The sequence below is a fragment of the Aplidium turbinatum genome, chromosome 1 (genome assembly GCF_918807975.1).
Source record: "Aplidium turbinatum chromosome 1, kaAplTurb1.1, whole genome shotgun sequence".
Classification (NCBI taxonomy): domain Eukaryota; kingdom Metazoa; phylum Chordata; class Ascidiacea; order Aplousobranchia; family Polyclinidae; genus Aplidium; species Aplidium turbinatum.
The window spans coordinates 37,473,159-37,543,040 of record NC_137472.1 but is presented as its reverse complement, the minus strand read 5'-3'; the positions used below and the strand labels follow the sequence as shown (position 1 = coordinate 37,543,040).

At 36.8% G+C, this 69,882-nt stretch overlaps 2 protein-coding genes across 3 annotated transcripts; both read left to right on the top strand.

Annotated features, from left to right (window-relative positions):
- Positions 1 to 5,726: 5,726 nt before the first annotated feature.
- Positions 5,727 to 24,814, top strand: LOC145777509 (tubulin polyglutamylase ttll6-like). Of its 2 annotated transcripts, none has more exons than XM_082588899.1 (14): positions 5,727 to 6,156; positions 7,143 to 7,308; positions 8,139 to 8,179; positions 8,567 to 8,685; positions 9,540 to 9,670; positions 10,137 to 10,293; positions 10,532 to 10,675; positions 11,564 to 11,722; positions 15,119 to 15,271; positions 17,083 to 17,264; positions 17,574 to 17,762; positions 18,892 to 19,060; positions 20,663 to 20,872; positions 22,639 to 24,814. In XM_082588899.1, exons 1-14 carry the CDS (start codon positions 5,736 to 5,738, stop codon positions 23,335 to 23,337), a joined length of 2,940 nt encoding a protein of 979 aa, XP_082445025.1. In that variant the 5' UTR covers positions 5,727 to 5,735; the 3' UTR covers positions 23,338 to 24,814. The 2 variants fall into 2 exon arrangements, with proteins under 2 accessions (XP_082445025.1, XP_082445035.1); XM_082588909.1 differs by lacking the exon at positions 22,639 to 24,814 and adding an exon at positions 21,470 to 22,593.
- Positions 24,815 to 35,324: 10,510 nt separating this feature from the next.
- On the top strand, positions 35,325 to 68,683 carry LOC145777483 (fibrillin-1-like). Its single transcript, XM_082588865.1, has 59 exons — positions 35,325 to 35,590; positions 36,633 to 36,724; positions 38,054 to 38,164; positions 38,492 to 38,587; positions 39,177 to 39,272; positions 40,716 to 40,901; positions 41,365 to 41,490; positions 41,967 to 42,089; positions 42,315 to 42,488; positions 42,565 to 42,735; positions 42,919 to 43,062; positions 43,373 to 43,501; positions 44,343 to 44,468; positions 44,647 to 44,747; positions 45,074 to 45,218; positions 45,417 to 45,578; positions 45,733 to 45,894; positions 46,289 to 46,402; positions 46,670 to 46,789; positions 47,148 to 47,294; positions 47,484 to 47,660; positions 48,589 to 48,780; positions 49,054 to 49,204; positions 49,406 to 49,509; positions 50,058 to 50,180; positions 50,412 to 50,540; positions 50,815 to 50,937; positions 51,116 to 51,230; positions 51,353 to 51,489; positions 51,711 to 51,833; positions 52,128 to 52,250; positions 52,739 to 52,867; positions 53,320 to 53,407; positions 53,595 to 53,752; positions 53,947 to 54,110; positions 54,286 to 54,475; positions 54,814 to 54,945; positions 55,407 to 55,540; positions 56,229 to 56,418; positions 56,901 to 57,026; positions 57,559 to 57,681; positions 58,104 to 58,220; positions 58,445 to 58,567; positions 58,723 to 58,845; positions 59,067 to 59,189; positions 59,399 to 59,611; positions 59,869 to 59,988; positions 60,183 to 60,302; positions 60,687 to 60,815; positions 61,486 to 61,620; positions 61,898 to 62,020; positions 62,139 to 62,291; positions 62,532 to 62,711; positions 62,970 to 63,092; positions 63,430 to 63,530; positions 63,862 to 64,003; positions 66,458 to 66,665; positions 66,975 to 67,121; positions 67,303 to 68,683. Exons 1-59 carry the CDS (start codon positions 35,403 to 35,405, stop codon positions 67,922 to 67,924), a joined length of 8,646 nt encoding a protein of 2,881 aa, XP_082444991.1. The 5' UTR covers positions 35,325 to 35,402; the 3' UTR covers positions 67,925 to 68,683.
- Positions 68,684 to 69,882: the final 1,199 nt, after the last annotated feature.

Genomic DNA, 69,882 nt, shown 5'->3' with positions numbered 1-69,882 from the left:
CCGCATAAGCATATTTTGCGGAGACCGTAGTTGGCCGTAAACCGTAGACCAAGGCCGTAGACCAATTTTGCAGAGACCGTAGAAGACACCAACACTGAAATAAAACTGGGTCACTGAATAATTTTACTTCAATTTCAATCCTTTTGAAGTCAGAAAATCTGACTGTAAATTCTTCAAGCAAATCTTTAATTCTACAAGTAAACCAGTAATTCACATAACTTAGCATACCGTACTTTTCATAGTTTACAGAACAATCTTGAGCTTTTTCAGATATGATTTTTTTAGCATTATGCAGTGCATGCATATGCAGTGCTATGCATGCATTAGCATTTCTCCTTAAACTGTTTTATTTCGGGTAACAATAATTGAAATCTTTTTTGGGTGGCTGCTCTGCTGAGCCATCGGACTTTAGATATAATCGGACTTATATATAGGCTAATCCGTTTGCTCCCATACCATAGCCTACTATTACTAGGCTCCTAAAAACTGACTGGTACATTTTAATTAGGCTAAGATTCGAAGTCAAAATAGCCTTCTACTTAAAGTGAAAATGATTGGCGGCCGCAGGTTGGACATCCCTGGCCTACATCATCATAACATAGCATGATACCCTCCCGTGCCATGTATACCGGACGCTTGCATCATTACTCGATAATGAGCTGATGGATGAGCATTATTGCTATCTTATTTTAAAACTTTAAAAAAATTGGCCTTTCAGCAACAAAAGTGCACTTTTTTTCATAATCCTGCCCCCCGGTCAAAAACAATTCTGGCGCCCCTGGCGGTTCGTATTGCATTTTCATAACTTAATTTTGTCCATTTAGTGATGTTTGATGTCCAAATCATTCTTGGTCTACCTTTGTTTCTTTTATCGTTTATCTTTCCTTCTATTAATGATCTTTGTAACGAGTTTTGCCTTATTGTGTGTCCAAAATACATTAATTTTCTTCTTTTGACTATTTGTAAGAGAATTTTGCTTGAATTAAATTTGGATAATGCTTCATCGTTATTGATCTTTTGTTTCCATAAAACTTTTAACATTTGCCTGTATGACCAGAGCTCGAAGGCATCGGCATCGATCCGTTTTTCCATTTTTTGTGACACTGTCCAAGTTTCAGAGTTGTATAAAAGGGTTTACCAGACATAGCATTTTAATATTCTTTGACGAATTGATAAATTTAAACTTTGATTAATTAGGCCTAAAACACTTTTCATTTTTCCAAATATAGTTCTTGCAATTTCTATCCGTCTTAGAATTTCATGTTTACACCTCCCATCTTCAGTTATTAAATGTCCAAGATAAGAAAAAGATTTAACTTTTTGTTTTTTTCCTTGTCAATTATAATTTGGAGTAGGCTACGGTACTGAAGTGTCTGGTGATTTTGAGATTATCATTGATTTAGTCTTTTTAGCGTTAATTTTCATATTGAATTCTTTTCTAATTGAGTTAACATTGTCCAATATTTCTTGAAGATTTTCTTGTGATTCAACCAAAGGAACAGTATCATCAGCATGGCGTAAATTTGTTATGTTCAGTCTATATTTAGGTATATTTATTAACTATGGTTCAATCTGCCAACATTTACCCCTTTCATATCATCAATGCGTCGAAAAATCCTTTGTTAGTCGAAAAATCATTTCTTAGACATTTAGCCTAACATGCTTATTTTAGAATTTATAAATTAAGTTCTAAAATTTTTTTGAAATACTGTTGTGAGTGTTAGCCTAGACAAATGATTTAAACGTCTAGACTTTAGGGAAAAAAACTGTTGATTTGTTTTCTTTTTTCTAAATTACATTTATTTTCTTTGCATAGCCTACTTCAGATAAGACAATCAAAGCTTATCTCACAAGATAGAATTTTGTTTAATATTTTCAATAGCGATAACTGATAACATCTTGTCTGTAAAAAGTTAAACAATTTCAAATATTTTAAGAGTTTAAACGTTTTCCAATTTCTTTTTTTTTTTGTATAGGTTTAGTCCCTTTTGATTAAAATAATAATTGGAAGCTTGGTATGCAGTAGCCTAGCAACTAATATCAGCAGCAGATATGGTAAATGTGCTTTTTGATCGTTGAGGTTCTTGGGAACCTACGAAGTCAACATTAGAACTGTTGTTTTCCATTTACAATTGATTTTGGTGTCAAATTTGAAAAACTAAAACTATTTTCTTGTTCGTCTCTGCACATTTTTTGTAATAACCGAGTTTTACTAACCTTGATTTGTTTTCTGTCACTGCACGCTATGAGTTAGGCTGGTATAAGTAGCCTACTAGCTTACAGCACTATTTATTTGTTTTATTTATTTGCAATCAGACACAAAGTCCATAGAATTCAAATTTTTAACAGTCATCACACAAAATATCAGACTAACACAACATCAAGCAGGCTACATCAAACAACGTACAAAATACTGTTGTAGTGAATATAAAATGTAGAATTAAAATAGTAATCAGAAGACATAATATTGCGCAAAAGTGGATTAATTGATCTTTTGCAACGTTCTACAAATGCATAGCAATTTTTTCTTAATAGAACATCAAATGTTAACATGTCGTTCTGTACCTGATGGTACTCTCTAGCACTGTCGCATCTTGACAACTTGTGGATAATTCTGTATCATACGAGTCGTTGTAAGCAACTCGTATGCGATTTAAAGTAGAAGTTTTATAGTTACACCATAGTTGCGAACCATACATTGGCATACAATATGATTGGTACATTACATTTTTAACTTCGGTAGAGCAATTTCCAAAATTGGACGTAAGCTGATTGGCAGCGACATAAAGAGATCGCACTTGCCTTTTAATATGTGCGTCATCACTGATGGTATCATCAATCAGTATACCTAAATATTTCACTTGTCTAACAAATTTAATTTGTGTATTGTACAGCCGCATGCATGGAGAAGTCAAAACTTTAAATTTATAGCCTATCTAAAAGTATCTGTCCATAAGTAAGCAATGATCAAATCTTGCGTAAAGTCAGAAAAATTATGTTTTTGTTAACTTCTTTTTAGGTTATAACAAAGATAATAGTGGATAGGCTTACGTACATAGAAAGAAATTTAGTTGCATGAGTTGTTGTTAAATGAAAAGCCTGCATGAAAAAATTGTTAAATTCTACAAAATACATTGAAGCTTTAAAGTAGGCTACAACATATACTTTAAAGCTGATATGGCAATGCTTTATTATGTTGTACTACTGTATTTAAAAAAAATACAATATAGTCCTGCTGCTCAGCAGGACTAGGGTAGACCTACTTTTTCTTGATAAACTTAAAAAGCAAATGATGGTAATCATCATGTTTTATATTTCACTTATTGCAACAATATATACTACACTATGAATCACATTATGCATCACAACAGCCAGTTGGAATCAGCGAAAGGTCATAGTCATTGAGTCAGCTGCCTCAGCTGGTTGCATTTATTTTGTCATTAAGTGTCTGAGATTTAAACCAACATCTTTTTAGGATTGTGCAGGCGTTTTCACTATTTAGTCACACAGCCAACTTCCCTTTTTAATCAGGCATTGTTAATTAGAGAACATGAACAGCATATTAATGAAATTCATTTTTAACTTGCAAAAACAGCAATTCATTTCTTTTTGCATAATTTCGTGGCAATATGTATTAGTTTCAAGAGTAATTTAAAAGCAATATTTCTGTGCTGTGTTGCACATGCTTTTGATTTTTGGCACTGCAAACTGCAAGTATTATTTCATACTAATTTAAAGGCCTCATTTTTAATAGACTACTTTACTCTGCTGTGAAGTGTAGCATAACTATATGTCAGTTGGTTAAACAGCTTGTTGTTGCAAACATTGTTTAAAGCGTGTCAGCTAGGAGTAGTAAAACTCAAATTTAAAATGTAGCTAACCTAAAATTTGAGCTAAATATAGTTTAAACTGCAGTTTGACCTGATGAAGTCATTGCAGAAATGCATAGAAAATGTGCTTACTTACTGCAAAAAGATTTAACTTACAGCAAAGTGATACCTAATGAATGAGATATAGTTTATTTTATTTTCCTGATTGTGAAACAATTGTGCTTGAGTTTGTTTTTTGTCATAATGATATGTTTAAAGTGAACGGCAAGGAAGTGTTACAAGATTTACTAAAATTGCATGTTACCTAATTGTTATTATTACTATTTATGTATATTAGACAAGAATGTCCATATTTAAATCACACAAAAAAAGAAAAATACAGTACAAAAAAAAAGTTATAGGTTACAGTAGTATACATGCAGCTATGGTCTAAAAGTAATTGAAATGAAATTACAAGCTCATTTTGTTCAAATAACCAACCAGTAAGATTTAAAGTTAGCAAATAATGACTGTTGACATCTTTGTGCCATGGCAGCCATCAGCGCCAAGTAACAGCATGCATAGCCTAGTCTTATTGTATTGTAATTTATATAACTAGCAAAGTGTACTAATAACTATTTCAACTAATAACTAGCAAAGTGTAATTGATACAGGCTGCAGCCTAATATGTACAGTTCATTTGTTTTAGTATTGGCTTCATATGTTCGCAGTAATGTTTCCCTTTATAAAAAAATTATATAGATCAGTTTGTTTTTATTTGGACCATCACAATGATAAACAATATATGCCAAGCATAGTAGAGGTCTAGAAAAAGACAGAGGTGACAAAATGCAAATGTTATAATGTTCTTGATACCGAAACAGGATAATCAGTTTAAAATATGGCAAGGACAGACAATCATAAAAGCAGACTTCGTAGAAGCTTTGTATGATGCAGGTCATTTAAAAAAAAAACTTTTAACTGAATAATATTGCATCAACTGGCAATTGTGGTGTGATAAAAATGTTTAAATTTGTAGAAAGGCTAAAGTACTATATATACTGTCTGTGCATGGGATGGTGCCTATAATTTTGTTGATGTAAACTATGAAAAGTCATAACTTAGACATATACTGAACGTCATGTTTTTGTTGAACTCTAATTCAATCTGATTAAGATTTAGTATTCAATTGCCTGTCTGACTTCACTTTATCGTAGTGTAGACTGCTGTAGTAGGATTTCGATAACTTTATGATTTAAAGTAAAGTACAATACTCTGTGCTGTAGTGCTACCCATGATAGCAAACAAAGTTATATTATATGTGGTACAATATATACAAATAGAAGGTTAAAATTCATGTAAAATTTCTGCTTATTTCATACAAGAAAGACACTTTTTGTTGATTTTCTGATTAGTGTTCTAAGTGGAGTGGCACACTCCTGAGTAAGCAGCTTTCCCCCTTTGTGAAACAGAGTTTTATTATTTCAAAACACTCTGAAGTGAATAAATTTTTCATAAATAATGGGAAACCATGAAAAACTGAACACCATACTGAAATGTTTGAATATTTATTAGAACTGTTTACTATGAAAGGTGCAATGTTAGTGAAGCAATAAACCTTGTTTGTTTTTGCGTTTGCTTTTTCATCCATTTGATAAATGTTGCTGCTATTTCTGCAGTGGTAGAAAAAAGGATGGAAATCAGAAAAGCAAATCATATCTGGAATGCAAATCAAATATGTGCATATTATGTTGTTTTATCTTACCATTCGATATACTAAAATATGATATTTTTGTTTTGGTATCACTTGCTTTGATACATTAAAAATGTTAAATAGGCTATTCTAGCCTATTTGCATTGTTTAGTAAATTGTGTTTTTTAGTTATCTTTTTGTATAATACCCTTTGTTTCAGTTTCAGCCAGTATATGTATAGTGTTTATAATATCATGGAAAAAAATGAAAGTCGTTTAAGTGATGGACTCAGTGAATTACAACTAGACAATATCAAATGCGAGAATAAAAGCAATGAACCAAGTTTAATTTTACTTGAGGATTTACCAACTGACCTTCTGTCTGAGCGCAGTTTAGCAGAGAGCAGTAAAAATGCAAATATAGGAGATTCAGAGCTGGTGAAAATAACAGACAATTCCACTACAAATGCTATTCAGTCTTCATTACTGTTATATCATCCAACCATTAAAAGTTCATCTAAAGAACCACAGTCTCTTATTGATTCGGAAATACCCTTCATATCACCTCGCAAGGCTGGATCATATTCATGTGTTGCAGAGGATGAGGATTTAAGTATCAGCTCTGCCACTCTGGAAACTGATCCAATTCTTTCTGGTAATCTGCTTTGTTTTATTTTCAATATCAACTTTGTTCAAAAAACTATTTTTTTTCTTTTATGCATTGTATGTTGTCAATAAAAAACTGTAGAAGCCGGAGTTGCATCTATTGATGTGTGCCTACAGTAATAGTTTCTTGTTTTTTTATACGGTACATAATTTGAAGATGATGAGAAAAAAGTGGTTTATTGCTCGAAACTGCATTACTTTTCTTCTGATTCTCTTCAGAAGATCGTTGTCAGAATAAAACCAACCTGTCATCAGAATGAAGTTAACCCAGGCCTTTATTCTAACAAGTTCTTGAAGAAAGTCGCATGAAAATTATTGCAGTTTTGAGCAATGTATATTAAGTTTTCAGATTGTATACCCGTATAACATATGTGCTTTGATTTTGTTTTATAAAAATTTACTAAAATATTTAAGCACATGTATTTTATGTTTAATGGTAATTTATTTTTCTTTAATTATGATGGTTGTTAGCATTTATTACAAAGAGAAAATGAAAGTTAGAACTGTACTTTAGTATGGATTCTTATGCTATTTGACTGATAATAATAATTTTTATTAAAATATATAATTAAAAAGAATGTAAAGATTAAAGGAAAGAAATTATGTCTTTTGAATTATAAGCTGTGTACATCATTTTTTCTCATTTTTGTCTCCCAAGCATTCCAACTGTTACTCTTGTTCTACCATTTCAAATTAAAACAACTTTATGGTTGATAAAAGTTTATAATTTAACATCAACTTGGATAGCCTAGCCTACCACCTGTACCTTATTGAGAATCATAACCGGCATGAAATATGCAATTATAAATAATTGATTAGGGCAATATTTATCATAGGACTGATGAATGTAAAAGCACAACAATATTTTCCTGTCTAATTTCATAATATATTCAACTAACAACTAGCATTGTTTTCAAAGTTTATTGCTTTGTGTTATTCTGAAGTGTGTTGATGACAGTCAATACTCTTCTATAGGTAAATTTTCGAATATTTCTTCACAAATTCAAGATGAGGTTGGTCAGGCTGATGCAAATGAAGAAGTTCTCGGTGAAGATCCTCCATTGCTATCTAAGAAAACAGATGATTCTACCTCTGTTACCTGTTCCAGTCCTTCAAGAAAAAAGAAGAAGAAAAAGAAAAAGTGAGTGTTGGCAATGGTTCAATCACCCGGTGAGGTTGCAAAGCCTACACATAGCGATATGCCATATGATATTGGCAATATATATGCATCTAAAACATTATAAGTTATAAATCAGGCTGAGCTGTCCTGATTTGGTAGGGATGAGTTTGAAAGAAGAAAGACCTCATTAGGTTCAAATTCCCTGGATATTTTAAGCTTTTACATATGCCAGCTTGTCTTTGTTCATTGGATTCATTCACAAAATTTACATTTAGTCCTATTTTGGATTTTCAGCAAAATCTACCGGTTCGTAGTTGATTAAGGTATAAAGCCTGCTTATAAATTTAGGTTAGCCCATACTATAATATTCTTTATCAACTGACTTATTGACTGACTACTATCATTGAAGTTTTAGTAATTGTAGGCTAACAACTAAGTTACTAAAATTAATACTGAAAAGTTTGGGTGTTCATCAGGACAATTATTGTTTCTAGCACTAGTTGCAACGTTCATCTGATGAAATTGAATTATATATAATTCAATCAATTGCCTTCAATCGCACTGCAGTATATAACCTTGTGAAATTTTACTTTGTATGTTATTCGCTCTGAGGATGCGCATTATCATGGTGCGCAAAACGTCAGTGAAGCAATAAACCATCCTGTTTATTGTTGCTTTTACTTTCAATTTCATCAGATGAACGTGTCAACTAGTGCTAAAAACGAAGCTAAGTTACTATTTACAGTCATGTTACAACTTTTTATGATGAGATGCGCTCCTTTTCTGAGAGTTCAGGAATATCAATGTTAATAAGTTGTTCCAGTTTGCACTGCAATCTCATGTTATTTCAGATGGATTGGAATCTGTACTTCTAACTGCAAATATGACAGTGGTAAGCAAGTTTATGACTTAAAAAACAAAAGTTATGCATTTGTCATCTGAGAATTAAAAGAACTGAACGGTTTGTAAGAAGCTTGCACTCGCTGTGGAAAACCTCATTTTGTTGTCTGTTGCCTTTCAACACTTTAAGCAATTTTCAAAAGTTTTACTTTTCCAAAACAAAGAACTTGTCTATCAATCCCCTTGCCATGATCAATTTTTCTGATTTCACCATAAATTGAAGCTAATTTGTTTGGGTTGTTTTGGTCAACTACCTCCGCTCGACTAATGTAATGAACATTTTGTAATTCGCATTCACTCGGTAGCAGTTGTTGATCGGTCTCCATGGACCGATAGAAATTACATTTGTTTTCTATTAATTTAGTGCACTTTTTTTTAGTTCGACGAATGAGCAGAAAATACGGAATGCGAGAGGTAGGTGAAGATGAGGAATGGACCATCTTTTGGACGGATTATTCCGTTTCTCTGGAACGGGTGATGGAGATGAGAAGATTTCAGGTACCGTAGTTCTTGCTTTGTCAGTAAATTATTGCTGTGCTGAGTCTTGTTATCACCGGTTATAGGCAAATTGTTCGTAAGCAATTGTTCGTAAAACAATTGTTCGTAAACTGTTTTTCGTAAAATGAAATCCATAAAACAATTCTTCGTAAAGCATTTCTTCGTATACATCAAATTTTAACTGCATGCACGAAAAAATGGTTTAGGAAGAATTGTTATACGAAGAATTAATTTTACGAACAATTGTTTTACGAACAATTGCTTTACGAACAATTGCTTACCAACAATTTGTCGGACACCGTTATCACCCATACCGTGGAAACCAGTTGGCAATTGTTTCATTACAATGCTGTCCACTGACGATTTTGATTTATCATTCATGCAGAATATGACACTGTCTTCTTGAAGTAGTCCTAAATGCCATCTTTATATTGTTCGTTTAAATCTTTTTGTTGAAGAAGAGTAACTTCATTTTGAAAGTAGCCTATACCGTATCTATTAACAAACCATCCATGCACATCAAAATGCGAAATTTCATTTCTAATTTGTAGCCTATTTGTTTGCTCTTGGCTTAGTTCAATTTTCTAGTTTGAATTCCGTGTTCACATAAAAAAAAACAATGATTAAATCAAATATGCAGAGTTTGTTTATCAAAATATTAAGGAAAAACTTCAAATAACAATCAGCCGAACTTGGTAGCATTTAAACCACCTGTTAGGTTATGTGCGTTGTTCGTTTCAAAAGCAGCTTTGATAGTCGTGACATGATGCGAGCGTCCGATGTTTACATAGCAAACATAGCCGTGGTTGATACAGTGAGTCTGTCAACTGAGGATGTTTGCTTGATGTGTTTAGAAAATCAATCACTTCCCGGGTATGAATGAGATATGTCGTAAGGACTTTCTAGCCAGAAACCTCAATCGACTCCATAAACTTTTCCCAAAAGAATACAGTTGCTTTCCTAAAACCTGGTGCCTTCCTGCAGAGTGAGTAGATTTTAGAGCTGAAACGAGCCAAGTTATAGCAGTTTTACTTTCCAATGTTAAGTTTTCTTTGGAAAATATTTTACCCCCCTCCTTTTGCGAATGTCGATGATTGAACTACATTTTGTTTCAAACAGAAGTTGTTTTCAATAAAGCTCTCCTTTGTGTTCGTGAATGGCCGTAAAAATTGGGCATGTCTGATCAGGTTTGGACCAGTTATAACCGGCTTTGCCACATACGATTTTGTTGTTGCACGTTTCTTTGAATAATCCTCAATATTGTAATTGATGTAAAGGCCTGGGAAACCAACGGGACTGATTTCAATTGTTTGTTTCCACTTGATGAAGATTGTTGAGAGGTAAAATTAAACCACGGTGCCGGAAAATACAAGTTCTTTCTTTTATTGTAAGTGCTTTTTCTCATTTGTATGTGCAGACTTAAACTTACTAATTTCAAACAAACATCACAGCTACAGCGATTTTCAAGCCTATTGTCGGTCAAAGAAGAATAAGACTTTCATCTGCAAGCCAGAAAGTGGTTGTCAGGGAAAAGGAATATTCTTAACAAAGAATCCCAAAGACATAAAACCGGGAGAACATATGATATGCCAACAGTATTTAAACAAGGTAAACATATATACTGTATATCATGTAATAGTATATAAAAACACAAAGTTTGTACCTGCTCTGTGATGTTCTCTCACACAACTTGGAAACATTTTGTGCAGAAACCTGTGTAGCCCAATCATGTATTAACTGGTTGTAGTCGGTTTTCGGAAGAAAGATCTCTGAAATAATTTTTTGGTTTCAACCGTTCAATCAATTTTTTGAATTGTGCAAAAATATAAAAAACGAATATTTTCAGTGTTTGACAATTGATGGATTCAAGTTCGACTTCCGACTGTATGTTCTTGTCACTTCTTGCGACCCCTTGCGCATATTTATGTACAAAGAAGGTCTGGGAAGGTTTGCCACCAAGAAATACCAAGAACCGAACAATCATAACTTGGTAAGTTTGGTTTCGAATTTTCACTTTCATTTGCTAAACTCTCCTAGCTTCTCTATCCTACAATCTTGGAAAACGAGCGTAGTTTTTTTTTCAGTTTTTTTTTCGCAAATCAGTTTTTTTACATCCATTCAACGTTGCAAACGCTGCTTCTCAATTAAATTGTGCTTTCGCGTGTGGCCAACTGGTGTTGTCAGCAAAGGATCGTCATTACTCAAGTAGAAAAATTTACCATTTTACATCGTTTTCACGTCTGACAATCATGCTACCTGGGTTAGACATTTCAATGTTACTACTCCGTTAAACCTTTTCAATTATAATTCATTCTTTAGGTCGACCACTGTGTAGCAAATATTTGTGTTCATCTGTTTAAGTCATGTTTTGAAAGTTTGACATAAAATTATTAAAGTTTTTGTTTTAGATCAGTCGTCATTTTTGTTTGCTAAAAGCATTGAGTAGCTTTTCCAGACATGATTTATACAACAAGATAAAGTTTACTTAGATGGAAAAAATTCAGTTATATGTACTTGTTGCTGTCATTCAAAAAATATTATTTTCCTCAATTGTTTTGATTAACCGAAATGTGTATGACCTTTTGTCAAATTGCTATTCTTGCTGTGAGTAAGTTACATCTCATTGTTATTTTTTAATATACCCGGAACCTGGAACAATACCAAAGAATGCGTTGATAAAATTTTCTAAACTTACTTGAACTTGAAACTATATTTTTAAAAAGCTCAATATTCATGTATCTCATGACAGTGGCATTTCTTTACATTTGTAGGCATCGTTCTGTTTTATTGATATTGTGATCATTGTTCATGCCCATATGATGAACTGTCATATGAACTCTCAATGATGACTTTGTTCATTTTTCAACATTTCTTTTAGGAAGAGGTCTGCATGCACCTCACCAACTATGCCATCAATAAAAACAGCGATGACTTCATCAGAGATGACGAATCAGGAAGTAAAAGAAAGTTAGCTACAGTGTGCCAGTGGCTGGAAGAACATGGTCATGATGTGGAGAAGATGTGGGCCAGTATCGAGGTAAGAAAGCAAGTGCTTGGTAGAAGTTTAAAATCGTTTTTATCAACGAGAAGATATGAACTATTGTTGTACATACTGTAAGTATTGCAAATTTAATAGGCAGTGGCGCCGGCAGGGGGGGGCAGGCGGGGCAGCTGCCCCCCCAATGTTTTGGGCATCATCTTTTTAATTTTTTTTTTTTTATTAATACATATTAATATTTTTTTTTTTAATATTTGGATCCCAACCTCAAGTAAGTCAACTCAAGTTGCAAGGGGGGGGGGGGGGGTAAAAGCTCTCTCTTTAAAAAAAAGTATGGAAAACTTTGATGACTGAATTGTACAGTAGATTAAAAGATTTTCTACAGAAGCAAAGATATAGACTTTTTAAAGTTTTAACTAACGTCACATTGATGTAGAAAAATAACAACCTGTTAAAATTTTGATCCCTCACACTCCCATGACTTCTTCCGCGCGCATTTTGGCATTGGTTGCTTGCAGTGATTCTTTCACTTAAACAAAACGTTTTGTTTTAGCAGTTTTGAGTTGTCCGATTCTTAAGTTGTAAAGGAGACTCAATTTCTCCAATATTTATCATTTATGTTTCTTCTTTAATCTCAGCAGAGCATAAAACTTGTAAAAGTTTTTCATCCATACGACGTCATGAATGAAATTATATCTCAAATCAGCGTAATGACGTGACATCTTCTAAACATTTTACCGAATAATAAATTAACAAATTCGATCGTCAAAAGTGGTTTGGTGGTGGTAAATATTACGTAATGAAAAAAATGTGATAAGGTTGAAAGACATTACGTCATGTATTTTCAATACAAATATGAAGTTTAAAACTTATTCTTTTGTTCATAGTCGTAATCCACCTTCGAAGCGGTACTACAAAGAACAATTTTCGATAAGGGGGGCATCAAGAATAAGTCGACATGACTTTTAACCCTTAGAAGGTTGGGCTCCTGGAGTCTTGCTCAGTTTGGGGGGGGCTGTCAATTCTTCTTATGCTTTAGGAGTGATATCTCGGTTATTTTGGCATGGTTTCAAAATTTGGGATTCACTTTGTAAAATTATTCACGCTGAGCATATCCGAAAATTAAAACTATGTGAATTTTAGAACTGCTCATATACGTTGAAATGTTGAAGTCACTTATGAGTGTAATTTGTAGCGTGAGTTTACACATTATTTTTTGGTAGAGTAATGAAGAACGTGCATAGTAATGTTGTGATTAATTTTTTTTACATTATTTTACATACAGCCAATGCCCTTCACGCTGTGAAACAGTTAGGATTAACGAGACATGGGCCAAATTAATTAGGCTACTTTCATCCAGCTGGTGGGAAAATGTTTCACAATAGAATATGAAATATTTCAAAGGATGTGCTGAGAAATGCCTGATGTTTTTCAATTTATACCCTTTATTCGCTCAAAATTTCAGCTCAATAGAGGTGAATAAAAGTTAGGAAAAGTCAAGAAATCTCGTAGTCGCAGCCTCAGTAGTTTTAGAGATACAACTGTTGATACAAAAAAGTTGAATTGACAGCCCCCCCCCCCCCCCCCCAACCTTCAAAGGGTTTGCATTGAGTCAACAGATCTATGCCTGGTTTACGTCAGCTCCGGGGATCAGTGAAATATAAGGTTGTCATCTTCAGTGCAACAAGACCATTGATTGATTGGTTTAGTGAGAATTCGTAGTCCCATTGCTTTCATTTTGAGTGATCATACTGATTTTCAATTTATTCCTACAAGACGTTACGTAATGAAAAAATATATAACTAAGGTTGGAAGACATTACGTCATGTTTTTTCAATTCAAAATGAAGTTTAAAATTTATTCTTTTGTTCATAGTCGTAATCCTCCTTCAAAGCGGAATTACAAAGAACAATTTTCAATAAGGGGGGCATCAAGAATATGTCGACATGACTTTTAAGGTTTACGTCAGCTCCGGAGATTAGTAAAATATAAGGTTCTCATTATCGTGATTGTAAGCCGAGGGAAATTTTTTCTCTAAAAAACAGATTCCCGGAAAGTTAAAATTTTTTTCCAGCCCTGGTAGAAAACAAAAGAAATTAAATAATATACCACTGTCTTGCACCAGTGGCGTAGCCAAGGGAAGGGGGTTCGGGGGTTTCAACCTTTCAAATTGAATTTACGGATGTTAATACATTGTTTACAAGAAAAGTTGTAGCCTATGATGTAGTTTCTCGTCAAACTGTGCAAGGATGCAAGCCATCTGCAACTGCTGAGATCGCCTGTTCGATCTAGATTAACATCTAAACAGCTATTCGTTATACAAAACTTGAATATATCAGAAATAGCCTAAAGTAACTTCATTGTCTCAAAGCTTTTTGTTTGACACTCATCAAGATGTATGACCTCTATGACGTTACATTTTCTAAACTTTGGGTTGACTTCAGAGCATAAAAGTTAGTGACTTAATGGAATAAGATCGTTTTTTGAATCAACCAAGGAGAAAATTGACCAAATAAAACTGTATTAATCTCGCAAAAAAAAGCAATCAACCTATGTCTCTAAAGCAAAGTTTGCCTAATTTTAAACGAAACTGCATTAAAAGAGCGAGTTTTGCCAGTACCAAACATTCAAATATCTCAGTCTGGAATTAGCAACAAGAAAACATAGAAACTTAGCTTTATTTTCGAAAAATGCCGAAGAAAACATGATCTTATCCTTTTGCTATGCCACCGGACAGCACCATTTTACAGGAATATTCATACCCACAATTTTGTTGAAAATGCTCTCAGAATGCACCAAACTGAAAGTGATTTTTCAAAATTTTCTGGGGGAGGCCCCCCAGACCCCCCGCCGCTAAGTGTCGCCTTCGGCGAACACGCCATCGGGCTTCGCCCGCCGGCTGTCAACACCCCCCCTTTCAAAATTTTTTACTATGCTACTGTCTTGCACTGTCAATATTTTGCCCCCCCAATGTTGAAGGTCTGGCGGCGCCACTGTTAATAGGGTGTTATTGCAGACAGCTTTGAATGTTTGGAGATGCTTTAAACTACTGATGCAGGCACGATCACCCGAACAGCCAGTTTGCAAAATTTCCGATTGTTATAAAGTGTTGCTGCTTGTAGATTTAGTCCATTATGTAGGTGTCACCGAATGGCACAGGCCAAGCGTTTAAGCATAGTTGCTTAATCCTTTCGTTTCTTTGTTTGCAAAGCCGAGTGCTTAACCAATTAAGTTATTGCGGCTGGCAATTCCCATGATAAATTAAAAGCCATTGAATTATTTCAATTTTAATATAGTTTATCAGCAGAATTTTGTGGAAAATTTTTTGCAGCATTGCAGAATTTTGTGTGAAAAAATGCTATTGTCTTCTGAGGAGTTTTCCTTGAATAATTTAATAAAACTTAACGTTTATGGTATCTCCATCCTTTCATTCAGGACGTTGTCATCAAGACCTTGATCTCTGCTCATCCGATTCTGAAACATAATTACCGGACCTGCTTCCCAAACCACTTACGCGGCAGTGCTTGCTTTGAAATACTTGGCTTTGATGTGATGCTGGACAAGAAACTCAAGGCCTGGGTTCTCGAGGTTATTTATATTTTCATCTATAATATGCTTTCCTTGGAGCGGATAATAGCGAATTGTTTGAGTTTGTTTTGGGGGACTAGCTTTCTTTGTATGACGTAGACTAAATTCGGAATTACAAAAGAAAAATTAAACTGCTTCAAATAGATTTCGTTATTTGTTGACCAAATTGGTTTAAGTTTATTGTTTTTGTGTTTATTTATTTTGTGATCGTTAAAACTATATCATAACCTTAGTAGCATGTTCTTTTGAGTCTTTCTCCTTTCATCTGAGATAATTTTCAATAGACTGTAGCAGTAGTAGTAGTAGTCCATCTTGCCTATACAAATTCTCTTAATAGTGCTTTGGATTTAAGGCAGTGGTTCTCAACCTTTTTGTTTTGGCGGACCCCTTTGGTACCTTCGAAGCGGTCGCGGACCCTTAAAAAAAAATTTCTGAAATTTTGGTATATCGCTTCTCCTATAATGGAATCAAATATTTCATAAGTTTCGAAAGGACACACTTAGAAGAATTTTCTGAACTCGCAACGCACTTATGACGATTGATGACATTGACGAAGTTATGTTATGAGCTATGGTGGCACACAGCATCAAAAATCAGTAATCTATATGTTGATTAGATGTTTTTTAATAAATTTTATCAAAAATCAATAGAATTTTGCGACCGTTACAAACAATTTCTCCCTTTTTTATATATAATATATAGTATAAGTAAAACAAACGTAGTTCTTTGACAATTTGTTAAGCTTATAAATTACGATGTTAATTTTAACAGTTTGATTCTAAAAATTGACTAAGGCTGTTGACCAGGCTTTATATTAATTTGTTATAATCTTTGTCATTGCAAAACTGTCAGTGGTGATAGACTGCTGACTAACGTTTGCATTTCTAAGTTAAGCATTGATCAATAGACTGCTGTCTCAAAAGGATTGAGTTGAACAAAGCCTTATTAAAAAATTAATTCATTTAGCCTATATATGATATTTTTTTTGTTAAGAAACCAAACCTTTAAACTTTCAAAGGACATCGAACAAGTTCGTTGGGAAGTACAGTTTGAAAATCACAGTAATACACAAATAAAGCACAACCAACCAATTTTTGAACTTCGTGATTTATCAATCATACTGTAAACTGGGAACTTTTACGGACCCCGGTTGAGAACCACTGATTTAAGGTAAAGTTAACCTGCTTAGACCTTAGCGAAGTTTTAGCGTTGGAAAGTAGACAAGACAAATATTTTCACTTTGCGCTTTTAATCAAAGTGCGTGCCATGCCTCCTACATCCGTGTGTGATAATATCTTACGTCATTTTTAGCTGATTTTGAGAGTCACTCCACTTCGCACAGGACAAGGTTGTGGATTGCTCTTGTATTGCTATTTGTGGAATCAACTTGTTATTACAGCAGTGTTTGATTATGCGATTACTCTTAGCAAGCTCTTAGGGATAATCTCTATGTAAACGTTTGAACGCTTGTTTGCTGGTTTGATCATGAAAATGAACTTGCATTTATTGCTGAGCAAGCCGTTAAGTTTTTCGTTATTTGCGCGTTATTTAACATCGCATGTTTGCAATAGTTTTAAACGTTTCAGAAATAAAGCACCTACCAAGGTTTGTGAACACTGAACAGTGAACAGGTTACGCATGTGTTGGTTTAATAACTTTCACTGATGTTGAATATTCGCAGTGTGGTAGAATGGTTCAAAAGGGTATCATGGATCATCTACGGTCTGCCAAAAGAAAGTTGGTCAAGGTTTTATGATTTAAAAAGATAAAATCACACCCTGTGCGATATAAGTCTCATTTTCTTCCTACAGGTTAACCACTCCCCGTCGTTTCACACGGATGCGAAGCTGGACAAGGAAGTCAAAGAGGGATTGCTGTACGATGCCTTCAATCTCTTAGACCTCAGAGCGGTGGATCGTAAGAAATGTTTAGAAGAAGATAGAAGAAGAGTCAAAGAGAGGCTGATGACGAAACCGAAGTCTAGAGAATCTAGGTAGGTAACACGAAGACGATTTAAAATTGAAATCGGGCTGAGAAAGTCTCTTATGGAGCTTAATCCCGATAGTTTTCCGCTTTTACAGAGGGTTTGAAACTCTGATGGTACGGTTTGACAATCAATGGCAGTGCCATGTTTCCTGCACTATTTATTTACATTCATAATCTTATATTTGTTTTTGTAGATATTGTTCCACATCACAAAGTTTGCAATTGTCGTTTTCATTGTTCCGTAAAATTCTGCACACTAGTTTCATCGTTACGAGCAGGGATTTAAATTTTCTGGCACGTTTATCTGTTGTCTCAGACTTGAGGAAATGAAGACAACGCAGCAACAGTATTTGGAATCGTTGGAAAAATATGAAAACGAACATCTGGGCGGCTACAGACGAATCTACCCCGGTCCAGGCCACGAAAAGTATAATCAGTATTTCGAGAACAGCTGCTCCTTGTTCCAAACCACAACAGCTGCAAAGGCGAGAGAAGAAGCAGCCAAGTAAGCATTGAAAAATTTGACTTGATGAGAGAGAGAGATTAGCCATCCATAACAATACAGTGGTGATGTGTTTTAGTGATACAAGCCGTGCCGCGTACGCGGCTGCTTGTGACTTTTTCGCCGCGTGGAAGGTTGAAATGACAAAGCCGTGCCTCGCCGCTTGCCGCGTAAACTTTCAAGAAATTAAACTTTCGTGAACGTAAACTTTCAACTTTTCAAGAAAATCAGTTATGAAAGTTTAAATTTAAATTGGAATTGGAAACACGGATCAATTTTTTTCCTTCGGAAACCCTAAGCTTTGAAAGCTATGCAAATGGCTTGCAGTTGACAGGGTTTTTGGGGCTGGCTTGTGAGGGAAGCTGTACTAGTGTTTTTGGTTAATAGTAATAATATATGAGATGTTGTATAGGCCTAGCGCAACTACCGCATTAGTTACTATAACAGTTAGCCCAGTGAGTTCAGGCTATAAGTTTTACTCTGTCTGTGTAGGGTAGTTCATAAAACCACTGACATTAAAATTGCATTATTGCTTACAATAAGTGTTCAAAAGTCCTGATACTGGATCCAGGAACATTCTATTTGAAAAAGCATGACGTCTTAGAACTTAGATGCATTGCTGATAAGAGAATATGATCTGGTTAGCCTAGTCAATTAGTGCACAACTGTACCAGTAGGTTACCAGTTATGTATATACCATGGGTGCTTTTTGCCACAATTAACTTTCTAAAAAATAACGCGTTAAAAAATGTTTTGAAAATTTTGTAATTTGCGGTGTGCGGTGCGGTGCACTGTCAAAATTCCAGATTAATTGCGATGTGCGGATAGGTGATTCAGTTGCGGTGCGGTGTGCGGATAAAAATTTTGGGTTTGCTGCATCTCTAATGTGTTTTATGTTTTAGCATTTTGTGAATATTTGGTTGGTAGCGTCTAGCGTGTAACAGATATCCGTTCAAAATAAAACATTCATCATAGCTCAAAAAGGTTGCACAATTTTTCTAGTTTAAAGTATAGACCACATTCAGCGACACAATGAGCATGATATTCGTATAATTGTTTTCCAAAAGTTTATTAATCATTGAATGAGTAGAGACAAAATATTAACATGAACAACTGTTCTTCCTACCAACAGAGCCCAGAGAGAAGAGATCCGGGTCAAGCAGGAGAAACGGGAGGCGATGTTGAAAGGACGTCCCTACAGACCTGACAATAAGAAAGAGGCAGGGGAGGCTGGAGGAGACAAGAGACATTCCTCAGGAGTTGTTCCCTTCCGACATCGACCCATCACGAGGCAGCTAGCGGTGAGTTGGTTTGTCAGAACTAATTTTTTAGATTCTAAAAGTTTGAGATGTGAAGTCATTGAACCTTGCAAACAAGAACAGTACTTTATGGAACTTGGTAAAAAAGTAAACACCCACTTGTTTATGGAAAACATTGATTTTTTTTAGTGTGAATATTTTAGCATCTTTTTTAAATCTTAATTTACAATGGCTAATCTTTGAGCTAAACATAGAGCTGTACGATTTTCTCAAGCGTTGATAGAGAATTGCGCGTGTGTTTCTTTTAAAATAGTTTTTAGCTTTGTTCTTTGGATATTGGCGCCTAGAACTGCATTGTAAGTGAGATTCCGCAAAATGCATTGTTCATTGTAGACATGTCCTGCAGATTTGTAAGTTTTCATTGTTGTGCCAGCCGTTGTTTTCTTCAATAACAAACTAAAAGTATGAGGTAGTTGATGTCTAGACCCAAATTTTCAACTTAAAAGTGTCATGTTGAAAGATGTATTGTTTCTTTATACAAACACGAAAAACGAGACGAAAGAAAGTTTTTTCAAAGTCGTGGTTTATCACCAAATGCCAACCAACGTTGTGTGCCAACGGCTCTCTGACGTATCTCACTTGAAGTCCTTAAGTCTGCACTCTGTGATTGTTGAGCGCAAGTGACTGACAATGTGATGTGAAGCCATCCACACTTTCAGCTGTGTCAATACGCTTTGTTGCGTAACGTCCTTTCATACAAAGAAGTAAATTGCGATTGTACATGAAAAAGATATAAACATCTGTATCGTTGACTAATTGCAAAGTATTTTTTGAAAGCGGAAATTGTTGCTATATTGAAATGTTCCCACGTTGCAACAAATGGATCTTTTTTTCATTGATTTAACGTCTGCATTCTGCAAACCATGAATCAGCCTCAAAATGAATAATATTGTTAGCGGGGGTAGAGCTTCGACAGAGAGTCCACTTAGTTTCTTTACGTACATACACGCTACATCGTTTTGCATTAGCTCTTTTTAATTCAAAAAGTTGTTACGTTTTTGTATTATTTTTTTTCTTGGCACGTATTGTCATTTCTAGTATTAGTTTTGCAGTATTTCTTTCAATTTGGTCTCACTCTCATTGACCTAATAGGGCTGACAGGAATCCACAAACTTTTGTCATTTTTCTGATGTTATGTAGTTTTTGCAAGCCTATTGATATATTCTACAGTCTTGATACCGACTGTATTTAGGTTCCCAAACTAAGATCTGATTTAATGTTTGATGACAAAATGGCTATTTAAAACTTTTTTCTATTTATTTCGGACAAATATGTATAAATTGCACAGTTATCGCTGTTTTTGCAATCGTGCATATCAATAATAAGAAATTGATGGTCTGAGACGGGACTTTTTCAAGCGTTGTCCTGATCAATATACAAGACACAGATAGGGCTTGTCGTCCAACACTGACTGCTGATTCTGTTATTCGTAAGATCCAGGAACCAGATAGTGACCTTCAACCCAATCTTGACGATTTTGTTTGTGTTGGTTCGTACCAAATTGATTCCGAAGGCAGTTTTAAGGACAACGTTTTTGATCAGCTCCTTTGTCCACTTTTGTTTATTTTAAATTATGTGTTTCAGACTCTTTCTCGCCAATACACACCAGAAGCTGAAATAGTCGTCGACACATCGAAACCCGTTGAGATCAGTGAAGATGAGGAATTGGAAAGGATAAGTGGTTTATTGCAGCGGGACTCTCTCATCCGAAGCCTTGGAGTGGTGGAGCAAGTCCATCGCTTACTCCACTGCACTCCTGGTACAACTGGGATCACCAAAAATGTTTTACCCCAGGTACAGTTTTCATAGTTTATAGTGCATGATTATATTTTGTTGAAAATCAACAGGCTAAACTAAATCGTTTGGCCATTGCTGCTACATCGCAATTTCTGCTGTTGTTGCTGATCTTACTCGGAAATCTTTAGTTCAATCTGATCTAAAAATAAACGCTTCAAAATGTAGATACTAAATTCATGAAATGGGATTGAATGGGATTGACCAAGCGTTCAAACCATTCTGCTGCTAAATTAGCGTATGTTTATAAATTTGATAGAGAAGGCCTCTTCTATACAGTTTTATCCAGTGTCTGTAGACAGAGTAGCTGCGGTGTAGGACATCAGATTTTATTCTTAGAAACTTAAGTAGCCATGTGCTGTTGAGGGTTTGGTAACTCGTCGCTTTAAGATTAACCAGTGTTCAACTGTGAAGCGATTTCAGTCTAGAAAGGTATAATCGTAATCTAAATATGAAGTGCAGTTTTGGAGATCAGAGATTTTGCTTCAGGTTATTTTGTAAATGCATGATGTTAAAAAAGTTTATTTAGACACTGAGGAACTTTATTTTATGAGGACACCTAACAACAATCAATCACGTAATCTTGACTGTTCACAGACGAACCCCTATCATCCTGGACTATCGCTAGGCGTTTGCAATCTAACGAGTATGGCGTTGCCAGCGCAGAGACGAATGATCTGTGAGCGAAAACCAACCTTCTTCGGATCATCTTTACTTTCGTCAAGTTCCAATCAGCAGCACAGGGTCTGGTACTTGAAAGAGCCCAGGGCCAAGTCAAACCACCTTGGTAAAAAGACAGGCAGGAAAGTACTGACTACGAAGCAAACTCCTACCAGTCGACCACACCACAGCGCAGACACGGGCCGGAGATCTCCGAAGCCTCGTTTTAAATGGTATAATAGAAACTGGTCAAACAAGAACCTGACTTTCACGGGAGACGCAACAAATGTTCAACCTATACTAAGCATGCACAAACAACATATTTTAAGCCCATCTCAGAAGCAGCCAGCAAGTGAAGGCATGATTCCAGCGATCACACAAATGCCGACCAACTCGATAGCAGAGTTAGACGGTTTCTTAAAAGCAAGAGACAGCAGTGCTCACATGAACGGTTGCGAGCGTTAACAGTTCAGCCACATCCAGCACAGGTTCAGCCACGTTTTGAGACATCGGTAGGATGACATTTCATGGGCACGATGGAGTGAGATTCGTTGATGAAAAAATTATATTGGTTCTACGTTTATTCCATGCTTAACAAACACAAAATCAACGTAGAAAGAATGTAATTTTTTGATCAAAAGCTCAACGATTGATGAGTAGCTGCAGCCAGGTTTTGAGATTTTGCGGGCCTGATGTGTTTTATTTATGTCATTGCACTGATATATGTGAAAATTTAAAACTTGTGTTTTTGTATTTTTCAACGTATTAACTCTATGCTGGAAAAATATCTTTGTCTGTTTGAAACAGACAAAAATGTACATAAACTAAAGTTTGTTTTTCTGTTCATAATGCAGTTAAATTAGGTCAATAATAGCCTACCCTAATGGTTGACACTTTTGTCGTATATCTGCAAAAAAGTTTGATTCCTTCTTTTAAATAGAAGCGTTAAAGTTTCTGATTCACGGAATTGATCACATGTATGTGCAATCAACTTTTTTTTCTTCTGAAAACGCGTATTGCCTTTGTGTGTGCTTTACAAAAGCGACAAATACAATCCTTTTATTTTATTGAAGCGTAGCCTAATTTAATTATCTCATCCGATATAGGAATTTGACAAGGTCAGGCACACACTGGATCTGCAGCACCAGCAGCTCGTTCCAAGGACTGATGACGTCATACCGCCTATTGTTATCAACTCAACTTTCCGTGGAGGCCAGAACAATGCTCTCGTCGTGCCGCTTCATAGAAACCCCGTCAACATGTTCGGCGGTAGAAATGGCAGCTTTGCCACCACCCAGTATCATGTTACATCGTACAGCGCTAAGCAGCAGGCCACCAAAGAACATGTTAACCGTATTACGATTCGCACCGGATCAAGCGATCATGCACAGGCCGAGCGCATGTACACGACCCTCAATGCCAAAAACAATTTCTCTACAACTGGCCGAGCGGGCAATTCTCCTAAAGGTTTGGCTTTCACCCCAGGTTTGTATTGCCGCAAATTAGAAAAAGATCACGTCGTCTTCGGTGGCCCTCAGAGGTTTAGCGGTTCCACGTTCAGGAACAATACCACCAACTTTAAGTACCACTCCGATCGAGAAAAGTCCAACAGCGGGACTCACCACTTTCAAAACGGTGTTGTTGGGACCGTACTAGGAAACAAAACCCAGCCTAACTTTACTTATTGTCAAACCAGAAATGTTGCAATAGAATGGCCTTTAAAAAGTGGCTTGAAACTTCAAGACCAAAAGAGAGTGTGTTCCGCTCTAGCGAGCAAAAGAAAGGCACACGGGGTCATGTCTTAGTTGAATAATTGAATCGTCAGAAACTTGATCTCAGTCCATAGCTAGCAACATCTTGTTTTACAAGCGTCAAAATCAATTCTAGAAGTTCATTACTGCCTCTTACAAAATTCTCAAACGATCTGTTGTTTTACGATTTTAAAGATGTTTAGTTGCAAAAATTTACTGAAATGATAAAACCATAGCTAACTGCTCTTGGCTGATGCTGAGCTGCGTCGGAGTCTGCCTCGCTTTCTGACCTAGTCTTATTCTGAAACGATCCCTGTTCCATATCTAGAAAGCTAAAACCTCAATTGCTAAGGTAACAGGGATCAGTTGTCAGTAGATGTTACAGAAAATATATTTCGCACTTATTCAGTGCATCGTCAGTTCTGATAAAGGGCAGTTAAAACCTACAAGTAATGTTTTAAACAACATTACAGTGACGCAATAATGCCAAAACATGAGCGTAAAAAATTGAAAAAGCATAAGCGTAAATATTGAAAAAAATGCTGAATGAAAACTAAACCAAGCCGGCAGTAAAGTAAATTACGTATCAAATATAAATTATAAACTAGAAATGATGAAAGAGCGTTGATAAACCATTTATGATAAAACCATTTACGGAAATATTTGCATTGCAACGGATAAATTCAAGGATAAAGATCAACAAATAACATTGCAAACAAGTTTCGTGTTTGACTCTAAGTTCCTGAGAAATAGTAATATTTCTTGACAGTAGAACTGTGGTATTCGTCACTGTGTTTTTGCTTTGTTTCACTGTGAAGTTTGTGGAGTGTTTTACGGTTTTTGTTTTGATTTTTAGTTCCAACTACTTGCGTGCTATAAACAAGCCTTTCTCTTATTTATGTTTTGTTTCACCCATTTGTTCTTATTTGCCAAAACATTGAAGTTTTTTCACCGCTGGCACAGCTTACTTGAACACGGCCGGATAGCTTGCTACTGTACCGGTATGTGGGTTAATTTCCAAATTGTTATCATCATCACGTGGGTTGCTCCTGGGTCCTACGTCATAATGTGTTGATCAAATGCGAACATTGAGATCTTTCGTGGTTTTGTTTTTTGCCAAGTTTAAGTTTTCAGCTGAAATATGGGTATTGGTTACAACTAATCTAACCACTGCATGACGATACTACCTCCAGGGTGTAGTGGGGAAAGTCAGCTTACATATCACATTTTAATTATCACGTAAATTGTGCTTGGGTATCTCATCTCAAACCCAACGTGTCACAAATATGTTCAAGTGCAAGTATTGCTTTATTTACATAACTTTAGCAATATAAAAATGATGGATTGGTCATAGCTGTAATGATATCAGTTAAGACTCTCAGAAGTTGAGTTACATAGATATCTGGTCGTGTTCGAGTAGATCATGATGCTAGATTAGCCTTCGATGTTGCGTGAACATTTTGTTAAAGTCCTTTGGACATCAACCGTCAATGATATTTTTTGATATTTAATTTGCCAATAAATGAATTCGAAACAAGTCAGTTTTACAGAATTCAACTGTCGGAAACCAGTGCAGTGTGTGCAGAGCCAGTCTGGGTCGTCAAACGTTTTTATTTTTCCATCAGTGATTGTGGGAATATTTATCCTCGTACATAGGCTACAAAGCTTTTTCGTTAGCCTAACCCTTGCAGTTTAGTATACTTGTACTGAAAGTTAAATTCTTTGAACCACTGATGCAGGCTTGGTCTAGCTTGGTCACCGAGGTTAACAGAATGGAAATGGAAGGAAGGCATTCCATGAAATGCGTTGCTTAAGCGCACACCCCGAGAGTCGAACCAGCGTCTACTTGATTTTGCAGTCTTCTTGCGCAAAGCCTGGCGCTTAACTAAATGATCTTACATGGCTTGACATGTTCCCACGTGTAGCGATGGAACCAATAAACAGATAACCTATATCTCTAGATAGTTTTTAAACTTGCTCTTGCATGCAACATCTCAGCCAATAAAGATTGTCATTTTTACACCGTTTCAACGTCGCCAGATGATGTAAAAACAATTTTTACTGGTTGGTATTTTGCTCCAACAATCAATTCATTTATTTTGATAATTTGAAGACCCGGTAACTTCTGTAGTGCTCCTGGATAAAAGCGGAATTATTTTAATTCCACACAGCCACCTGCTGTCTTCGGTCGATAGCTCTATACAGTTTTTGTTTAGTTTATCGCTAGATGGTGCACGTGTGATGCTTTTGCTTCGTATCAAGACAATTGTTGGTTTCCAAATGATGTTATCACTTATCAAGCATAGCCGAGTGGTGAATTCTGGTGAGACGCTCAAAAGAGCGCAGTTTCGACACCGCTCAAGAGCATGCGGCGGTGTCCTTGGTAGGGCACGTAAAGGCGTGCCTGAAGATAGACACGAAAATTAGTTGTCTTTCCCTCCATTTAATTTTGATCTTCAACCACTGGACGTAAGTCTGGAGGGGGCGAAGCTGAGTTTACATATTTTTTAAAATGTTGCAAATAGAAAAAGCATTACGTATCATCTGCAGACAGAGGCCAACTATTTCGAACTTCGGTTCTTTTCAGTGCTGTGAACTTGTAAACTGAAGATCGAATTTAGAAAGCGAAAGCTTGATCATAGACGGTTCGACAGGGACTTGGTTCTTTCGATTGAGTGGTTGGTTTCTCGGGCGATCGATTACCCCAACAAAAAAACGACAGCGTTTTTTGAAACCAACGTAATGGCAGATGCCGATTTAATGAAGTAAAGAATCTCCCAAAGAGCAAACGTTATATCAACGTAAAAAGGATTTTGCTGTTTGGATTAACTTTCTGATTTTTTAACTTGTTTATTTTTGCTTCGTTCTTAGCCGGCTGACACAAAACTGCTTAGCTTGCTTTCGTTTATTGATCATATGGTTACCTAATGTTACCTAATCAATACCAGATTAAACCAAATGGCAGAGTGAAATAAGGATGCTATGGTAAAAGTTTTAATCTTGCACATTTATTTGTTTTAGGCCTACAATAGCAAAAACCTGTTATTGACAACAAACGAAGAAAGACTATGACCTTAAGAAGTTCTACAGGCAAAACGCTTGCAAAATTTGATTAGCCTTCAAAATCTTAATTAACAAATAAAAGAAAAATGAGATAAAATTTTAAAAAGATCATAACTATTAATGAGTACTGTATAAATAATATTCAATGTTTATTCGAGTGTTCATCTTAATATTAATCACGTCCGCGCACCGCAAAGTGACCTATAGGCTCAGTGACCCTGATCTCAAAGAGCTACGATATGATGCCCCATTGATTTTCATTCTCAAACACATGCTTGTCTTGCTAACGCATGCTTAATCAGGCTCTAACTCCAGTCTCCAGGTGTAATTTCATCAACCATATGCAAGCTAACATTTTAAGTAGGCTGCCCAATCTTCCAAGCAAGCATGCAACCAGACAACGACCAGTGGTGATAAATTTTGTTCACAGGTTTTGCTATATTGCTATAGCCTACAGTAGTATAAACAATATCGAAAATAAATGATTGCGTGAATTATCACTCAATAATGACGACAACTCGTCTGCTTAAGCTTGAAAATCTCACGTAGCCTACTCGTGTATGATCGCACGTACCTTACATGCCAAACGATTATGAATTAGTGTGAAATAAACTCGTACACACGGTTTTTAATTCAACTCACCAGTTTCAGTCGACCGAAAACGGTTCCATTATCAGTAGCGTGGCACGCCGAGATCTAAAATTGCAGATCTTTTCTACAAAACATCACTATTTACTCTTATATCATCTCCTCATGATTTATTGCTGTGTTAAAAAATGGAGATTGCTTATGCAACCAAAAAAAACAACGTTTAATCTAGCATGTAATACTTATGACTCAAAATGGTAGATCTAATGGGTCCCCCGGCGACTGGCTAATATTTTAGCTTTTATGCAGACAATTCTCGGATTTTCAACAATGCAAGTAAAACAAAGAAAAAAACCGCAAAAATGTATCAGCGTTCATAATTGCTGATCACAAATGATGTGGGTATTCAAAACAATATGAGTCAGACACAATCCTTAGGTAGATTTTGATCATGTCTCTTTTGCAAATGTTGGGTTTCCTGTGCTAACCTAAGAAGACTGGTACAACTACAAATAAGTTATACGAAGAGCGGCACACTATTTTCATGTGAAAAGCTGCAATATTACCAACTAAGCCGATGAATATTGTTGCATAATTTCATCAATGCAGCTTTTCAAAGGTTTTAAATATGGTTGCCACAGATTGTATTGAAGTAAGCAAACTGGGAATAAACTGGAGCAAAGCGCTAAGCAGAGTAAATTTTCAATCGCCAATAAGGAATTTAGTATTCGATGTAGCAGAGAAAATTTCTGGATGACTAGAGATCGACCGGTTGGTGATTATCACAATTCTTTCTAGTTCTTACATGCAAAGAGACTTTGGAAAAATTGGTGACGTAGTTTATTGGGATATCAAACATTCATAAACAGTCAGATAAATGGTCCAATAGTTCTACTTGTAAGATGATAGATGAAAATCCTTAAACTGACGAATGGTTTACCACTTCTAGCCCCGCTTCTAGCACATAAAGAAATCAAATTCTGCACAGCAAACGTTTTCGTCGATTTCAAAATAAATATACATTATTACTTGCAACAGCTACTTTACAATTGCCAATAACTTCCACTTTTGCAATCTATTCAATATTGGCTGGAACTCTACAATCGTTTTCAATTCACTTTTCACTACAACTTCTAATCCTCATAATACACAACTCTAATAACAACTCTAATAATGATAAAAGGCAAATGACGCGGCTATTTCTAACAGGTTTGCTTGGGCCAGAAGCTTCCAGAAAATAGGGTAAGATTACATCACAAGAATTCATTCTTCTGGTCAACAAGTCAAAGACCTTTCAAAAATGACACATACACAGAAACTTTCTTGAAGCCGATTTTACAATAACAGATTGCGGAACTAAAAGTAAAGGGACTAGTGATCAGTAATCGACGAAACACCACAACAAAATTACGCAATACAAATAGTTCACCTATTCTAAAACAAAAATGTAGCCTATCGCTGGACTACCCATATTGATTGTGACAGTGAGAAAGTCACTAAGCAACTTTTTTCCTGTGACACATTTACTCTAAATGGATTTACATTTGTTACACATTTACCATCGTCAGCCGTCGTCATTGGCTCTAGCTCGTGTCCGAGCATTAGTTTTGTGTTTAAGCTGTCGGATGTGGTTTTGGAGGTTCAGTCTATGGTGGAAAAGATGTGGACAAAAGTCTACACTGTATGGAGGATGGAGAACGTAGGTTTTTTAGCTTTTTTTCTGAGACTTCTCTCTGACATCACGTTCATTTGTGAAAACGCCGTTGTTGACTCTCAAAGTAAAAAGTTCAGGAAACATGTTATTTCTTTAAATTTTTGAACCATTGATAGCAAAACAAAGTAACCTTTGTGGGTTTAACACAATGTATTACATACAAAACAAAAATATATTTTGTTTTGTATGTAGCCTAATACATGATGTTAAACCGTTGGTTAAACCCGCTAAGGTTACTTTGTTTTGCTTGTCTATAGTTCAAAAATGCAAACTCTCTACGAAAGCTTTTCTTAATTTCTTTTCAATTTTATTTTTTATTGCTGGGGTAAACATGCAGGCTAGTGAACGGCAAAGTAACAAAAGAAAAACTTGAAAAATAACTAAAAGGTAATTTTCCGATGCTTGACATTTGTCACATAAAGAACAGGGAAGCAGCTGACTTCATGACTGATATAGTCTTTCTTCTTTCGCTGCTTCCTGTCTGTTGTGGTATCTAGATTAACAGACGAAATAAAAGTTTTTTTCTCTCTCTTTTCTCATGTTTTGTTTGTCCTGAGCCTTTTGTTTCCTATATATATTTTTTTAAATTCCGTCCCTAGTATTATGCCTATGCCATCCCTAGTATTCTTCTTTCAGATTGATCTGTCACTGGCAAGTTGTTGTCACGATTCCAGATCAATGTTAATTTGGTTTAAGGATACTTTTAGCTGATTTTTACATCAAGTTATAGTCTTTCAAAGGGTCTTTTTCTTGTCTCCAGTTTCTCAAGGAGTATTACTCGAGAAAAATTCGTTGGGTCCATCCACACGACATATCCTGTCCAGCGGAAGCAGTGTTACAATATGGTGGCTTCTATACTGGGCAATCTAGCACGATCGAGGATCGCATGGTTGGTGAGACGATTCTCTCAAGGGGTGCCTAATACTAGCCTCAGACCATCGTCAGCACTGATAAGTAGGCTATATTCATGTTTCAGTTAATTATTCAGTTAATGGCTTCCTCTTTTAGTGAATGTGGTGCTGAGGAACAGACCGCAGACCACATCACCAACAATTGTACCACCTTCAAGCCACCTAATGGAGTGGAAAGTCTGCGTTTCATGGAGGATGAAACCAAAACTGGCTGTTCTTTAGTAGCCTTCCAACATATAGTCCGGGAACATCGTGAATCTGGGGTGGTAAAAGGATAAACCCTCGGCCCCAGAGGCTCACACGACAACAAGTTATTTTAGTAGAAAAGATTAAGCGGCATTAAATGCACGTAAACAAATCTTAAAAAAGTAACTATCCTCTTCTTTTAACATAAGCAAATTGATTAATTGGTCTATTGATTAAAAGACACGCTTTTTAGGAACTCTGTCAAGCCAACATAAATCCCACGCGATGGACGTTGAGGCTTGGCGATCGATCGCGATCGACGTGTTGCCCACCCCTGCAGTAAAGGATCCAAGGAACATTTTGTCATGTGACTCCGAAAACCATGAAAACATAACATTATGCATTATTTTGCATAAACATAACTGGTGGAGCATAGGACCAGCGTGTTTTTAGCAGTGGATATAAGGAGTAGAAAGATTTTTATGTACTCCAGAAAAACTGACAAAATAATACAATATTTCGAAGTAAATTCCTTGCTAACTCAGTTAGTTAATGATTCATTTAACTTGTCCCGGGGTTATGGAGGTATGAGCAGAAATATGCCTTGTACATACTGCAAGAGAAGGTAAGGACACCTTGGGACTGGGAGAGTTTTTGAAACTTCACTAAAACCGCCCCTCTAAACAATACAATACAAAAGTTGACTGTCACTTTTGCTAATATTTTATACTAAAAATACGCCAGTGCCTCTCTCTCTCACTTCAGCTGGGTTTGTTTCCATGATAAAAAATTGTAGTCACTACACTGTGCATACGCCAGCAAGCAAAAAGTTTCGACGTTTGTTGTTAGAGCAGGTTTTTGATGCAATGCAACTACCAACCCTCTCCAGCAAATTTGCGGTTGCAGGTATTTCAGTTGTGGAAAGGACCCAAATATCCTTAACTTTAGTCAATGGGTGTTATTAGTACTAGTGTTAGTGTTAAAAGGTATTTTATAATTTAGTTTCGGGAGAAAGTTTGCTTTCTTGTACCAAAGACTGGCAAAACACAACAATACAACAGGGTTGAGCATTATAACAATATATTTTACAATAATAGGCTATGTACAAATAGTTTTAACAGTGAAACGTTTCGGCTTAACTTATTTAATAATTTGATATTCAAAATGGTGAAGAGTTCGGTCTCGGGAAAGGGCAGAAAAAGGCAAGTTATGAGACAAAGACAAGCTACAATAAAAGTTAAGTGGTCGACCATCAACCCGTCTCATCACGGTCTAATCTTCACGTTTAAGGCGAGGAAGACGAAAGTTGCACAAGCAGACATTATCAAAAAAGTCTACTTCTTTACGTCAATTTAATATTATGAGACGTTGAATACCGGCTTCAAATCATCATAGTTTCATGGTCAGACAGCATAAATAAACAAAACAAAAATTTACCTAAAATGAAAAGAAAAAGACGGCTGACTCGCGTCAAGGTTTATTTTATTGCCTACGTCATATCGAGACACTTCCACGCTCTGTTTCTTTCGAAGTACGTTTTAAAGTCACAAAAATCACCATGAAAATCTTCTTTGTGTGAGGCATGATATTGTTCTTTGTTGCTTTGGAATTGTCTGAAACTATTCGTAGGACAAGACAATTCATTCTTTTGCAGACAGCAAAATCCGTCATTTTTACATTGACTCAACGTCTGCAGACTTTGAATCAATGTAAAAATGACAAATTTTGTTGTCTGGATAGCGCCATACTAGCAAAGAATGCAATTTCACTTGTTTAGTTTCACTGCTAACAGGAATGGAAATTGTTAGAGTGACAATTTTAAAATATCTTTAATCCCCAGAAAGCGTAGCTAATTGTACGACCTACGCGGTGCACTGAATCAAGAGGAGATCTGAATAAAAACTTGGGGGCCACCAGAGTTTCAACGAAGCATAAATTCCAAAAAAAATAGACAATGTAAAAGTTGAAATCTGAAAAAGCAAATCGTTTGATTAATTTTTCGACACAGTTATTTTGCGCTTTAAACTACACAAAAACGACTAAAACAGGATAATTTTGTGTAGTTTGTCGCCCAATGCTGTTTTTTTTTTGCAACGTAGCCTACACTTTGTATATATTTATTCAAAATCATTTCATGAAAAACTAGATTTCTGTTGAAGTTAGCGTTATAAGATTTGGTTTGAAATTGAAATTAAGTTTCAAATTATGGTTTTCGATACCACAGTAGGATTCCAATAATTCATTTTTTAGTGGTTTTGCATGGTTTCTGCATCTTGTCTTGTCAGCTAGGCTCTAGCGCATACCAGATTACTTTAGTATGAAAATGTTTTGTTGCTGCATAAATTGATGTTTTTGCAAGAACGTGGTAGCAACCGTAGCATTCATTAGATAAAGGTTAGAAAGTTTTGAAATGACACGCAAATTTTCCATTACACTTCCTTCATTAATTCCAGCATTTTTGAGATAACCTATAAATTCGAACACAACTCAAATAAATCTGCCATAATAATAAACGGATGTTGAAAAGATTGACCGTGTTGGTCGTTTTTCACGCTGTTTTTAATATTTCTTTGTTAGTCGCTTGAGGTGCAAAATCACTGACTTGAGACTTTGTATTTCCTGTCGATTGCAATTCATCTTTTTCTTTTCAAAAGATCGCACCGACTTTCTCTCTTGGCCACATTCCATCTTTATCTGGTTTCCTGGCTGACAAATCCACCTTTTTTTTAACTACGTTGAAAAAAGACAAATGAAACCACACACATAAAAATCGTATCCTTCTCCTTAACTGTCACCAGGTGAGCTTTTACAGCCTTCAAAAAGACCGTGCTTCAAGATATCCTTTATTTATTTTTGAATGCAGCTGTTGTGCAGCGTGCGTTTATCCGAAGATGACAGTGAACAGGAAAGGACAGCAGCAGTTATAGGATTGACTTACATAGGGATGTATTAAACTCTTACATAGGGATAACTCTTACTCTAGGGATAACTAGGAATAAATTCTTACTCTTACGTAGAGAAGAGTCTTACATAGGGATGTATTAAACTCATCATAGAGTTTAAGTGAGCAGTAACAGCAACGTAGAAAGGATAAGATCCATAGTTTTTTTATCCAAAAATTATTGGTGTGACAAATTGTACCGTACCACCAGAAAGGTTTTTGAGTAGTGTAAGCTTATACAGTGAAATAATTGAAAGCAACAAGGCAAGCTCTTAAAAAGTAGGGTGATTTTTATTTTATGTGAGTTAGTGGTTAGACGACGTGCCTCGTCTTCGTGTCTACCAATCAAGCCAATCAAGCATGTCATTAAGTTTCTTGCTAAAAAACAATCGCATGAACTTCTAACAGCTTGTTTGGGATGTTTTTTTCACAGCAAACATTATTGCCAACAATTTTTACTAATTCAGATTGTGCAGTGTTTTAAAACAATGTATGGGCTACCCGTACAGGTCTTTCCTTCTTCTGCAGCAATGGTTTGAGTGGTTTAATATCGCATGTGATGAGTGATCGTGAAAGTGACAAACTCTTAGCTTATAAGTTGCTTGTGCAGTTTTTAATAATAAGTTTCCCGAACGCTTTTTAATGAGAATAGAAATTGCTAGATATCAGCGTTTAAATTTTCGTGCTTGGCAATTATTGCAAACCAATAAAGTTTAGCAGTATTTTTTCAAGTGAATTATCTAAGTCCGTCATAATCATTGGATTGTTTGGCTTCTTTGAAACTTGATGCAGATTTGTTGCCTGAAAATCCACCGGAAGAGAAAGGAGGTTCCGAAAATGTTTGTTTTGAAACCAAAGTTTAAGCAGGTTCAACCCTCGTTGCAAATGTAGAAGTAGGTAAATGTTTTTAGCGCTGTCATTAAAGTCAACTGGTATACGCACATGCTCCCCATCCCTTTCTTTATTTTTAAATTGTAGATTGCGACATTTTATGTAACCAGGTACGTAAGAAGAACCCAAAAGTTGTCTAAAATATAGTTAAAATGAAGAGACCTTACAAACAGGACGTAGTTTCACTAAAAGCTGCATTTGCCACAAATATTTGATTGCTATTTTGAGATAAAGTTGAAACTTTTGCCACTAGCACTGGCTCATGGAATAATCGGGAAATCTATAATAAATTTGCTTCATTTCAGCATACACATTTGTTCCAATTAGAAAGAGCGGAGCTGCTAAAGATATTTTATTGGTGACATGATTAGAATTTCTCCTACAATAGTCTGTATCTTCAAGACTATAACAGTATCGTTAGGTTAAGAAGGACATCAAATCAAGAGGCGAAAAATCGTGAGACTTTTCTCCTGACCCCTAGCTAGCTACGGCCCTGTGTAGTGTGTATGCCTATCTCCTGCCAGGGCCGGATTTAGCTGATGGGGGCCCGGGGCACTTTTAGATCGGGGGGCCCCCTGCAAAAAAATTTTCGCCCCTCATTAGCATCAATCCAGCACTGCACAGCATTTTGCAGAAACTTCAAAGACTGAAAGGAAGAAAAAGTAACACAAAATCACATTTTTTCCACGTAGGGGGGCCCTTCAAAAGTCGGGGGCCCGGGGCACCTGCCCCCTCTGCTCCCACCCTAAATCCGGGCCTGTCTCCTGCATTCCGTTGTCAAATAAATTCATTCAGTTTTTGTGCCATTGATCGTTAGAGCAAAAAGCAGCAGTGAGATGACTAATAGAGATTTGAAGCAATTGTTTTTACAAACCCAAAAGCTAATTTGCTTTAGTTGCTACTGTCATTTATCACTCCACTGTCATCGATGAGGAATGCCTTGCTTGGACATTGCTAGTGCTGTGCAGAATTTTTAACTTCATGCCACCAATAGAGTTTTGCGTTTACAGTTGATTTAACGTCTATGTTTGTTAAAATACCGCACCAAGATGTGTGTTTGAAAAAAGTGCTTATTTGCTAAACTGCTACGGTGCACCTTGACCGTTCATTTTGCAGAACAGACAAGTCACTATGGATAGGTTTCACTATGTTGCAGACGTAGTACTGTATCTGCCTTTTATGCGATACATAACCTCCGGTTCTTCAATCAATCCAGCCAGTAAATCAAACTGTTTTAGTATCTGCAAACGTACATGTAATGCAACGTAAAAAGGATGATTGCGAGTTGAGAATGAACCGAAGAAGACTTGTCCAGCTTGTTGGCTCTTGCCATTGTTACGTAGACAAGCAGGAATTAAATGGCTGCCTGCTTGTGCTTTTTGCTGTAGTTGTTCTGTGTGTCCCAAGCTTACAACGCAATGCAACAGCATGAGTTTCGTAAAATGCAACTTGTTTCGGCAGCGAAAAAAGTGCGTTGCTATTTGTAGACCAGTACTTATTAAAACCTTTGCTACAGTGCAGTGTTGTAACTAAAGAGATCAAAACTTAAAAGCTATGGGCTGTAAAATTGCTTGAGCCTGTATCAATAGATAGTGACAGCCATGTAACTTAAAAATAGTGAGCTTGGACTATTTTGTTGCAGGTTTGTTGCTTAGCGTTTCTTTAGGTTCTTAAATCAACAGTGGCAAGCTGCTTTTGCCCTGTCGGATACAAACTACAAGGATTGACTGCAGTGAAGTTTCTTCAAGTGCAGGAAATCGTTTTATTCTTTGTGCAATATCCTTGCACGTTTCAAAAACTATATCCAATTACAAATTGAGCAAATATGAAGACTGAAATAAGGCTAATTGTTACGTGTTGCTTGCTCAGCCTTCTAGCTTATCTTGTAGCAAGTCAGAGGCCAAATAATCATTGGCGCCCCTACCACCATCTTCAACGCAATGGGGGACGACGTTTGATTTCCAGAGGCGGGAGAGGTGGAAGAGGAGGAAGGACACGACGGATGGGAACAACGTATGTTCTACATCTTCTTCTTTAAAAGACGTGTTTTAGTTAAATAAGTTTGAGATTTTTATCAACCATTTTTCACTTACAAAAATTGAAAAATTTTACTTAGAAAAGTTAAAGGAAAATAGTAAAACCGTTTTAATTTTTAAATCGTTGAGATTACTTTTTAAAAATGTAATTTGTTATTGTATCAACTTTCTTAAAATTGCAGTATTGTCATTAAAATAAACACAGAGCTATCATTTGAAGAAAAATTGAAATACTGCAATGGCACTTTCTTCTCACAGTTGTTTAAAAAAGCAAGAATTTTTGACTCATGTGACAAAGACCGATAAAAATTGCATTCTTAAATATTTATGTAGCTACAAACTTCTCAACGCAAAAATATGCACGTCCGGAACAAATCAAAGTAGCTTACAAATTTATCCATTTAAATGAGATGACTTTTGTGGCAATAAAACGTCCAGCAATGTTGAAGTACAAGAATGCTGAGCATTTCTTACCGGATTTAAGCGTTTCTCATTGATGCCCGGGGCAACAAACTCAACGAGAAATTCTCTTCACTTCTGTAAATGATCTTATTTGTTGGCACTAAATAGACAATTGCATTGACAACTTAGTATTTTTAATGAACAATTTGTAAAGTTATCGCACATTTGTTCTAAAGGCGATAATCAATGCAATAAAACGTCCATTTATGATTGTATGGGTAGTGGGTACCCAATTTAATCATAAGCTCTGCGCATGGCCTAACCATAGTGCATAGAGTAGTCTGATCTCCAATTTAAAACGCCACAACGAATGCCGCATGATTGCAGCGCTTATCTCTTCCAGCATCATAATCTTCATATCAGTTATGAAATTCATAATCAATGTTCTGTATTGAAAATTTGAAATGGTTTAAATCAGACGTCGAAATTCCTCCATCAGACTTTTCTTCATGTTAGACTTTTTTCGTACACATAAGTGCAATCTGTTAAAACATAATTAAATTTTGGTCTATACATTGCTTGTTTCATGATGATGATGATGAACTTTTTATGTACAGATTAACTGGACCTTATGTTTGTCACGAAAAGGGCTCCACTTTCTGTTGTCCTGGATGGTCTCTTGACAACAGCGGGAAAACATGCACCAGACGTAAGTTTTAATGGTCAAAAAGTAACCAGAAGATATTGAACTAATGTTAGAGCGACGTACGTTTGCACTTGCTAGATGCAAAGAGGTTTGTGGTGTTGTTGGTTATCTTTCACAATGACCACGAGCAATATAAGGTTTCGCGTGGTTATTTCAAAACAAGCCAAGGTGGTTTGAAATCAGTAACAATTAATATCACATGTGGCCAAACTTGCTTTAGCTGCATACAAATCCGAACACAAATACAGTATAAAATTTGGGAACACCGCAATGCATAACAAATCATATGGACGTTTTTATTTACAAGCTTTCGGAAACTGGTCTGGAAATGATGCCGCATCAACTGTGCAACTAAAAATATTGAAGTATTTCAGAGAAGTATCTCGATGTTTTTATCTAAGAATCTTTGTAGAAAGCACGTCAGTTGCTTTTAATTTTGAAAGTTAACAGCTTTTTTCAAACTCTTTACAATATTCCAAATAATCTTGTCAAAATGTTTATTTTGCGATGTTGCAAGCAGAAAACGAGAAAAATTTCTAATACGACATTACTGGCGTCGTGATGACAATATAATGCTTTGGTGTACTGTGAACATGGCAACAATCACTTTGCAATAAGCCAGCCTTACGAAGAGATGCAATGGTTGTAATAAAAATATGCAATTTTCTCATTAGTTCCAAACGTGGAAGAAACACATACACAGATCTAAAAGGGCGCGCAGTATGAACAATTGCACATCCCTATAACTAACCTGACGACAAATTCTAACATAACAAGTTATTGCTGACAAAACCAGGCCCAAGGGTGATACAAAGAGACGAGGAACTTAGTTATCTATCATTGACAGACAACGTAAACATATGACGACGTTTTGTATACATGAAACTGACTTGGTGGTGTAACTGTTTAACATTCACTGCAATAGATTCTTACGCTGAAACTAATTGTCTGTGAAAATTGTGCTGAATTCTTGAATGGGAGTGAATGTTAGATTTTGATTTGATTGTCACCAATGCAGTCGTAGGTTTTGTGATACAAAGCACTCTTTCGTATTAGGATGACGCCACACAAAACAACCCATTCATTGAAATGGTTCCACATCGTAGACGCTTTGTGCGATAAACAAATTGAGTCAATAGGCTATAAAGAGATGATGGTTCGTTTCAATTATGTAATACTTATGAAGAAAGTGTGCCGATGATGTAAATTTGTTGGTAACATAATGCATAGACGTACAGTAACGCAAAGTTAGTTAAAAAAGCAGGCAACTTCACGCAATTAAAGTCACACTCACACATACTTGTTGCATGAAAGGTCTTGTTTTCCTCACAGCTAAGTGCGAGGAAGGAGCGTGTGGAAACAATGGCGTCTGTCGTCGACCGAACCTCTGTCTTTGCAGCAACGGTGAAACTATGCGAGAATGTCCACCTGACCCATCCGAAGGTATAAATTAGATTATTGCAACGGTCGGAAGTGAGTTTTTTGTAATAGACCTGCTTGTACATTGTTGCTGTAACAAATAATTTGACGGACGCAACATGCAATAATATAATGCTTTTATGCTTGGTTTGGTTCAACGTCATTTTGGATAGTTTTCAGTAGCTACTGCACCGTGTATGCAATAGGAATACTATTAGCACTGCCAAGCATTCTCTTTTCGTTTTCTTGATACCGAACGCATGACTGGAACAGAATTCAATTTCAAATAGGTTTAGGATAAATTTTCGTGACATGATATCTAGGCTGAATAAACTAATGAGAATTGTTTAGAAATGAGATGCAACATTCGATGCATGCACGGCGGAGAGTGCGTAGACAATCAATGCAGATGCCCCTACGGTTATACCGGGCCCCATTGTGGACAACGTAAGCTATTTATAGATATAACAAAATTAAGTACCTACTAACTAACATTATTTACATGTACTTATTAATTTTCTTTGTTTTTCATGTGAACAAGCAATTCAATGTTTTTTTTTGTTGTTGCTTTGAAATGTTTACTGCGCATATTTCAGATTGAGAAAGTGGTTATTGTAAATGTCTATTTAAATGATGACAATTTTATAGAAAATTGATGAAAACGTATTAATCTTCAAGTTGTATTTCTCGTAAAATTCAACAAAGGTTTGAAAACGAAAGTTTTCTACTAAAAACCTGACAAAAAAGTTAGTCACATGACCATGAGCAGACGAAAATATTATAATTTTTTACATGGTGGATTCAATGTTTTTTAGTGGTTACATGAGAGATCGTCATGTGTTTGCAATCGCAAAAGCGAGAAGCGGTTGTTTCTCCAGCGTCATTGGAAATCGTGAATTTTTTTAAGCAAAAACATAATTTTTAACACAAATATTCGTTGATACTTTTTATTTTCTACTTCCTGAATAGCCAAAATGTAGTAGAGATATACTGTATATGTGAAGTTATTTTTATTTTTGTGATCATTAAATTGTAGCAATCTGTGGCCCTGGATGTTTGAATGGAGGAAGATGCATTGCTCCAGGAAGATGTGCATGCGTTTATGGATTTACTGGAATGCGATGTGAACGAGGTAAATGCCATAATCGAAGATTGGAAGAGTAAAGTATGAAGTAACCCCTACGCTTTGATAGGAGTATCTAAAGACTCTAAAGCAGTGGTTCTCAAACTTTTTCAAAGAAAGGTTTGAACGGTCCCCTTACGATTTTTTCAACGACTCGCGGTCCACTAAAAACTTAAGGCAAATTAGTGCAATTTATTTGTTTCATGCAATTAAAATGCACGCGTCAATAAAATGGGTGCACTTGCTTGGGTGTTATCAGTTCTATGTTAGGTTCCGACGTTCCGTTTGGTTTAATATGATCTTGATATTATGCATTAGCATTACATCCAACATATTTTGAGCTAGGTATGATTGTGACATTGACTTCTATATATTGGACACCACCTGCGACAAAATGCTTTCCGCGATAGCTCAGATATTGTCGTACTCACAGTGTCGTTTGACAGAGACACTTGCTTCAGCTTTTGAGCTTCAGATTCTCCCAAAACGTTTGATACAATAACTCGGCAACAAGGCAAGATCAGTTGTCTCCGATGGCGTGAGGCTTCTTAGCGATAGCTATTTTACTTGCAACTTCGTAGGAGGGGTTAACCCTGCAGTATTTTCCTTCCATTGATCACTAGTGCTATAAAATCTTGACCTAACTGAACCATTAGCTTGTCGTTTAAAAAAATCTGCATCTTTGTTTTGATAATCTGGATGATGTGTTACCAAATGTCTTTTCAGCTTGCTAGGTTTTAGAGCAGAACTTGCTAAAAACTTTACAGCATAGCACGCACTCGGCTTTTCTTCTCCTCCAGAATGTATCACAGTGAAACCAAATTGAACATAAGAATCATTGAATCCTAATTTTTTTTCGAGGCTGAGCCATTTTCACTTTTTGTACTCAAATTTAAGTTTCAATTAGTAAAGTTAAAGAGTTATTAAGTTTTGGCTAATTTGACTAAAGCTAAAAGAGCTAAAACTTCGGAAAGGCATTCAATTCAAAACTTAAATCATTAAAAATAACTAGCCTTAATCAACTTCGCCTAACTCCTTTTTAGTCTTCTTCTTCTTTATCATCGTGTGTCACACGGCCGTAGCCCAGAGCATCACGCAAGCTCTTGCTCTATTGCTGAACCCGGCCAAATCATGTGCAGAGCACTTTTCGTTTAGTCAACGAAAGGCCAGGTTGAAAAAACTGTGTGGATGGATGCCAAGCCAGCTTACTAAAATATATCTTTTACCTTTGGTTTGGAAAATAAGCTGGCTGAAAAATTTTACTTTCCACAAAATTTTTCATTGATTGTGTTAATGTTTTGGAAGGTGCTTTGCGGTCCCAGAAAATTGTCTCGCGGACCCTAAAAGGACCGCGGACCCCAGTTTGAGAACCACTGCTCTAAAGTCTAAACATTCAGTCTTGTAGCACAGTTCCATTTCAGTTCCTTTGCTTCATTTCATAAATTTATTTAGACTATCGAAAGGGACCGTGTTTCATGAGTCGCACCAATAGCACCTGCATTAACGAAGTGCCAGGAATGATGTGCACCAAGTTGTTTTGCTGTGCCACTGTTGGTGAGGGATGGGGTCATCCATGCGAGGAATGCCCTGCACGGGTCGGCAACTGCACAAAAGGTCGTCTCCCTCCTCATTGCACAGGTACAGTGATAAGTTTAAGTCTTTCATTGTATTTTGTTACATATTAATCGTCAAACTTTCTAAAAGTAGGACAGCGTTTAAAAATGATTTCCTGCTGGTTGCTCTGTCATGTTTTTACCTAACAAGTATTATATTTATAAAAGATATGGCAATACGCTTTCAATTTCATGCCAGTCACAATATTGTTATATTTGCCTTCGTTTTGTATTTCAGGTTTAATAGTACTGTAGTGTAAGTTTTTAAATCAAACATTTAACACTAACTTGTAATTAATTCAAATTAAGTTAATTCGATCACCGGTTATGAAGTGTAATTTATGTATAATTTAATTTTCGTGGTAAATTAAAGTTTTTGACGGTTATCTTCTTTCCTTTATTTCCGTGCCCTTGCACAGAGGATAGTCTTGGTTCAAAAGTGACGTTTTATTAAGGATCGTTAAACCTAACTGTTTTTAATGAATAAGATATGAACGAGTGCGAGATTTTACCTGGGCTCTGCGAGGGAGGTACTTGCGTCAACACAGATGGATCGTTTCTTTGTGAGTGCCCGAAAGGTTTCCGCTATGACACGACAATACATCAGTGTGTTGGTAAGTGATCACATTGTTGAAGACGCACAAATTTATAAAACAAATTACATCTTACAGATATTTAACACTATGCAATCTAAACCTAGTCTGTGTGAATTTTACCAAATCTTGTTCTACAGTATCTGCTGGAGTTACATGAGGTTGTTTATTTGTTTGCAAGTGATTCTTAATCACGTGCTTTCATTTTCACTCTGTAAACTTGTAGAGTACCAAGCGGGTAGGTCAGAAATCATACAAAGAGCTGTGATCAGCTGATGGGTCAAGTTTCAAAGAGCAACACAACACCTCGCTTTGTTTACTGAAGAAAAAAAGAAACTTGTTTTAATTGCAGCAAGGTTCAACTTAGCTGCATGGTGCTGCAAACCGTGAGAAATGCAATGATCTGTGACTTTAAGTTTAAAGTTTAGAGAAAAAATCAGCTGAAGTCAATAATTCAGTGTCAGTGCAACTTGTACACTTGAACGTCTTTGTTGTAGACATCAATGAATGCGAAACTTCAAGTGTTTGCTCCGGCGGCGAATGTGTCAACACAGAAGGAAGTTTCGTCTGCGAGTGTCCACCTAGCACTAAGCTATCAAGCGATGCGTCTCATTGCATTTGTAAGTAACAGAATTTTGTTAAATTTCATAACAAACAGTAGATTGTAGTACAGTATTTTTGTATTATTTAGAAATTACACGGATACTTTTTCTCCATTTTATGCTTGTCTTTACTTCTGTGGGCTAAATAAACCTTCCTTGAAACACTGCAGGTGATAGACTTCTTTGAACTTGTCTTTGTTTGGCTTTTCCTTGAATGTCATTAATGTTATTTTCTGATTACAGCGGATGTTACCGGTAGGTGTTACACTGCAATTGAAAGCGGAATGTGTGCCAGTCCTCTGAGCAACTTAGTTCGACGAACGATGTGTTGCTGTGTCCAGTCTGGACAGGAAACCTTGGGAAAGTGCTTTGCGGCAGTCGGACAATTTCCTGAGCGATGTGCCACAATCGGAACGCGTGAGTTTTCTTTACAATGCTTTGAAAAAACAAGACTTGTTTGGATAGTTATGCTGATGTGGTTTTGTTCATTCAGCTGAATATGACCAAGACTGCAGCGGCATTGACTTAGGAGCTGGCCTTTGCGGAATCTTGGGTTCCACTGCTTGTGCCAATGGACGGTGCGTGGACCAACCCGAGCTGAGGGATTATTACTGCGAATGTGACGACGGTTATCATTCAGCGGAAGACAACAAACGCTGCATCGGTAAATAAACAAAACATTTACTTTTTTTTGCAACTTATCTACGTTTGCTCAGATAAACTTTTCAAGGTTAAGATTTAAGCGTCTTCATTTCGTTACTCATTGTTTTTTCTAATACGCAACGTCCAATAAAATCAAATAAAAAAAAAAATGAACAAAACTTTCATAATCTTTATTTGCCTTCAGATGCCAACGAGTGTAGCCCGGAATTCGGACAAAACAGAAAAATTTGCGGGCGATTTGGAACTTGTCTCAACACCGATGGGTCATTCAGATGTCACTGCTCCAGAGGGTTTGAAAATGAGCCTGGAAGTCTAACCGCATGCGTGGGTAAGCACTGAGACTGTTTTAGTTGCGGTTTAAAATCCAGGGTGTTTTTTGGTGGAATTAGTCTCATGATAGAACCTGATTAACCGTCTTGTTTTTGCTAACTCTGACAATTTGTTGAAAAGAAACACTATTTTTGTAGTTTTGTCATAATCATACAGATAAATCTTTACAGTTGACCAGCTGTGACTTCTAACGCGAACAGTCACCATTGAGATCTATCACCGGCTGTTCTAATATTACAATCCAGCAAGAGCAAGCTGCCGTATTACAGCAGTAGCAGCATTAATCTAAGACCTTATCTTTTGTTAAGATATCAATGAATGCGAGGCTGACGGCGAAGAACGCTGCGAAAACGGGGTCTGCGTCAATACCAAAGGAAGCTTTGTTTGTGATTGCAGCTCCGGCTATCGCGAAACAGCCACTCGGCAAGGCTGTGATGGTAAGTTCATGACATTCAAAGAGTCAGTAGATCATGAGCCATATCATCGCCCTACTTCAGGAAATAACAAAACAATATATGATGGCTTTATGTTGTTTTATAAATAAACTTGTCATTACTTCTCAAAGTGCTTGTTCAAGGCGCGCGCCTAGACTTGTTTGTCTTACTAATATCGTCGATTAAATAACACAGAAAGGTAGAACGAGATTCCGTCTTCATCAAATAAATGTCAGCAAACTAATCCATTTTGCATTGCTTTTACGTGTGTCCATGTTAAATTGGCAAAAATTCAGATTTGTAAAGATTTACTCAAATGTAGCCGTTGGCAAGACAGCAGAAATCGGAAACCAAATTTACTTTAGACACTTTCCGTGTTCATTGCAACCTTTGGTGTGCTTGTTCGGGCAAATTGGAGTCTCTACAATGGCAAGATACAGCTGAACATTGCCAAGTGTCATGCATGTTGCACATATAATGGATGACTCATAATTTCTTGAGACACCATTTACGGGCATGTATAAGGGCAATTTGCAATGCCCCAGACCCTGCAGCTTACACGATTATAGAAAATGTGCGTCAAAAGTACTACCTGTCTGGCAGATACGTGTAATTACTGAGCACTCAAACTTGCCTTCAGCATTTTATTCTCCATCAAGACGGCACTTCAACAAAGTCAGTTTTGATTCCTTTGTTCAAACTTAACGATGTCTACAAATATGTTCTCAATTGTACTTTGCCCAATCATTTGCATCTGACGTAAAATAACTTTGAAATGGGAGCAAGCTTAATGTTCTCTAAGAAAAAACATCCGCTTTAGATTGAAATCTTTCTTTTTTGGCAGATATTAATGAATGCGAAGAAACCGAGGGCTTATGCGAAAACGGACGATGTGTGAACTTAGACGGAGACTACAGATGCATTTGTAATCCTGGCTTTACGACTTCCCCTGATTCCAAGGAATGCCTTGGTACAGTGTTTTGATGCTAAGTGTTTTATGATTTTGAAGTTATTTCTTACAATTTGTGAAACATCTTATGTTTCAATGGATTGTAATAACTTGTTTTAATGCTACTTTTAGAGATAGCTGCACATCTCGGCTTTTTGTAAAATGCTACTTTTTACAAACTTGCTTCTTTACTTTGCAGACAAGAACGAGTGTGAACGTGACAACATGTGCGCTAACGGTGAATGCGTGAACATGGATGGAAAATACAAGTGTGAATGCCACACCGGTTTCTTCTTGTTGGTATGTTGTAAGATTGCGAGGATTGCGCTTATTCGGAAAACTTCATTGCTTTTTATTTTCTTTTACCAGCCGATTCTCCTTTTAAGATGCTAATTTGCCATATTAGGTCAAAATTAAGCTCAATTGATAATAATGGTTTGACAGTAACTTGCATTGTATTTTTGCTTAGTTTTGTATGTCAATAAATAGGATACCTCATAAAAAGTGGTCTTACTACTTTTTTAAGTAATAACAAAAGTTGAAGCATTGCAAATATATGTATATGTTTTGACATGGCTATGACTTTTAAGTTCTCAATGCACAGCGCCATGCTTTCCTTTTTACAGCCAAACGGCCAGAGTTGCTCTGACATCAACGAATGTGACACCAACCCATGCTTGAACGGAAGATGCGAGAATACCATAGGAAGTTTCTTATGTACTTGCCATAGATTCCAGGTTTTGGATTCAACAGGCACCAGATGTATATTAGGCAAGTTTACCATACTTGGTGTTTCAACATTGATATCAAAATATGTCTCTAATCGTATTCAATATTTAGATAGCAAAAATATTTTAAATGTTGTAACTTTCAATCAAGAAAGATTATAAGCACACGCAGGCTAAACATTGGCTTAGTCATAATCGACACATCTCTAACATAACATGTAATCAAATGTTTGAATTTCAGATCAAACTTCGGCTCAGTGCTTTAGAAGTGTGCGGAATGGTCAATGTCGAGCACATAATGCTCTCACAATGGTAACGACCCGAGCTGATTGCTGCTGCGCTGTTCCTGGCTCGACCAGCGCATGGAATTCCGACTGTGAACCTTGCCCTGAAGTGGGTGATGGTAAGTAATTGCTTTGATTGAGGTTTAAGTTTTGTCAAGATAGTTTTGCATTTCATTGATATTTCTTACTCTTTTTTACTAATGCTAAAAAGGGTAGTAGCCTATCGGTAAACACTGACCAAAAATCCATTCTACAATGTTTTTTTTTCTTCAGCTGACTACGCAATCTTGTGCCACTCTTACGAAGTTTCAAACATGTGCGACCTGATGGAGAACCCTTGCGAGAACGGGGTCTGTGTCAAGATGGGCAACAACCGCTACAGATGCATCTGTAACCAAGGATTTTTGGTTTCTGAAGATCAAATGTCATGCCATGGTAAGTACCACACTACAAAAAATATATTCAGCTTGGATTTGACTGCTTTTCCACTTTACAAACGTGGTTTGATATCAATTTCTTATACTGTAGTTTGATTTTTTTTTCAAGAAAAAGCTTTTCATACTAACGTTGGGCACAGGAGTTGCTTTGTTTTGGCTACCTTGTTGCAAAATACGTACCAATTGTTTATTTTTGTTGTGTAGTGCATTACAATTGTTGTCTATTTCTGATAGCAACAAGTTCAAACTATTTTGAGCGAACTAAAAGACCCTCTGAAAAAAAAAACTCTTACCACGACTACTACTAGGCCTTTTAAGCATTTAGGTTACAATAGAGATTTCATTCAATAACTCACTAAGGGAGCTTTAACCAAACCATGCTTGTTTCACAGACTTTGACGAATGTACTCGGAATCTTTGCAGCAATGGTGTATGCAGAAATACACCTGGTTCATACTCGTGCACTTGTAATGAAGGATTTTTACTTCATGGTGACGTATGTGAAGGTTAGTATCACGTCACGGTGAAATACTTATTTTTATTCCATAATTTGGCAAAGAGGTAACTTTGTTGAACCAGTTCAGCTCAGTTGTTTGTATTTCTGACCATCACAGCGAAAACACTACACGCCAAGCAAAGGTCTAGCAAAATGAGAACATAAAATGACAAAAAGTTGTGTCGTTATACTTGGTCTTATCTACTTATTTTTATTCCCCATCTACTTTTAGTAACTGCGTTTGTCATCACTGTGTTATCATTTTTTTTACCTGTAGATATCGATGAATGCTTATGCAATCCTTGCACCAATGGTCGATGTGTCAACGAACCAGGCAGATACAGATGCGTTTGTGAGGAGGGAAACCAACTGGATGTATCTGGACACGTCTGTCATGGTGAGTACGGTGATGACGTGGCTATCTGATGACATATGACTTATGCTGTCTGACGACAGATGACGTCTGCAGACGCTGAATCAATGCAAAAAGGCCAGATTTCGTCAGCTAAGTAGCAGCCTACTACTATTTTTTGTTTTACAAGAAATAGCCTACTCTATGCGCATACATTCATTGAATTCTATTGTAATTATTATTCCATCCATTCGATTTTGTGAAATACAAGTGCAATGCCTCACGTAGTAGGCTAATCCATTTACAGATGCTGGAGAGACATTGGTGATCTATAGTAATGCTAACTCTGCGTACCATGGATAGTTACAGTAAGTTTTATATGACGAGAGATGTCTCCTTTTAGACGTTCGCGTCGGGAGGTGCTGGCTTCATTACTCTGAAGACGAATGCATGGGAAGTGTCGGTAATAAGCTTCTTACTGCTGAGGAATGCTGCAACTCAATCGGTCATGCCTGGGGAAGTGTGGACTGCACGCCATGCGACGCTTTCAGTTAGTTATTTGTTTATTACAATTTGTTTTCTTTAGTCAATTTGTATAACACATAGCAACGTGCAACGTATCGTTTTCTCAAGTTTGAAAATGTAATATTCCAAAAAATTAATGACCAGTTCAAACACTTATTTAAATTTTTTGGTAACTTTTATGAATGTAATTTCGGAAAACTTCGTTTATTTTCAGATTTCAAGTGCAAACGTGGCTTCTTCTTTGACATCCAAAGTAACCAATGCGTGAACATCCCTGAGTGTAACTTTGGCCTCTGCGAGGAAGGAGCGCAATGCATTGACACTGAAGGTTCCTTCCGATGCGTCTGTGAGTCCGGCTTCACTCTTCATACCGATGGAACCACATGCGTCGGTAAGTCATTGAAGGCGATAGGAGAATTATATTAGGTTCTCGAAACGCCCATCATCAGTGTAATCTAGAGGGGTAAATATTATGGTTATAGGCGAATTCTTCGTAAACAATTCTTCGTAAAGCAATTCTTCGTAAGCAATTCTTCGTAAAACAATTGTTCGTAAACAGTTGTTGGTGAAATGAAATCCGTAAAAGAATTTTTCGTAAAGCATTTCTTCGTATACATCAAATCTCCATTGCATGCACGAATAAATGCTTTGGGAAGAATTGTTTTACAAAGAATTAACTTTACGAAGAATTATTTTACGAAAAATTGCTTACGAAGAATTGCTTTACGAAGAAAACGTCGGACACCAAATATTATCAATTCAACTATATTTTTGCACGGAAGGTTTGAATAGTTTGAAGGTATCTTTACAATTTTAAAACAAAACTTCGTTCCTAAACTTTTCATCAAATTTTCCAATAATTCAACTGATGATCCACTGGGATGCGCGGTGTGACAAAAAATTTTAAATAAAGTAAACAATATCACACCAAATCAGAAGAACCAATTTATTAAAAATAAATTGTTTTAAAAAAAAAAAAGTAATTTATTAAAAATAAATTGATTAAAATAATTTGATTACATTGATTTTAATAAATTGATTCTTCTGATTTGGTGTGATATTATTTACTTTATTTATCTTTACAAGTCTACGAAAAATACAAGATGCAAAAGAATCTAGAGAAAATTCTTTTACTGTAATCTAAATGGCTGGTTAGGTGTGGCGGATAAACCAAACGCGAGAATTAAACTTCGAGTGGTCTTGTTTTAAAATTCGTAGATAAGCAAGCATTTTCATAATTTAGAAAGTACATTATACTGTAACGTATTCAAAATTATGCAGAAATTAAGCATGATTTACTTACTGCAACTCATTTGTAGATCTACGGGTGGCAACTTGTTTTATAAACCTGGATGCCAGCAGCGGTTGCACAGATGGTGTTGTGGTGGGAGCTCACTTGATGAGCAAGGCCACATGTTGCTGCACAGTGGGCAAGGCTTGGGGAGATGACTGCGAACACTGCCCAGACGCGGGTACACCGTCAAGCAGGGAACTATGTGCAGCCAACATCCGTAAGTTTATTGGGCGATGATGCGTTGAAAGCAAATTAATAGAGCTTGCATGCGATCGTCCGAATAACAGTTGAAAGTTCAAAATTTAGACATTTCTGAAGGCGGGAAACTACTGTAAACGTTACTGAGTCCTGCAAACAACTGTTTTGTTATTGAAAGTGTAAAATCAATTTTTATTGTTGGTAATTTCTAATTCTTATGAGCCTGAACTAATACAACAATTTACATGCTGGAGTAGTTTGCTTATTGCAAAATTTTGCAATCATTTTTTAGACATAATCAACGAGTGCATGCTATTTCCTGACATGTGTGAGAACGGTGTATGCAAGAACACAGACAGCAGCTTCATGTGCCAGTGCAATCGAGGCTTTACTCTCGACGAAGATGGCAGGAATTGCACGGATATCAACGAGTGCCAAATCAGGTGAGTCTTACATTGTCTGGTTATATTTAAACCGTGTAAAAAGTGGTAAGCAGATAGAATGTTATAAGGCGTGAAACTGACGTATTTTCAAATCATTATTTGTTTAATAATTGGCCTAATTTATAGATTTAAAACTTGTTTTTAGTTTTCAAATATTCTTTCAACAACAAAAGTTACAAAATCATATCTTTTTTATTCTAGTCCCGGCTTGTGTGGGAGTGGTCAGTGCGTAAACATCGGCGGAGACTTCCGATGTGATTGTGACAAAGGCTACGAAGCTTCGCCTGCCACAAAAGTCTGCGTCGGTTCGTCAGCAGCTTATTTTGTATTTTAGTTTAAATAACGCAGATTCTCAAAGGTAGACCAAGAATTATTTGGACATCAAACATCACTGAATGGACAAAATTAAGTTATAAAAATGCAGTACGAACAGCTCATGGTCGAGAACAATGGCGCATTGTATCCCTCAATACGAGGAAGGAACGTAATGATGAAGAGTTTAAATAAAAGAGTGAACAATCGCTGAGCACAATAATGTTGAAAGTTTTATGCCACAGTTTCAATGGTCTACTTCTACACTCTACATTACGTAATCTTGTGTTGACTACTTTTTTAACGAATTTGTTTTGTTTTACTGTAAGCTAATGCATGGCTACCATCTCCAGGTGGCCATGGCTAATGATAAAAAAAGGTATTATCGTTTGCCTTCTCAACACAAAGAAAGAAATTCACTTTTGTAATTATCGCTTTTGGTGCGTCTTCTCCATCCATCCATTTCCATTAATTAGATGTGGACGGTTTCAGTCGTTGTCACCAATGTCTAGTTACAAATTTAATATTTTTGCTTTTTTAGACATTGACGAGTGTGCGAAAGGTGGATATTGCACAGGAGGAAATTGCTACAACACAGATGGAAGTTATCAATGCGTATGTCCGGATGGAAGATCTCTGAATGAGGATGGAACCAGCTGTGTTGGTTAGCACTAAAATAAAACAAGCAACCTACAATTACCAAATATAAACTGCATGTCGACTTTAAATGGAGGTTTGATTTGCACACGTTGCTGTCAATAGTTTGCAAAATAGATCAGTACAATGTTGGGTGAAACAGGAAGATTTAAAAAATATTAACATTTCGTTTTATATTTGACATATTTTTGATATGCATTATAATTCAATGTTGCTTAAGCTAATTGTTTTTAATTAGATGTTGATGAGTGCGCCCTCCGTCCTGACCTTTGTGCTCCAAATGGAAGATGTGAAAACATGTTAGGGCATTACATGTGTTTGTGCGATGCTGGGTACAGCGCCACTCCGGATGCTCAGGATTGTCAAGGTAAGACTAATGTTTCGCGTTTGTTTGTTTAATTAACTTGTGGTTTATGTCCTCTGACATGTTACAAAATAACTTCCTTAAACAAATGCTTCAATTACTATGCACAACCGTATCTCATAATATTTTTTTTATAAAGCGTTAAAAAGTAAAGCTTATTTCTTTGTATAAAATCTTGTAACAAGTCCGGGACCTCCATAGGAACGATATTGCATGTGACATATACCGTGGTTGAGGTTGCCTTCCAATTAACTCTATTGCTTAATTGTTCGCACAGACATCGATGAATGCGCAACAAACAACGGCGGTTGCCACATGGGTTGCACCAACACCATCGGTTCCTATGAGTGTAGTTGCGACGAAGGATACGTTCTTTCCTTTGATGGACACACATGTGCCGGTAAGCTGTTTTTATCAGTCGTTTTATGGTATACTGAAACAGAGATTCCATTAAATTCTAAACTAACCGACTAAATGTACGTGCGGATTTGTTTCGTAGGCTACGTGTAGAGTGCTTGAGCAGCAGCAATCAACATTAAAAGCTATTCGTTTGTCACTTTGTTTATGTGTGTAAATAGACCGCGACGAATGTATGGAGCAAATGAATCGGTGCGACGGAGGACGATGCGAGAACACAAACGGTGCATTCAGATGCGTTTGTTTTGACGGTTTCATGTCAACCAACGACTTGCAGTAAGTGGTGTTGATAAAACAGAACAACGTTTAGAAATAATGCGCTGAGTAGTTTATGTTTAGTAGCGTGCGGTGTCATAACTTGTAACAACACCATGCTGAATATTTCAATATTTTTTAAGGTTCTGTGAAGATATTGACGAATGCGCGATGAATCCTCACATTTGCATGAACGGAAAATGCCACAACACAAGAGGCTCTTACACGTGCAATTGCAATCCCGGCTATTGCGTACCATTGGGACAGATGATCTGCGTCGGTAAGTCAATGCACAGAAGAAAATATATTTTTGCACAATAGGCAAAAACGTTTATTTTTTATAGTTTCAACTTCGATCGTATGGAAAGTAAATGGAAAAATGTATTTGCTAGAAAAAATACATGTTTTTCTGCTTTTGATCCAATGCCCAGAAGTATAGATTTAAAACTGATAGAAATTTGCGAATTCTATTGCACTGAGTCTATTCTTTCATTTTTGCAGACGAAGATGAATGTGAAATGTCGAAGCATAATTGTCACGTCAATGCTGACTGCAACAACACGGAAGGAGGATACGAATGCTCTTGTATCAGTGGCTTCAATGGAGACGGTTTCATGTGTCACGGTAAGACATTGCTATATTTTACACGTACGTTCAAATCACGTAGTGCAAAGCATATTTGCTTGTTTTCTGTGATGTTTCACTGATGTAAAAAAAGACATGATTAGCGGTTTGTTCCTTGAGGTAGCTGAAGGGAAATCACTTGGTTTCGTGCCGCGTTTTAATGAGCGTGTTTGGCGTATTTAGCTCAGTTTTGGTGGAAACTAAAACAAGCAAAAGTTCTACTTCAGGTATGAGCTGTGAAAGTGACGAGGTAAAATGCTGTGTTTTACTAATATTGTTTTTTTTCTGCTTTAGACGACGATGAGTGCGCTTTGGGAACACACTTGTGTCATGAGTTTGCTTCTTGCACTAACAAACTTGGATCTTATGCCTGCGACTGCAACGATGGTTACCACGGTGACGGCTTCTCCTGTTCAGGTAAAAATTTAAGCTGGGCATTAACAAAATCATCAAAAACTGTGTTCTTCTTTATTTTGTGAAGTAGATTGATTAAACACAAACCTGACCAAGTTTGTGCTTATTTGCTTCAAGCCGACGCCAACTTGACATTAACATTCTTCTTCTATTGGAACAAGGGTCTATCCTACTTCTATTGGTACATTCTTCTTCTATTGGTACAAGGGTCTATCATCCCAGGTTTTTACGGTAACGCTCGCCAGAACTACGCTGAAAGGAGACTAAAGAGCGGCCAATCTTTGGTCTTACCTAACGTAAAGATGAAACTATGAAAGGAATGATAAAATCTGTTTTTTTTTTTATCTTAGTATATCAAAAGCACTCTGTTACGTGGTTTTCTGAACTGCTTGAGAGTGATGTTGGTTGTTTAATCACAAGCTATCATTCCAAACACAGAAGTTGGTTTCGTTTAGATGGTTTAGAATTTACAACTGAGTTTTTTTCCACAGATAATGACGACTGCGTAGAGGACGAAACTTTGTGTGGCCCTTTCGGCGAATGCTTGAACGTGGATGGGAGTTTTGAATGCGACTGTCCAATTGGCTTCGTGACAACAGGAGACAGGAAAGCTTGCAAAGGTTCGTTGGCTTCAGATGTTTCACAGGCGGCCGTATCTACAGTACAGTGGGCCGTGGATGACTCTATTTTGTAATAATTGAAGTCTTTTAAGTTTTACTTCTATTGTTTAACTTTTATGTTATTGTAGTTTCGGGAGAGACTTTGCTTTGACCAAAAACAGGTAAGACACAACAATACGACAGGGTTGAGCATAACATTAAGAGTTTGTTTTGCCAAAACTTTAAATTGTTCTGACAACAAAGATATTACACACGTTCCTGTTATGTTGTTGTGTCTTGCCTGTCTTTTTATGTTATTGTAATGTATGATTCGTTTGCTATCGTGCTACTTCGAAAGATTGTGACGTTAATAAGAGAGCGTACTGTTTTTGCTTGTTACGAGATCTTGCTTTTGGAGTGCTATTAAACGTGCTGTAGCTCCTGAATAAAACAAAGGTTCGCTTTTATGTTAGATGTGGACGAATGTGCCTTTGAGGAAGTTTGTGTCAACGGAAGATGCCACAACGTTCCCGGGGGTTTCAACTGCGCATGTTTGTCTGGGTAAGTATATACAAGTAGAGCTAGCATCGGCCCAATTAATAGTAATTGGGAACTCCATTTGCCTTACATAGTTTGAAAAAGGTTACGATTGAACGAAGCAGGGCTTGTCTTTTGTCTCCACTTTGTTGCTAAGAGTTGAAGAGCATGTTGCTAAGAAAATTTTTTCTACATTAACTTATTGATTTAGATATGAAAAGGACGAGCAAGGAGCGAACTGCACAGATATTGATGAATGTGCCGTTGAAGGGAACTGCCTTAGCGGAGAGTGCGTTAATACTGCTGGAACCTACGAATGTGTATGTCCTGAAGACTTCGAACTGAACCCAACTGGAATAGGATGTGTTGGTAAGCAGGTTTTCACCCGCTCAAAGTAGAATCTTGACCTTTCATCATCATGATCATGCAATCTCTGTTGGTTGTCCACTGATGGAGGTACCGATTTTCTTCATACAGCAATTGTTTTTACCCCCTTTCTCTATTTCAATCTGTTAGGGACAAAAAAAAATTACCAGCTAGTTAACAATGCTTCAAAATTTCAGACAATCGTGTTGGATCATGCTACCTTCACAGCGAAGGTGACGCTGTAGCTCCAATTTGTAGAGACCCAATCGGTACAGACGTGACCAAAGCAATGTGTTGTTGCTCACACGTGGCAGGATGGGGCGATCCATGCGAACTTTGCCCCGAAGTTAACACCACCGAGGTACAAAATGCGTGTTGCAGCACTTGTGCTATTGACAAACTAATTCTTATAACACAACTGTAGGATCTGTAATTAGTGTTAGAGCTCAATTTCTACAGAGGTAGAATTTTGAAGAACTGCAACATAAATATTGTAAATCAAGGCTTTGTAATTTAAAGTTATATTTTGTATTAAGTACACAAATCTTTGCCCCGGCGGGCTTGGATTCATGCCAAACCCCATCACCGTGCTGTTGGAAGACATCGATGAATGCAGGAACTTGCCCGGTCTTTGCCAAGGTGGACGATGCATCAACGTGTTTGGATCTTACATTTGTGAATGCAACGAAGGATACCAAATGAACCCAGATTCACGCACTTGCGAAGGTAGAATCTTTATTGATACAACTCACGACCTGTTTGACACTAGGCTAATCAATGCAATTTAGGTTACTTTAATTTCTGACCATTACAACGGGAACAAAACATACCAAACTTAGCAGAGGTCTAGAAAAAGGGAGAAACTGCTAAGAGCGAACCTGAAAACATTTTTTGAGCCATAAATAGGATGCTCAGTTTACAGTTTGGCACGGTCGGAGCGACGATGCTATTATATGGTTTGCCATAAATTAAAAATTTGAAGATCATACACTTACAGAAATCTTAGTCATTTTCTATTACTGTATTGGTCATGTCACAATTGCTAATTGTTAGGTCTGTTTTAGATGTGAATGAATGTGAGGAAGACCAAGCAGGAAACGTGTGTGGGACCGGAGAATGCCGCAACACTGCCGGTGGTTACAACTGCGCTTGCCCTGAAGGTTACAAGTCTATTCAAGGAGGCAGGAAATGCGAAGGTTGGCAACCCAACAACTTGAAGTTGTCAGTTAATGTGGCACTTCATTGTTTAATTTTTAAATTTTGATAATTTGTACTTACAGTAAACGCAACACAAAAACAGTGACTTGTGTTTACTTTTTATGTAAGCAAGAAAAGCAGAAGCTCTTTTATATTTGTGAAAAATCTCCTTAAAAGAGTTTTTGAAAATTACGTTTTTTTGCCCATTTAAGAGGGTTTTAGGTCGTTTGTTTAGTTGGCAGGTCTTTTGTGAAACTTATGATGGAATAAATGAACCAGAATATTAACCCACACTGGTTTGGATAAAAAACCTTGCTGCCACGTAATTGATAAAAGACATCTTAATTTTGATGAAAAACCTTGCAGAGGTTGACTCATTTTTAAGCTATAAACTTGCTTGCAAAAAAATTGTTTAAAGTTGTTGAACTAGTTAAGTAATTGAAAACTACTTTTTCTTCAGACATTCGAGTGAGAGCTTGCCATCGCTATTACAACGAGTCATCTGGCGAATGCTCCAGCGAAGTGTTTGAAGAAACACGAAAGATTTGTTGTTGTTACGCTGACGTTGGTGCTGGATGGAACACTCCATGCGAGGTACTTACCGTAAACTCAACTGCAATTTTACTGTAAATAGTGCATTTGGCAACTTTTTTCTAAAGTGCTTTTGGCAAGTTAGAATATAATCATATTTTCGGTAAAAATAAAATCTTTCTAAGCACTGGTCATCTTCAAATTGCATTTAGCTGTTAAAGTTGTTTTGAGACTGTCGAAAAAAGATAGAAATTATACGTCGTCTGAAACTCCTCCACACTGTTGTCAAGTTAAAACAGAAACAGATAAAACAAAGCAACGACACGGTGTTACTTGGTTTTATTTTTTTATACTTCAGCAAAGTTACCGTTTTACCAAATTGTATCATTAAATTACTTTGCTAACAATATCACGTTCAGTGCACATGAAGATCACGCCAATTAAATGTGACCACGCCTTTGGTCTCCAATTGGTTAAATAAATAACTTCGTAGAACGTGGTTCATAACCTTATTTGGAAAAACAAAGTAATTACGAAAAGAAACTTTGAGTTATTGAGGAAGGTGATACTGTCTAGCCGGGTACCTTTAACTACTGTAAACAGGTGTCTTTGAACTGCGTGGTACACCTGTGCATTACAAGATTGGGAAACATCATTGAGAAGTAACTTTTCATATTTGCTTTGTAAAAGCAGGTAGGCCCATAGTTAGCTGCTTGTACAAATACATTTAAAATCTACGTTGTATTTTCAGGCTTGTCCAGAAGTTGGGTCTGATGAATTTTTTGATCTCTGTAGCGCATCTAGCTACATTGGAGCTGACGATGTCTGCGAACAAATAGATCAGCTCTGCGATAATGGAGTCTGCATTCAGACTGGTGATTCTTTCCATTGCGAATGTCCCTTGGGATATGACTACAACGAGGACACACTCAAATGCGAAGGTAACAGTTAAAAAAAATGGTGTGTTGTGAAAAATGTCGACTTTAGTCTTGTTTACTGGTCAGGCCTTCCGCATTCAACTGCAGCAAGGTAATACTTTCCCATACGACAACCGAAGTTGCCCGCCCTGAACAGTCATTAGACATGAAGGGCGCATGCTCTGGGTCGGCATCACTCTGTACAGGATGGAGTTGCACAGAGCTTTGTGAGCTACAATTGCTGTCTCGATTTGTTGTCATTCGCTTGATTGCAAGAATCAATCACCAGGGCTCACTACTAGAAGGTTGACAACTTGAGCCCCAATGGTGTGTTTAAAACTGTTATCAAAACATTGTTTTTTTCATGCATTCCTATTCTTGAAAAAAAAAACATGCTTAAAAGCATAGTTTTGATTTTGTATGCTGTATGTTTTAAATACGACTTTTTACTTTAATTTTCTTTTGTATTTCTCGTGAGCCTATTTATTATAAAACAAATATTGCAGATCATGACGAGTGCGAGGACGAAGACCTGTGTTTCAACAACGCCGAGTGTGTGAACCAGCCGGGCAGCTACAGGTGCGCCTGTATGGATGGATTCAGCTTCGATGCAGTGGCGGATACTTGCAATGGTTTGTGTGCAGTTTTTGTTTAAATAAAGTGCGATAGACATGCACGCTGATGTTCAAAACGTTTCTGAAAATATATTTGAAGAAAAGTCAATTTACGAGATGCTTTGTTCTGTTAAAGTATAATAACGTAACTAGGAGTTGAAAATTGGGTATTTTAATTTATTTTAAATACTGTAACTTCTAACAACCCTTCAACTTCGAAATAAATTTGTTTTCCAACGCCACAATTTCATCATATCTTATACCAAGTTGTAACACGATTTTGTTGAATAATTACAATATTTGTTGCTGGCTTGCTGCACACATTTCGAAATTTTAATCCTAAGTTGTTTGTGAGTCGATTTTGTGTTGTTTTGTTTAAAAGGTAAAAAATACTGCAGGCCTATATCATGCGCGTGAGGCGAATATCTAAAATTTTATTTTCCAGATGTGAGAAAAATCTGCGGCATTGGCCGGTAATATTATATCTGAATCTATACTTATCAAACTTTTATGGGCTGTGTGTTGTGTAAGACAAAACTTGTTTTTACAGATATTGACGAGTGCGATCTTGGTGGTGCCTGTGTCAATGGCGATTGCTTCAACACGCAAGGTGGTTTCTCGTGCGACTGTAACCAGGGTTTCCGCCCAGTAAACGATGAAAGAGCTTGCGAAGGTTTGTTATTCTGATGTAATTGCCTGTTATTATGTAAATTACTTATACTGTGGTTGCTGGAACCAATTAGATATTCCAATAATAAAGCTTTGGTAGAGAGTTTGCTTTGTTGAACCATAGAGAAATAAAACATAGTAACTTTAGCGGGTTTAGCATACTTTATTTCACACAAAATATAACATAATTAATATTCTATATTAATTATATAATATTCTATATTCCAATAAGTGGCAAAACCAGTCTAAACATTTATAACTTTTAATTTTTTTTTTCTACGTGATTTTATTTGTTGTAAACCACCGCAGGTTACCATAGCCCATTTTCGTAGGTTACCGTGCTATATACAATAGGTCATATAGTATATATACCAAAGCTTTAAAGCTGCAACATATTGTCATGTGCGCGGCAATTTTTACTTCCAGATATTGATGAATGTGCCAGAGAGCCTTGCGGCCGTGGTGTGTGTCAAAATGTGTTCGGAAGCTTCACGTGTACTTGTGATCCTGGATATCGCATATCGGATAACGGTGACTGTGTCGGTAAGTTTTGTGTGGTATTCGCGCATACTTTGAGAATATTTGAATCAGTTATTAAAGTGATTACCGGTGTTTCAGTTCTGATAAAAACAAAATAGCACAGTAAAGTGTATATGCGATAATGTTTTGGTATTGGTATGATCGTAAAACTGGTTTCCGATAAAAGAATCCATTGATATGATATTTTTACAATACAATTTTAAGATTTAAAACCAATTTGCTATCAGATGTCAACGAGTGTGAAGAGCAGGGTCAGTGCGGACAAGGAAACTGTACAAACCTGCCTGGAAATTTTGCTTGCGACTGCGTTGATGGCTATTCAGTGACTCCTGATGGACGAAACTGTATCGGTGGGCAAAATATGTTAAAGTAAAAATCATGTGATAAATATAGAACTAAAATTATTTTCAATTTATGATGTAAAAAGCAGAAAACTCGATACTTATTCTAAGCTCAATTATAAAAAGGTCACCGTTGGTCAAAGCTAATTTTCGTGTTTTTGCAGATACGAATGAATGTCAGGATGATCCCTTGGTCTGTGGCGTTGGATCTTGTCAGAACATGGACGGATCATACAAATGCTACTGCCCTGATGGATATTCAAGCGATGATGATAAATCGTGTGATGGTGTGTACAGTGTATAATACTTCGAGTGCCTATGCAGAAACTGAGTGAATAAATTTGCAAAACCACTAACAGATTGTGGTATTGATGTAACAGATTGTTTTTATTCATCAAAATTAATTAATACAGTACTCTTAATGGTTACAATAGCAAAATGCTGAAAACAAAATCGTTGTTTATAAATATGATGGAAAGTATTTAATCTTTTCTTCGCTTTCTTACAGACACTGACGAATGCGCTAGCGGTGAATACTGCAAGTTTGGAGAATGTGAAAACAGGGACGGAAGCTTTGTGTGTAACTGCCCGGAGGAATTTGTCCTCAGCGAAAACAAGAGACACTGTGTTGGTAAGAAAACCTCATAAAGTAGTTGGTATAACATTTTATAAAACTAAGTTAAGTCTTGTTTTGCCACAATCAGAATATTTTCTTCTATTTGTTTTCACTGTTTGATTGCATTGCAGTCAACTAAAAGGTGGCTAGCTGAAAATTAGAAGCAGAGATGTTGATAAAGCCACTGAAAAACTGTGATAAAGCAAAAGCAAATTTTTTTGTAGACACCCGACGTGCAAAATGTTTCTTCGAAATCAATGACGGAACTTGCGGCTTAGCCGGTCAGCGTGACGTAACATACGGCACTTGCTGCTGCCAGTGCAGAAATGGTGGTTGGGGTAAACAAGAGGAAGGCTGTACCGCCTGCCCAAGACAGGACACAAAAGAGTTTGAAGATCTCTGTCCACACGGATGCGGATACACTCCTCAAGGCATAGGTAAGCTTTACCATGGTTTGTAGACCTTGACAACTTTGGGCTATGTCGTAAATTAAACAATAAACTGATAATTAAACGATATATCGCATAAAGTAATCCGAAAAAGTTTCTATTATAAGAAATACTGAACTGGCACTGATATATCTTTCAAAAAATAATGTTTATTTGTTAAATCATTTTTTCATTTGTTTCAATGACTTATAATGTTGATTTTCTATACATTTGTTGCTATCAACTAATTTTTCTTCCTTGTTTAGATATCAACGAATGCCGAGACAATCCTTGTGTGAATGGGAAGTGTATGAACGTTGCTGCGAGCTTTAGGTGCATTTGCATGACTGGTTTCACACTGGATGAAAGCGGCCGCGAATGTATCGGTATGTCGTTTGTTGCTACCTTTAGCTATAGATTTTTATAAAGGTATGGTACCAGACTTTACAGTAAACTTTAGTTTACGTTCGATTTCAAAATGATTAAATGTTGAGGTGGCGTATTGTAGGAATGATTTCATCAAGAAATTTTTAAGAGTAATTTTGATTACATCATTTTTTAATCAAATCGATAATTTTAGACGTGAACGAATGCGACGCGATCGGTGCTTGTGGCAGAGGTACCTGCGAAAACACAGAAGGAAGTTTTGAATGCGAATGCGAGGTCGGTTTCTACAATGGGCCATCGATCGTTTGTCTTGGTGAGTTCAAAGCGCCATGCTTTTATATCATTGACTTGTAATTGCAAGAGCGAGATTGTTGAGATGCTTGGCTTCTAATCATGTGATCCTGGTTCGACAATCGACCAATCTCGGTGTTAAAAACACTTGTTCTTTCCAAAGTGTAAAAAATTATTGAGTGAGTAATTAATTTTTGGCAAAAAGAAGCTGAAATCAAAAAAGGTAACCGACTTAATCTAAGTACTATCGTAGGCCAAAAATAATAAGAATCGTATTTTCTTTTCCCCGGCCGAGTATGAGGACACCCATGGCCCCCTCTAGTGTCGGCCATGGGCCACCTTTACCTTGTCGCTGTATATTTATATTCGCAACGCAAAACCAACATCTTTTTTCGTTTGTACGCAGATATTGACGAGTGCAGGGAGGACCTAGGTTTGAATCATTGCGGTTTCCGATGTGAAAATACTGAAGGAAGTTTCCATTGCGCATGTCCACAAGGATACCAACTGCGTTCAGATGGTCGCATGTGTGAAGGTAACTGGTGCTGTTGAGTTAACCGATTTTGAGAGTTTGTTTAACTTAAATGAATATTAGGACATACTTTTTTTGCAGGAAAGTGTTGAAAAATTTGCATTTATTTGCAACAAAATTTGCAGTAAAAAGTTGCATTTTGGCACACGCATTTGAAATGATAGAAATTCGCTTAAATTAAATATGATAATAAATATTTCCAAACATTCTGGGGAAAATGGCGATTTTTTTTCAACAATTTGTCTGGCATGCTAAAACTTCGTTTCACAGTCCATAAAATTGCTGGACAGTTTAACTATTTGGTATGGACTGATGTTTGGTTGGGCCTTTTAACAATTGTTTTTAGGTCGTTATTCAGTCTGTATCAGTGATATGAAACACTCAGATGGTTTTATAGTACGTTTTTTAAATAACACTTTTTTATTTTGCAAAATACTTGATAAAATTTGCATTTAAAAAGCAAAAAGCTGCAAAAAATTGTAATATAAAATTTGTAAACAGCTTGAACACATCGTACTATATGAGTTTTGCGCATTTAAGAAGCTGTGGGAAGCTGTAAAAATTGCAAAAGTTGCGAAAACTTTTCCCAGTTCTTACTTAGGCTATTCGATGTTGCTTATGTTTGCATGTACTTGTACGTAACAAGCTTTTCAAGCTTTCCATTATTGTTTAGATATCGACGAATGTCTATCTGATTCTCTCAACGATTGTACTGCGAAGGGAATGACATGCAAGAATGTCGTAGGCTACTACACATGTCTCTGTCCATCTGGCTACCGAAGAATAGGCATAGCTGATACTTGTGTTGGTTAGTCTTTGGTCTTCCTTTCGTAAGCTATGTAAAAAAACAGACTTTATTATCTGTTTTCATTGCAAGAATAGCCAATTTAAAAAAGGTTTTAACCACAATTTCGATGTGGTTTTCCTGCTTGGTTTAAGCTACAGTACTCCTGTCCTGCTGCATATGATGCAGTTTTTAATGTAAAAGATTATAATACCTATAGGCTACATGTTGATGTTTAGATTGTATCTTCATTTTTGAAACGTCACAACCATTACGCTTTATATGATATTTTGCTTTGAAGATGTGAATGAATGCGACCAAGTGCGAGTTTGTACAAACGGAATTTGTGTAAACACTGAAGGAAGTTATGGCTGCCAGTGTTCCGAAGGCTACGATTACGACCAAGAGAATAAGATGTGCTTAGGTGAGAACAAAATTATCAGTTTGTTTGTACAATGTCAACAAGAAGTAATGTAAACAACAGTCTTGCAATAATATTGATCTTGACCGAAGTTATTTGCTAACTTTGAGCATATTTTTAGATACTAGACAAGGCATCTGTTACGCTGCTATTCATCAACGCATGTGTGAAGTGACTTCCACAACTGGATTGCCTTTCACAAAAGCTGAATGCTGCTGTAATCGTGGAAAAGGCTGGGGAGATGACTGCGAGGAATGCCCTCATCCCGGGACTGGTAAGGGCAAGGCGATGCGTTTCATTTAAACTCATATACAGTACGGTATGCTTTAAAACCGACATATTTTTTGATATAGAAACGTAATAATTTCCATGTTGAATGACAGGTTTTTGTTGAGATCAACTCCTATTTTCACATGTATCCTATTGTTTTTACTGCTTCACTCTTTGCACTACAATGACAGCCAAATAAAGCCACTGGTAGGCGTCAGTTTCAAAATGTGTTCTCAATTTATAGAGGCATTCTTGATTCTCTGCCCGCACGGAATGGGATTTACGCCAAGTGGAGATGACATCGACGATTGCAAAGTCTTGCCTGGCCTTTGTACTCATGGAAGATGCATCAACACCATGGGAAGTTATCGGTGCGCTTGCGATCACGGATATGAGCCAGCCGTCACCAAGAAAGCATGCGTTGGTGCGTGAGTTCTCTGATCATAAACTCAACCTAAAGTACAATGTTTAGACCTTTCAGAACAAGTATACCTATTACCTATGTGTTATAACTATTCTTACATTATAAATAAACTTGTCAACGATGACTTTGAAGTTTGCTGTAATTTGACCATCAGTAGCACAGTCTATGTACAGAATTTTGCTCATAGCCAGCAGACCTTGATTATTCTCCGATACACTATGTCTTTAACGTTGTTTTCTAATTGTTTTGATGCTGTAGATCTAAACGAATGCATGGTGTCGCCATCACCCTGCAGCTTTGACTGCCGCAACACCGAAGGAAGCTACGAATGTGTTTGCCCGAAAGGTTATCAGACCGATCAAAGTGGATCAGCTTGTGTTGGTAAGTTGAAAGTGCATAAAAGTTTTCCAAAACAATTTCCTCAAACCGTTGAGTGGTATCCCTGAATAAAGCTTCATCTATTGCACACCAATTACGGTATCATGAATCAGATCAACTGGTTCAAACCTGTCCAAAGCTTCAAAAGTAGATGGTGCGGTTTTGTAAATATACAGTGTTTATGGTTTACACGTTGATGTTTCGTATAAACGTTTTTATGGATGCTTTTTGTGCGTTAGTTTGTCGCATATTTTTCCTATATTTATTGTATCACTAATTTTTTAACCGTTAATGAATAACATGCAAATGCCTTTCACGGACATTGTATTTTTGCTCATAGATTTGGACGAGTGCTTGACAAAGCGTCATAATTGCCAATATCTTTGCATCAACACTGTCGGATCTTTCAAGTGTGAATGCCCACATGGATTTATTCAAGAGGTTAGTTACTATGCAATTCGGGATAAATTAAGTCTTATTTTAAAAAAGAACATGAGTTTATATTTGTTGATGTTGATGTGCAGTTTCATGTTATCGTTCTTCGTTTGGTAGGCTATATTGCGTTGAAGCAGTGGCGGATTCATGGGGAGGGGATTGGAACGATCGCCTCTCTAATGCACAAAAAAGTAACTTTATTTACGATACATTTGAAAGGTCGGATTAATGTAAACCAACTTGCTGGATCCACCACTGCGTTTAGGTTAAAACACATAGACGCTTACTTATAATTTGTTAGGAGTTATAGAAGTATTTTGTATTACCTTGCTTCCAGGGATCTCAATGCGTTGATAAAAACGAATGTGTGGACACTCCAGGAATCTGTGGGGCCAGAGGTTTGTGCCGCAATGATCAGGGAGGCTATCACTGCGAGTGCCCGAGAGGTTATAGACGTGGAATGGGACAAGCTTGCATTGGTAGGTCATTTCACGTAATATTTTAATAAACAAATGAAGCGTTTAGAACGAAAAGTGACTAAGTCACAAAATACTAGTAAGGAGATATTGACATGTATAGTTTTCAATTGCATTGTAAAATCAAGATTTAAAAGATTTTTTTGTTTTTACCATATGTCAGTGTCTACAACCCCAACCTAGTTCTGATTGCACAATTAATTGATTTTTTAGTTGAACTTGTCAAAAAATATTGATAATATTCTTTTTTGGACTTATGCACTTTTCTTCAAAATTGCTGGACTTAGGCACTTTTAGACACAAATGATGGACTTAAGCACTTTTAAGTGTTCTATAGGCCTAACAGAATTTGCCATCTCTTACTCCAGATACTACTGTAAAGTAAGGTACTGTATTTAAATATATTTCTTCAAACCTAGTACTAATATGACATTGGAATAATCTGCAAAGAATTATTTTGGGTTAGAAATATCTTGAAAAAATTAGGCTGGTAGCACATAATAACTGTTAGGCTACTGGTAATTATTGGGGTAAAAAACAGGTAAAATACAGAGACTTCCCCACCTTCATTGGCAATGTACAGTAGAATAATAATTGGGTTAGGCCTACTAGACTACATAATAATAATTGGGTACACTCTCAAAACCTTCTTCCCTTCATTAGTAGTGTAGTATGGAAGTAAAGAAGACTGGTAGATAGGCTAGGACCTTTACAGAATAAGTTATAAAAATAATAGTCCAATATAATAGGCTACTTAATCTTCAGTTAAGTGTACTTCATTTCGTTATCTGCTGGCACCAACACTCCATCGAATAGCCTAATCATGTCCAATGAATATTGAAGTCTGCACTGCTAAACTTCTTGCAAACTGGACCTGTGGACTGCTGAATTTGATTCGAAAGCAGTAGGCCTATAAATACTACTGGTATTTGATCCTTATTTGCAAAATATCTAGCCTACAATTAAAAGCTGATAAAAACACTACCGTTTTTAACACTACCAATGATCCTTATCCTTAACCTACCCTACCTAAACCAGAGGCAGTGTCCCAGTCTAAATAACCGGTAACCAGCTAATGACTTTATATCCTCTAAAATGGAACCCGGTCAAAAAGCAAAATAAAAATCATGTCACGTGGTTAAATGATTAGACGCTATTGGTCAGAACGGACTTAGCTACTTTTAGAAGAAAAAATTACCTTTCCGCTCAAAACCTGTATTTGAAAATGATGGCTTAGCAACCTTTATACCAAAATATTTTTTGTCTGGTGACAAAGGACAATGAAAGCAATACGTTTTTGTACTTAACTCAATTCGAGTGAAAATGTGACTTAGTCACTTTTCGTTCTAAACGCTTCAAATATTATGTTGCTCTTCATTTAATGTTATTGTGATTTGTCAAATAACTGCTACACTGACCTTCATTCGCTGAAAATGGATTGTCAATGATACGTAAAAAACTCCATCTAATCTTGCTTAATCTGTCCGCCCCAATAGCTCAGTTGGTTAGAGTCTGACTTCATGAACGAAGAAACTTCAAGATCAAACGGCGCTGGTTCGACTCTCGGGGTGTGCGCTTGAGCAACGCATTTTAAGGACTGCTCTCCATTCAGCGGCACATAGTGGATGGTATAATTCCCCGGCAACAACACTTCAACAATCGGAAAACTTCACTCTGCCAATTTCGGTAAACGGCCCTGCGTCAAGAGCCTCTTCGTTCAAGTATGCGAAACTACCAGGAATAACCTATCAAGGCTTTGTCAGTCCGAAAATAAAAATTCAAAACCAAACCAATATTAGTTTTGTGAGCTGTGAACATTGATAAATAAACGTCTTTATGATGACAAGAATTTAGGCAGGTCAAACAGAACAGATTTTGAAGCCGAAAGTATCCACTTTGTAAATTTTTGTACTTTTTACGAGTCACTTATTTTCAAAAGAAAATGGATTAAATGAGCAGGCTTGAAATCCGAGCTCTTGACGCAGCCTCAATTTGTCTGCAGCTAACAGTACTGTAAGCTGCCACCCAAATGTTTTTGTCACATTATGCAACTCCGCTAGCAAAATTGATCCTGTGGTACATTGATCAACGTTTGTAGACGTTTTACAAAGTAAAAAGACCCAGTTTTGGCTGGAAAAAATCGGTTCTTGCAACAAACTGCTTCTTTGGTAATGTCCATACCACGTAAAAGTGAATCTCATCAGATTCTCTCTACAATAGACAATAATAAATGAATGAAAGAAATAACTTTGTTTGCCAATCAGATTTTACATTAATTTAGCACACAATAAGCTCACATTACAATAACATACAATTCACAAACATAAAGAAATGCTTAAGTATGCTTAGTGTTGAATAAATCAACCTGATCAGCCAGAAACAGCGAAAGATCATTTAATCAACCAATTAGCTATTCACAGTTATGCTTTAACCAAACTTACACCTAACATATTTTAGACGTGGACGAGTGTGCTGGTGGCCAAGGAACTTGCTCAGGAAATTGTCAGAATGTTGCTGGATCATACAGATGCCTCTGCGGTCGTGGGTACTCCTCTACCATGTACGGACGAGGCTGTCAAGATATCAACGAATGCGTCAACAGTCCTTGTGGTATGGGACAAGGTTGTACAAACAACCGGGGTGGATTCCAATGTGGCTGTTCCCGGTAAGTTAACTATTGTGGGTTATGTTTTTAATTTTTTGAAGATGATGTAATGCACGTGTAATACGCACACATATCATTTATAAAAAGTATATTTTTGCAAGAAGAATCAGCATTATCAATGAGTAATCAAAAAGTTTAGGTATAATTTTATTGTATCTGATAAAACATTAAAACGGCTTTTGGATTCTGTGGTTTTCGAACATTTCTAAACTAAGTTTAATTTACCATTCAAACTGTTGTTTAAGTTTTTTGTCAATATGTGAGTACTGTATGTAGCCTACAAACGAACTAAATTTTTCGTTGTTATAGTGGCTTGGCTCAAACCCAGGGAGGTAGAGGATGTGGCGATGTTGACGAATGCACACTTGGAGGAGGAAGTTGCAACTTTGGATGTCAAAATTCTTACGGCGGATTTTCGTGCTCTTGCCCAAGAGGTTCCTTTAGGCTAGGGTCTGGGTAAGTTGTTTTAATTTGTGATCATTATGTCTTAAAAATATAGGCTATTTAAAAGTACATTATCTAGCCCTTTCCAAGCTTGGAAAAAGACTCGGAGTATAAGCAACCACACATCTTGTAGTTGAAACCGCAGTTTGCTTTGAAATGTTGTCCTTAAATCACCACGTTTTAATTACTTCAGACACTGTTTGAGACGCTCCGGGGGTTTCCAGCAGCAAGTTCCTCGTTACCCAAGGTTCCCAGGATTTGGAAATCCGAGAAGGCAGCAGATGGGAATGCCTCCAATGGGAATGCCCCTTCCACAGCGCGATACGATCTGTTATAATTGCATGCCCGGAGGTGACGTCAGACGACGACGTAACCGCCGATCGGCCAAGGAGCCTGAAGGTCGATTTATCGAAATTCACGATCGGCACGGAAAAGCATCTCTCAACACTTCGTACCCCGTTGAAATCTTCGTCGACAACCAAGACGTTACCCACAAACTACCACTTCTTGAAATCCGTCCATCTTTCAAACAACTTCGTGATCATTCCCGCTATCAGATAGTGTCGGGCAATGACGATCACCGATTTCGACTTCGCCATCACGACCACCTCACTGTTTTACACTTCACCAAGAAAGCTATTGACGCAGAAAAATCAGTCGTTGTTGGGCCGACTGAATACCATCTTCGTTTACGCGCCTCGTCAACACTCAACACCGAGGAGCTCACTCAGGCTTCTTTAGATAGCGAAACAATCCAAGAAGCTCTTGAAAGCAAAGTGGAAATGGAACTACAAATTTTTGTTGAAGATCAATAGTATGTCATGTTGCTCTTTTGAGAACGTCGCAACAAGATGCTGAGGCCACATACGTACTGTATATCAGTACTGGATATTTTTTTTATTGATTAAGATGCTGGGATTATATTGATTGAGAAAAACATCAATAGTCAAGTTATTAAATTAAAGAAATTCCTGCTTTAGTAATCTATAAACAAGGAAAGCGTTTTGAAGACTAAATGAGAAGTAACTTTTTGTGCAAATAACTGTTTCCCATTTTTCGTGACACCAGCTAACTAAACTAATTTCGCCGAAATGCACCTTGAACAGCATATTTTGTTTTATCGCTCTGTTGCGTGGCATTTTTAAATTGTACATAGTTTATGTAATTGCGCAAATACTTTGTGGCGTCTCGCATACGTTATCGTAGTTGATTTAGAACCAAGCCAAACTAACACATCGCCACGTCAGCATTATTATTCATATATCCCTGTTGTCTTTTATTTTACATATTACCTAAGATTATTTCAAAACCTTTAGTATTCCTTTGCTAAAAACAATTGTGTTTTTTGTAATTGTTTTTACTGAATTCGTGCCTTTCAATTTATTCGATAATATTCAAATGCCATTATTTCCACTTGTAATGAAGTTCCCACTATTCAACACGCGTGCACTATCACAGACGCAGAAAGTTCCAACGCTACTAAGCAAGAGAGTTGAGCCAGCAGCAATCAATGACTGATCGGAAGTGTTCGTCTCCGGTAGGAAACACTAGGCCTATCAGACATCTGAAATAGAAATTTGAAAACATGTAAGCCAAATACAGTGAACCAACAATTTATATTCGTTTCCAGTAGTTTGTAACTGAGAAGCGTTTAAATTACCGGCAACGTGTAGCCAAAGCCTTCAAAGAGCTCTTTTAGATTTCATACAATTATAGTGGATAGGTTCTATTGTAAAGCAAGTCCACTTTAGTATCAAGAAACAACTAGGATTTGTCGCACTAAAGTTAAGCGACGTTCTGAAAACAAAAATTTGCCGTTAAGAGACTCGACAAGTGAAAACAGTTTGCTGAAAACAATAGACCAGAACTTGTATTGCAAAGCACCGTTTTTTTGTTTCCTTACATTACAGCCAAAGTTGTAGAGTAGGCTACATGTGATTGGCTTCTATGTGAACAAAATATATTTGTTCCATCTAATCATAGTTGTGAGTGGATGAAGGGAAATTTAACCGTCTACTTTCAACAAGACACTTTAAAAGCAAAAGTGTTCAGATGACGTCCTTTCATTCAACCAAATGATCTTTAATGAACGGCTATTCGCATTTGCTAATCAAACGTGTCCAGACAGTGATGTTTAGCAATAAAAGTAAATTTTACCGATGTGTGTAGGCTTATATTTAAAACCTGTAGTGAAATCGAATACAGGTATTGTCATAAAAATCTCTTGATTACCCGGTCTTGAGATAAATCATGGTCTTGCAAGATGTGAAAATGTCGTGCTTGGATAAAATAAGAATAGTGACTGATTGTGGGAATCTTTATAAACTCCTCGGATGGAGAAAGTTTCTTTGAGAGCTTAACCCTGTCATTTTTGCATGCTTGAAGAGACTTTGACCCACTGAGGTACAATAGGCTAGGCCCTGTAACTGAGACTGACAGCGAAGTCTCCGCTGTTGAAGTGTTAGTTTTCTGTAAAGTACGCTACGGTACCACTCTATCCATCTGGTGCTGATGCATGGAAAGCTCTCTTTCTGCGTTGCTCAAGCCAGGGCCTCTGAGAGAAATTTTCACTATTCGTACGAAGAGTCATTCCGGGCCCCTTTTGTCTTGGGCAAAACGCGTGATGTTTGCTTAGTCGTATTGCACACCACACAACATTTTACTGCAGAATTGGACATCTGTGCGCAATCATAGTATCAGGTTGCAATAAAACTATTATTTTGTGTTGCGCATATCATGTGATCTGTCCTTCGCCAATTTGTGTATCCTGCAT

Excerpts from the sequence above, each read along its gene's own strand:
- LOC145777509 (XM_082588899.1), top strand. The coding sequence starts at position 5,736 with ATGTATAGTGTTTATAATATCATGGAAAAAAATGAAAGTCGTTTAAGT. Across the intron at positions 15,272-17,082 it reads TCAAGGCCTGGGTTCTCGAG|GTTAACCACTCCCCGTCGTT; the intron begins GTTATTTATATT and ends TTCTTCCTACAG. Across the intron at positions 17,763-18,891 it reads GCGAGAGAAGAAGCAGCCAA|AGCCCAGAGAGAAGAGATCC; the intron begins GTAAGCATTGAA and ends TCCTACCAACAG.
- LOC145777483 (XM_082588865.1), top strand. The coding sequence starts at position 35,403 with ATGAAGACTGAAATAAGGCTAATTGTTACGTGTTGCTTGCTCAGCCTT. Across the intron at positions 36,725-38,053 it reads CGGGAAAACATGCACCAGAC|CTAAGTGCGAGGAAGGAGCG; the intron begins GTAAGTTTTAAT and ends TTTTCCTCACAG. Across the intron at positions 46,790-47,147 it reads ATCTGGACACGTCTGTCATG|ACGTTCGCGTCGGGAGGTGC; the intron begins GTGAGTACGGTG and ends GTCTCCTTTTAG.